Here is a 69,911-nt window from a genome sequence, read left to right as displayed (position 1 = left end):
TTTAATTATTTTAGCCCACTCAAATTACATATCCAAATTCGATCAAACAAATATAATTTGGGTTATAAAGTATTGGGCTAGCCCAGATTACTAGTCCATTAAGGTGGTCAAATGGCAAAGGTGAAAAAGACTTCTAAGTCATAAACGGGCCCAAACCCATAAATTACCAAGTCCATGAAGGGATCTCCATTCCCTATAAATAGACCTCACATCTCTCAGTTGAGGGACGGAAAAATCATTATTCTCAAGAGCTCATAAAATTCTCTTAGAATTCTCTCTGCAATTAGTCAACAAGCACATCAAAACTGTGCCGACTATTTAAATACACCCAAACATATTCGACTGAGATTCAAGCTTTGTCAGCCCTCATTCGAATATACCCAACAAAACTCAAACTCAGGTTGACGTCGACAAAACGTCATCCCACACTCAAACCAAATTGACGTTGACAACAGGTCAGTCTACATTCAACTCCACGTCGACACCAACACGTGTCACTCTCAAGCTACGAAATAGAATCAGAGGACTTAGTTTATTTTTCATTATAAACTGTTTACAGAGATTGTACTCAATACATTTATTGAAATATAATTTCTTTGTTACTTTATTTCTCGTCTTATTTATTTCGACTCGAAATTTTGTGTATACAGACATGTAATTACATTACCAAACAAAATAATTTTAATCTAAACCTATAACACACATGGATTGTAATGAAATCACAAGTACAATTTTGAACGTTTAGATTAAATTATATTGTTCACAAAATTTAATTCACATTAATTGATTAAAGTATGAGGACGTGATTCCCAAGATGTGAGATTAAATAGCTCTACCCAAGCAACAAAAATGGGAATAGCTATAACCAAGCAACGAAATCTGAGCCACAATGTAGCCCTTGTTCCTAAGTGAATCTACCACGAAGTTTGCACTTCTTCCCATATGGTGAAGATTGAGGCCTTTGCGAGAAACGGATCTAATGAAGTTCAAGCTCTAAGGACCACCATTTGATGATGTACACCACTTGACTACATTAAATCTGATTCCACTTCAATGGGGTGGGTTTTGAAAGTGTTGTTGTTGAGTGAGATTTGCAAGGCTTTATGTATTGCTAGCACTTTTGTAGAATTTATTTCCATGTGAGGTACCCAACAAGAGAATAGACATAGGAACTTGCATGATTCATCCCTGAGCACTCCACCAATTATCGTTCTACCAATGGACGAGTTATATGAAGCGTCCACGTTCCTTTTTAGGGTGGTTGAAGACGGGACAGTTTATTCAAGAGTGGGGGGGGGGTCTAAATTGGTCTTGAAGGCATCTAGGAACTCTATATACATCTTCAAGTGAGAAAGGAAATCCACCATGAAAGACGCAAAAGAATTAGATCCTTTAGTTCAGACGAAGAGCATGATTTGTTGCTGAATATCCTCAAATTCATCCTCTTTCGCTAAATGGACCATATTGTTACAAAGAAACTCGCTTTCTTTGAGAATTTAGATTTTTCGGGGAAGTACTATTGCGCTATGGCTGACCCAACTGAAGGGGGGAGACCCATGAAGTGGCAGTGAAGGAGTAGATGTGAGTTGGACTCCAGAGCCAAGTTGTAAAAAGTGTAATGGTTTTCAGATAGATGGATAATTAAGAGGGTTGAGAGCCTTTGTTTAGTGTTGATCCTTCCCAAACAGGCGAGCCATGTGAATATCTCGATTTTAGGTGGGACGAGGTTTTTCCAAATTTTGTGGGAGGCCAACTGAAGAAATGAGGGTTTTTTTACATCTCTAAATAGGAGGGATTTGACGCTGAATTTCCTTGATTTTGGACACCGAATTATAGAATCATCTGAGAGAGGATTAATAACAACTTTTTGGATAGGATTTTGAACGATTTGCCACTCGAATTCATCACGGTGCCTGAAGTTACAAGTCCAAGTTGGGTGCCAAGTCCAGTCCGAATTAGTCTAGGAGCCTATTGAATGTATTATTGCTTGGAGAGTTTGTGAGATTAAATACAACCTGTGAAAATAAAAATTATTCAAAGCAATGTTAGTAAGCCATATATTACACTAAAATAGTGTGTGTCTACCATCACCAAGAGAGATCCTTGTGCAGGATTTGTCGAGTGAGCACGCAGCAGGGTTTGAGAGGATGGGATTGCAAATTATTTTCCAACCGTCCATTCGGAATTTTAGGAAGATCAACTATGGTGAAAGAAGGATTGTAGTTGTATTGAGTTTCGATTATTAGGCGCCACAGTGAATTAGGTTCAAGGAAGGATCACCACAACCACTTGAAAATAAGCACCAAATTTTGGTAGAGTAGATTACTGACATCCCGTCTACATCAATAACCTTGTCGCTCTCTCTACACCAAAAAAAATTCCAATTCAAAATGGTACTGCAAACTATACTTCTTCATAAACTATGAACTTTATTATAGTATACTACAATGATATAATTTACAATTAGATTATTGATACATGAATTGGGTGATAAATGAGTAATAGACTAAAAATTATTTGTTTATCACCCATAAATCCATAATCAAACCCAAATTTCAACATTTCCTTCATCTATTATCTACCGTTTCATCCATTCCAAGGTTATATTCTCACACTATCCTAAAATTCAAAAACAAGATTGTTTATATTCTTGTAAGTAAATGATACATCTATATATATATATGTACTCTCTTGAAGTCGAGAGTTAGATTTGACAATACTCTCATAGGTACAATCTAATACATATAACTCTTTTTTTCCTTGCTTGTCTCAAGTGTTTGATTAAGACTTCAAATTCACAATAATAAATGATCATGGGTCTCTACTACATATTTTTGCAACCTGCCTAGTGACTCATTAATATTGTGATAACACCATATCTCAATTATACTTCATAAATATCTTGTAGTTGTAGTGAGGGGAAATCATTGGATCACATGCTATATATTAAACGTATTAGAATATGGATTATGATTATGGTTTATATTTATGAATTTATAATTATGGAGTATGAACTATGTCCAAAGAACAAGAATGACTCATGCATTGACTTGTATTATAGACGATATGACAACTTTAACATTATTCACACCATTAGCGACATTATTAATAGCTCGATAATAACTCTTATAATGCTACTCTTATTAGTGTTATTATTAATATCGAAATTGTTTAATTAAGGATATTAATTAATGCTATTATTATTATCATTTTTAGCATTATTATTATTACAATTAACATTATATTACTATTAATTTCATTCTTCTTCTTCTTCTTCTTCTTCTTTTACTCCTCTCCTTCTCCTCCTCCTCCTCCTCCTCCTCCTCCTCCTCCTCCTCATCATCATCATCATCATCATCATCATCATCATCATCATCATCATCATTATTATAATTATTATTATTACTATTACTATTATTCATTATTTATTATTATTATTATTATTATTATTATTATTATTATTATTATTATTATTATTATTATTATTATTATTATTATTATTATTGTTGTTGTTGTTGTTGTTGTTGTTGTTGTTGTTGTTGTTGTTGTTGTTGTTGCTATTATTGGAATTTTATGATAGTTGGAATTGGTAAGAACTTGTGATAATTAAATAATTATGAATTCGAGTGCTAAATGAAATCAAGTGACGGTTGTGTTTCTGAAATGAATTATTGAAACCGCTATGTATATATTGAAATTATGTTGGATTAAATATGTTCACACTTGATTAAATAAGATGACATAAATGCGTACATGTTTTATGTGATGACTTCAATTAAGCTATTAATCACTTAAAGTGAAATATCGGAGGGAAATGATGAACATGTTGCCCTGTATAGGAGGTTCAGCGGTCACCTACAGGTTTATCTTGTATTTGAAGGATGTTGAGATTTGTGTGTGCAATCACATCGATTGGCACTAGGACTTATCAATGGTTGGCAATGAGTAAAAAAAATTGGTTGCTTTTTTGGAATTTTTCGTCCTAATCTTCTTTGGGGAGGGAGTTGGAAAATTTTGTGGTTTTTGCTGCAAATCAAGCATTTTGATTCTTTTGACAGCATATTATTTAGCAGGAAATAGTTCTGCTGGTTTCACTGGTTTGAAAATGTGTCTGTTAGATTACAAATTTTCAATGTTCTTCTTTTCAGTATGTTAATCCTCATGTACATAGTCATATTAGCTTTTATTGTTTGAAATTATTTAATACAATACTAGATAGGTAAAAACTATATTAGCCCATGATAATATGGAAGGCTATAATGTCAGAAAGTATTAGATTTCATATTGTTTGAAATTATTTACTACAGTACTAGATATGCAAAAATTAAAGTTGGGAAGAAAATAAATGGTGACTCAAGGTAGTAAAAGAAGGTAATTTTTTGACCATTTATAAAAACAAAGAAGAAAAAGAAAAAAAGTTCAACTTTGCTAAAATTACAAAGATAGTAAAACATGTGATATGTGATTATGGCTTATGGTTACTATCTCGTGGTCTTAAAAAGGATGAATCCAACTTACAGGCATATTGTCTTTCAGTCGTACAATCCTGATTGCAACTGGAGGTGTTCATATTACATCTATCATTCTAATCAAGAAGCCCATCTACCTGGTATGATAATTCTTCCTTCTCAATTATAGTAATTTATCTGCTGAGTTAGAAGAGGCACAAATCAACTATGCCACTTAATTTTTTTGACAAGAGTATATATGTTGTTCCTTTTTTATAAAACTTTTTTTGTTAGTTTCGAGCACGTAGTGTTTCAGTTTTCACTGGAACGAAATTAACTTTCTAAATCATGTATAGGGATGAACCGCACTTTGTGCCTAAATTAAGCAGGAAGTTTGAGCTTTTCATGGTTCTTCCAAGTTCCAACTATACAAGCAAACAAATTGATGGTTAGAAAAAGAAAAAAAGTTATCGTATGATGTTCTAAGGGTATAGGTGTACAACAATATGCACTTAAAAAACATCTATATATATGTTAATATTAGTATGTTAAACCAGGCATTGATTAAAAAATATCAGCTTCAAAATGAGCAAAAGTACAAGTATTATTTCGATTCTAGAATATCTCAATTTAGGGGGAAAGAGAGTATATCCATCATCGACCAAATTGCTCTTCATGATAACTGAAAAGGGGGCTTTAGCTCCATGTCGTTTGCATTTCGAATTCATAACAATTAAGAACAAAATTTGCTCATAATCTGGAGATATAGGTACAAAGGGGGCTTGGGAGAATGAGAAAATTATGGGGTGGTTTGGATAACTTGAAGGATAAATTATTATATGTTTTACTTATAACTATTTCTAATAGTTATAAACTTGGAATAAAAAAAAAAACCAAGGGAATAAGTTTGGAACCAAACACTACCTCAACTTAGACACTTGACTTACATCACGGCTCTCCTCTACTAATATCTATTGATTAAGGTAGTGACGATTATATATTACAACCTGGTTTCAAGATAGATGTTTACTTCTAACTCCCAATTGCTTAGTTGTATGCTCTCTAACTTGTGTACTCTTTTGATGCATATAATTTCTTGGGGAATTTTATATAGATCGCACGTAGATAAAATATGGTCGTGTCTCTAGGATATGTAACCTTAGTGGCATATTATATGAAGTAGATTACCCTAATCCATCTCTTTTAGTATTCATTAACATATTTGAACACACATGTGTTCTTATAAAGAACCACCAATCCATACCCCTAATGATACGCCAAAAAACAGATAGAAAGCTACTTATATATACATGTCTTTTCACTTCAAAACCACAGCAAGTCTATTTTTTCCCTGCTGTAGATTATTGTTCGTGTTTTGTTTTTGTATATCAAGAATTATATTACAAAGAATGTCAAAAATGAAAAAAAATATATACAAAGGGGGAAATAATTTGAGTTCAATTTATAGCAGGTGTATATTGACTATAGAATATTTAGTAAAGACTGTGTGTTTGATACAACCCACATGTGATGGACTGAAAATCTATGTAGACGACTGCCACTTCATAGCAAAGATGCCAACAAGAAGACGAATTAATATCATTTGATCTGCATTCTTTTAGTCTCTAACCCAAAATGTCGCAGTTTTACTTTTGGCTTGCTTCTAAAATATAATATAATGTAGAGAATAATGTGAAAATTAGTTAACCAGATACTGTGACTTTATTTACTTTTGTGTTTATGGCTTGCCAACCCTATTCTAATGGTTTTATGATTAATTATAAGTGATACATTAACAACAAGTTTTTTTGACAAGTCATTAGTGTTGGTAATTATAAGAATATCATTATGAAATTAACCTACAATTGACTTCAGTCTGCATAACTTAATGTATGAGTGCTTCCTGGACGATGTAAAGGGTTAAACTTATCCCGGTTGATGAAAATTGTGTCATTATTCCAAATCAATATCGACTCCATATAACGCAAAGAAACTAAGGTCCAAAAGAGTGATACAGTTGATTGGATATATCCCAGAGTTTTTTACAAGTTGGTTTCCCTTCAATCAATAGAAGTCTGCAATTACAATGACACCAAACTATTAGGTACATTGTGCATCAAATTTTGTAACAAATCAATTAGACATACTATTTTTCCTCTAACGTGTTGATTCTTAAAATATAGATTGTAGATATTTTGGGGATTGTCGTATATGCATGTAATGCTTTTGTTTGTGACGATGCCGTATGCAAGAGGTTGTTGTTCTAGATAGAAGGTGTTTACACTTATATTTATTACTCTTTTTCATTAGTTTCATATTGAGTACTGATTATCAATATATTCAAATCTATTAATTTTGATATTATAATGATTTATTTTCAACTTGAAATAATGTATTTTTTAGACTTCCAATGTTGATGCAGGTCATGCAGCTACGTTGCTGTTAGATTGATTCTTATGAACCAATTTGTTAGTGAATATGAAATTAGGTTCAACAAAGTGTTGGACAGTACAACACACTATTGGCTTGTGGAGTGTATGTTAGGAAAATGAATGGTGCGATTTGTACACAAATTAGAAATGATTTTCTTAAAAAAGTGATAATATTAATTATCTTTTAGAATATTTATAACCGAGGTTTTGTTTTAAATTTCACGTTCAATTTCAGCTTATTTTCTAATCACAGGAAGATACACAAGGTTATTTATCAATCTAGATAATTTAGATGCATCAACTTTGTTGGATTGATAATGAAGAAACGCATATTTATTAAATTTAATTTATCACTCAAAAGTTAGAAATTTTGGATAAATCAGAAAAGAAGGATGAGAAAAGTGAGGAGGAGAAAAAACACAAGATAAAAGATGGGATATTATAGCCGAAATGGCTTTGCAAGTAAATAGAAAACATAATCTCCCAAAATTTGATGAGCCTCCAATCCTTAGGAAGCATATAAATATTAGGTCTACTTTTCGTGAAATAAAAGAAGCAATGAGAATTTGTCAACAACTAGTTCTCGATGCTTCTTTTCAAACCAATATCACACAAAAAAATGAGGATGCAACTGATTTTGTAGAGCATCCTATGGAAGAGGGTATTGTTGTTGATCAAAGTCAAGAAAAAAAAACTAAAAAAGAGGAGATAAAGGAAGATTTGGTGGTTCCTTCTTTGATGGTCGATGATGGTTCGGAGTCACCCAATGACTCTATTGTCTTGAACTTAAAAAAAAAGGGTGTTTGTGAAACATTTTGATACCATTTTCCAACCCCCTTCGAATTGGTTACATCATACTTTTGGGGTTGATGAGAGCATTGTTGATCATGACTATGATCATCATGTCGGGGTTCAAGATGATGTTCCATGGATTTGTTTTGAAATGCTTATGAGTTTCCTATTCAGCATTCACTATTTGATAAGGTTCTCATTTCTTTTGATAAGTTTGTGCTTTTGAGAATTGGCCAAATTTGTGGTCGGATTTTTTTGCAACAAAGAGAGAATGATACAAGTGCATCAAGACGACACAAAATATTAAAATTAGATGATCTTTTCAATTATTGGATTTGGTTCATCTTACAATTCGATGTCGCAAAAGCCCAACTATGTCGCAAAAGCCCAACTATTGAATACAACGTGAGAAGGGCCAAGTTTTGGTTGGGTGTTTGAAGATGGACGTGACAAGGCCCAAGTTTTATTTGGGTTTCTAAAACATGGTTGTAAAGGAAGCCCGAGTTCTGTTTGGGATCCTATTTATTTTCGTTGTTTTATTTTAAGCTAATAAGGCCTAGTGTTTACATGAACACTTAAGCAAGTAGGCGTGTATTTTTCTTCAGATATTAGGCTACTTAGTTGCTGATGTTATGCTCTTGTAACTGCCCATTGAAGGAGAGGAATGACATCACTTTTAGAATGATAAACTCAATTATCATCATAGTCTTCATAAAGTCAAATTCTGTAATTCATAATGAAACCTCCGTACTCCTCATAGCACTAACTCCTCAGTGCTCATAGTCTGGGAACCCCCCTCTCATCCATTCACACAAAAAATCAACTTCGACGGTCGGTTCGTGCTTCCTCAATTGTAGCTAGTGTCATCATTCATGATCATCTAAACAACCTTTGCAAAACTTCTACCTACAACTTGGGCAACACCCAAGTTTTCATCGCAGAAGCTATAACTCCTCATCAAGGTATCCTCCTAGCCATTCAAGAGAAAATCCAAATTCTTTAATTAGAGGGAAACAACCTTCTAGTGATTAATGTTGTTAAAGGTCGATGATCCCCGCCTTCCGAATTGCACATATTATCAAAGTTATCAAAACACTTCTCAGTTCGTTCTTGCTTTTTGTTTTCTTATAGATACTTGTAATAATTTTGCCTTAAATACCATCCTTATAAATAAGGCTTTAGGAGTTATTCTCGTGATGGAAGACTCTTAATTCTTTTTCTACTTACCTTTAAAAAAATGGAGATACGATGATTTGATTACTTACTTAGGAGCACATTTATATACAATCAATTTTTTTTCTATCATCTAGAATTTTCGGCTCGCTATCTAGAATTGTATTAGTTATCTTTCTTTCACAATGTCTTTCATTAGTTGGGTTTGTCCACCTACTGGGTTTGTTAAAATTAACACCAATGTTAGCATAAGAAGCAACAATAAAGTTGGATTTGGGGGAGTGGTCAAGGATGACAAAGCCATGTGAATAACAAAGCATTACAGTAATTATATCGGGTAAGCTTGGTTGATAAATTTTAACATTTTAGAAATTTGTGATAAAATACCATTCAAACAAGAGATTGCTTATTGAAACTTATTAGAGTTATCATTAAGCAAATTTTATTTATCTTTACTTGTGTATTCTGGATTAGAATGTAAATTATGAATCAATCACTAATACAATCAAGCCTTCTTGTAATATTTTAGTTCCGAACTTTTATTGTCAAAATCTTATAATAATATTTTATCGATATATATTCGTACTCTAAATTCAATTTTAGCTTAGGTATTTGAAATGTTAGCTTTTCAACACAAATGATGCGAAAAAATGATTTGCCAAAATGGCAGCTACTGCATCTAAATGGCTGGTTGTCGCACTAGCAGTCTAGCACCAGTTTCCATCAAATCCATTTGACATGAAATCATCGATGCCTTTCTGGCTTTATAGAAATAGACATAAAGAAGCTTTTCCTGTGCTCAGCTTCAATCACTGGTGTTAGAGGTCTGCAAAGGAGTAACAAAAATGGGTAAGTAATAAACTTATCCAAAATATATGCAGTAACTATGGAGCACGGAAACTTCTCCGACTTGAGGTTTTCCAGTTTCTGAAAAGTTTTTATCATCCAAACCCGAAACTGTTTTAATGCTTTAAAACCACAAAATGGATGGAATTCCGAAATCTCATTTGTTTCCACGCTACATTGTGCACTACAAAATCATCTTAGAGGATGGCAAGATAAAATACCAGGAACCGCTTCTTGTAACTTTCAACAAGCAACTTTGGATCCGTTTTAGTTTGCTTGTATCCAGTAACTTTATTCATCTCCTGCAAAAGTCAGTTCATATTATCAACTCAGTACCCAGAACTCTTGTTTCGAAAAATCAGTTCATTTCATTTGAACAATCCGTCGATCCATATATATTGTACAAGAACCCACTCAAGACAATCTCAACTGACAGGCAGGAGTCACATTCAAATAAACATTCAGTAGCCACAGGCCCACAACTCTTTTATTCTCAACAGTGTCAAACTAACTAATAAATATTGACTAAAATGTTTAAGCGGTGGTCGTTTTGGTAGACCAACAAAATAACATAGAATGCTAAGAGACACTCTAAGTGGTCGTTTTGGTTGAGCATAAGAAGTAGTATTTCTCGGAAGTTGTTTATCCCTTGTAGTTCCAATTCCATAAAAGTGCAAATAGTGGTTTGCTTGGTTATGGGAAGTAAGCAACTTCCTTCATTTTGTGTAGCATCATCCTTTATTTTTGCCAATCAAACAACCTCACATCCTCTTACGAACTTCAAATGGATTTTTTTATGTCAACCAAACAAGCACTAATCGAAGATCAGATACACCATACATCAAAATGGCAAATGAACAACATATGATCACCATCAGAATTTTCAGAAGCCAAACAAGGCTTTACAATTAGAGGATTTTCTTTTGCCTTCACTTCACTCACAACTTTCTGCAGGACATTAGAAGAAACTTCTAAAAGTTACAGAGGGTGAATCTGTACAGAATCTCATATGTTTTTCACTTTTTCTGAATAGGTTGGGCCAGGTAACCAAGTAAAACCTTGAACAACCTTTTTCTCTTGAATTTTGAGACTTAATTTCGAAAAAACAGATTATAGAAAAATATTGAAGTTCAAAATTTATACCTGAAGCCACGCTGCAATTTTAGGTCTCCCAGCTGTAAGATCGTATTTCTTCACATCTAACAAGAAGGGGACGTATCTTTCAAAGAATGGGACATAGGCTATATCAACCTGCAATAATTTATTTAAAAGAGTCGATGAAAGAAAAAAAAAATTTAACCCTGCACACCATCTGATGGCAAAAGAAAATCTGGTTAAAATCTAAAGGTGAACAAGAGTATGTTTCTTCAGATGAGGAGAGATAAGCAGCAATTTAAAAAGCCTCAAACTTGTGTATGCCATATGTGTGTTGTTCAGTAACATTAAGTAGATAGGTTAAAAATCATACACCTATCTATCTGAAGCATATTTTATTTTCTTGGCACTTACCAGACTAAACTGACCCAGGAAAAAAGGGCCATCATTAAACTTGGAAAGAGCCTCCTCAATGTAATCGAAGGCAACACCTGATATAGATAAATAAGGATACTGAAGATGCCATCAACAAATAAAACAACACATAGTTCAGTCTTTCATATACCGGTTTCTGCGTTAATTTTCTCCTCCTTGAAAGAAGCAGTTGCAGCTTTGTGGAAGGAACCAGCATAAGAAAAGAGTACACCAGCAAAGTCCTGCTTTGCAGAATCCTGCAAGATGAAGCATTAGCAATAGAGAAATATAAAAAATAATTACAAAATCATGCAAGACTATAACTTCTAAAGCATACACTGGGGAATAAGGACGGCCCTTCAAAGTGACTGTCGATAAACTTTATCAAATCAAGGCTCTCTCCTCTAACTTCATTGTTGTACTCTAATGATGGAACCTGTGACATTGATTTGAATTGCAACGATACTAGTTAATAAAATAAAGCTGCATCCGGAAACTGTTTTTGAAAGTAAAGAGGTCATAGGCCACCAAAATTATTAATCTTGTCCCTATGGACTCAATAAATCAACAATATTCAAAGATCTCAAAAGGGATGGACAAATTTAAGTTCTGTTGTTCATGCTTTCCCTCGGATATTGCTAAAGCCGTAAATCGGTTTCAAGTTTTATGTTCCTTTGCAATTTTTCTCTGTGAAACTAAGCCATATACAGCTATCAGTTTGTTTCTTTTCAATAAAGCGATTTCTTTTGTTGAGGGGGATTTTAATAAAGCAATTTCAATAAATGCCCAAAAAATGACATAACAGAACATCTATTTCAACATTCAGATGCCCTGCTCATGATTCACTACCAATACGTCTCAGTATCTCCGTTCCTCTTATTATTGAAGAACACATTCACAATTGCATTGCACATTAGGCATTCACAGATATTATAATCCATTGTTCAAATAGGTTCGCCAGCAATTTGTAGCTTGGTTTTTGACAAAATACTTGAAGGTGGGTATCACAAAAAAAAGATAAAAGATAAATACTCTTGACATTGCAGTGCTGCAGACATTAGGATGAGATGTGCTTGAAAAATCTGGAAAGTTCTTTATATTTGAGGGGAGAAAGAAACAACCAAGGGAAACTCTTTCCCTACATAAGACAAATATTGCATGCTAAGAGCTATCATCTCAAAGTATTATCAATCCCCCCCCCCCCCAAAAAAAAAAAAAATCACAAAGTATCACCACTTCCAGTAAACAACTGGAACTAGAACAATAACCATCAGCAATACATTCCAGTATTATCGCCCCTCTTAGTTTCTATCCATGATGTGATTATCCTGTTGCGAAGATATTGGACAATTTTCCAGGAACCTTGGATCTAATCCTAGTGGCTCTCGTAGCACAGAGCCACTGTCTAGGTGTTTCGAGATCATCACCTGTTACAGTAGGTATATGCCAACAACCTCTTTCAGATTCTTGTATCACAATAGAATACGGTGGAGGCATGTGAAGGGCAAGACCACTTTTCGAGACCGTCATCTTGACCTGATGCTTTTCCTTCCAGCGCGGAAAAATGCTATTCCCTAGCAGCTGAAACAAGTGGTCTCTCATCTCATCATTTGTAACCAGCAAACACTTGCAATTAACAGCAGCGTACAACCAATACCAGTCATCATTTGAACCTTGTGGGGTAGCATAAAGTGCACCAGCCTTCCACCAGCTGTCCAACAACTTCTTCGTATTAGGATTTTCAGCTGGGCCACCAAACACACGGCTTCTGTGAAGAATGACAAGAGGCAATTTCCTTGAAGGGCTAATTCGTTGTAATTGATTTACTACATTACTAAGCTGCCTAAAGCTAAAGGTATGTGTATTGATTAAGCCTACATTGGCACCATCCACAACTGCATCAAAAGGCCCGTGAGTTTGAAGCCATTCCTCGAACTGCAAAAATTTAGCCCGTTTTTCTTTTTGGCATGCCAAGGAACTCAATTTACTAGCAAAACTTTCAGTCTCTTTAGGGTCAATATCAATACATACAAGTTTCTCACCACAGGAACCACACACACCCTTCTTATCCATCTCGGCCTTAACCACACTCCACTTACCACTACCAAGCCAGCCTTGCCCATGCCACCCTCCTCCACCCTTACTTACACCTTCCTTCACCCTTACCACATCCCAATCCTCCACCCCAACACCACCAGCCATCTCCGATAAAAACCAATCTTCCACTATCCTAGCAGTCTCTTCAGACACCTGCCTCACACTAGCTCGCAGTCGATGCAACATCTCGTACACCTTATCTCCCTTCCTCGCAACCGCACTCACCTTCAATAGAGCAGAAAGTTCAGGCTCCTCAGCCACTACCCCACATTCCACCATATGAGCATCGACCTTATAAGCTCCATCAGCATCCCTATTCTCACAAAATCCAAATAACGCCGGCCCATACGACCTAAGCTTAGGAGAAACACCACTACCCTTCATCTGCTTAACTAAATCAAATGCCATTTCTGGGTCTTTCTTAGCAGCTGCTAATCTAGCCAAACTAGTAAATGTAGCCTCATTCGGTGCAATGTTGCCAACACCCATCTCTTTAAATATCGCAAAACCCTTCTCTAAACTATCAAAGCAACTACTACTACTAGTATCAGCAGCAGATAAAGAGCACAAATACAGAAGCACATTATAATGTTGGATAGATAGAGGAATACCATCAATTTTTGCACTGTTATATAATTGAAGAGCCTCTTGAAGATTATTGTGCTTAGAACACATGTCAAGTTTGCGCTTAAATATGTTCTCAGGTGATTCATAACGGGATTTCTTCGTTCTTCTTCGTCTAGATTCAGAAGTTTGAGCAACAGAAGAAGAATTGGATGAAGGGTCTGTTTGGATTGAAGAAGAAGAAGTTGCAGAAACTGCTAAGGTGGAGAAAAATGGTGGGAAATCATTGGAATTAAAGTTGGTTTTTTTAAGGGAGGAGAATTGATTGAAACGAGGAGGAAGAACATGAGAATAAGTGTGATTGTAATTGCAATTGTTGCAGATTTGGAGGAGAGAGAAAATTGGGCGGTTGTGAGTTGGATTGAAACGAGGAATGCTCATCAAGATGGGTAGTTTGGACATGATGTTGCAAAAGCAATCAGCAGGAATTGTAACTTGATAGTTGATGGGGGAGTTCTAATGGAGTTTCAGGATTATGTTGTCTTTTTCTTTTTTCTTCTTTTCATTTAGGGTTTTCTACATAATAATAAAATAAAAAAAGATCAAATGGTACACAAAAACCTTGATAGTCCTTTGATCTTGAAATTATTTTTTTTAAAAAAAAGAATCTGATTAAATATATGTAGAACTTATTAGACTAAATTGAATTAGACTAGTGTATAGTCTAATTCCAAATTATTATTATTATATTTATTCTACTTGATCAGTTTTGATTTCACTTAATATTTTACCTAATTAGATCTAATTTGCTCTGCAAGTTTTTAGGTGAAAAGACGCACTCTTTCGATTTTATAATTGTGTTACTTTCTCCGTTTGGTTCTAAATGAGAGGTAAGGTCTAGATTTAGGAGAAGAGAGAAACGAATATCGTTCATTTTGAAACAACCTAAAATGATAAATTTTTCATTTAATTTAAAACGAATGAAATATGATATTTATTTTAGAATTGTCACATAATTTATGAGTAAAGTTAATTTCGAAGATGAATATATTTTCATGTAGTAAACCTTTTCTTCTATGAATAAATACCATGACAAACTGAAACCTCGCATAAGTTGACTTAACTAACTCATAAAATACTCCATCCGTCCTCTATTAGTTTACCTCTATTCTTTTTAAGGGTGTCCCTTATTAGTTTACCCTTTTCTTTTTTTTGCTATTTTTGGAATGAGACCACAAAACTTTTCATCACACATATATTCAACTTTAAGTATAAATAATATTTTCTCTCTATTTATATGCCCCACAATACTATTCCTCTTAAAACTCTATGCAAAAGAAAGGGGTAAACTAACAGAGGACGGAGGGAGTATTACGTAAAAAAAAAAAAAATCTCTATCTCGAAAGTGCAAGATGTCAAACGGAAATATGTATTTTGTTTACCTTATTAGGAGGGTAGACTTTTTGTTTATACCAAGATGGCCTGTTTAGGAGATCAATAGGCACCAACTTTATTTTATCTTGTAATCCCTGCTGTCAAATAACCCAAAAAGAAAACACCATTATTTCATTATTTTTAGATGAAAAGGGTAGAATTGTAAATTTATCAGATTACCTTACAATTACGGGTAATCCATACCCGTTGAGCATATGGGCAAGTGTAAGAAATATACAACCTTCAAAACCCACAACAAGTAAACAAATCAAATCGAAATTAAGCAAATTAATTGATTCAAAATTAAGAATTTATGAAATTAGTAGCAGAACCTTGGTGTGCCATCAAAAATTGGAGGTGGGTCTGAAGTAGAATCAAGAGGTGGTGGTAAATCATCTTCCAATTTCCTTTTTATTTTACAGAGATAAATCCAATTAAACCAATAAAATTAAAGAATATATATCATGATTAAACTGAAAATATCTAGTAGTTAACTAAATTATACCCAGTGGAAGCAATATTTGCAGCAGTGATGATAGCTTTTCTTTGGATTTTGAGGTGAAGAGAGAGAAAATGAGGGTGTTGTGGAAGAGGAAGAATTGAGAGTGTGTTTGATTTCATGGGGTTTAATGGAAGAATAGAGGTAATTGAATAATGTGATTGTGAGCTGAGAAATTGTGAGGTTGATGGAGAAACAAAAATCAATCCTGAAGTTGCCATTTTCAGTTCTTGCTTCAGCAATTCACTTTTAGGCCGTGCTTTGATGAGGAGTTATCCCGTAGGCTATTATGCTCTTGAATTTATTTTAAGAGTCTATTGCTTATTCTCGTTTCAAATCATACTCGTAGACATTTTGTGTTCTAATTTTCATTGTCAGACCGAATCATATATTTTTTCTATTATCATCCAAAATCTCGTAGACATCACATAGGTCCAATAAGAAACAAAGATATACTTTGTTTCTGTCTAGAAATTAAGGTTAATGGTCTGTGCTGAGCAAGTCCTTTAGTCTGAGCAGAGCTGGTTATCTAATCACCGGAATCCTGCAAAACACGGAAAACTACCCCGGGGGTTGTTCCGGGATCTCCCCTCCGACGCTCAAGTCAGTCGATGATTGAGGTAGAGAGAGAGTCTAGAGTGAGAAACTCAGGTTAGTTAGGTGAGAATTCAATACCTTTGCATTGCTGGGACAAGAGGTATTTATAGTGGTGAGAACCCCTAGGAAAAGATCTGCTGGATGGGACAGCTCACCTAGGGATTGGTGGTGACACCTTTCCAAGAGTGATTTCTGTAGGACTCTTGAAGCTCCCAATGCTTGCTAGCCATGTTGTAATAGGTGGGACCCACGGAGCTTAGGTGGCGGTGCCACATGGCATAGGACTCTTGGGGGGATTTAATGGGCCCAAACATTTAGCCCCACGCCAGGAAGGGGCAGAAGAGCCGTCCGACCGGATGAAGCTCGTTCGTGGCGTAATTAACTCCTCCTCATTCTTGATCTTGCTGCTGACCTCCTTAGGAGGTAGTTGACAGGGGACCTGGTCGGACGAGTGCCGACCTGGTCCGTGATATCCGACCGTTCTTTGGCTTGTGGTATAGAGGCCGATCAGGAGTCCCTGGTGGTACCTGGTCGGCATAGAGGAGCTCTTTGAGAACTGGTCGGGAATCCTTGGAGGGATACCTGGTCGGACAAGGATTGACCAGGTGCCCTTATCCCTTAGCTTAGACCATGCAAAGGATGGAGAGACCTGCTCGGACGATGAGCTGAGCCCCAGACTGACCGACGGAGGTCCTTGTACTCAGTTTGTCCGAGTACAGGGTGAAGAGGAGACCTGCTCGGTCAAGGGGATAAAGGGTCCCTAGAGTGACCGACCAGGTTCCATATCTCCCCGCTCAGCGTCTGTGAGGGAGACTTGCAGAGACTTGGTCGGACGAGGGGTGAGGAAGCCCATTCCGACCGACCGGGTTCTGGATTGACGGGCGCAGCTCGGACAGGGGCTAACAAGCCCTGGAGAAGCCGACCAGGTGTTCCCTAGCACTTAGCTAATTTGACTACGTGAACGAAACTTGTAGAGACCTGGTCGGACAAGAGGCAAGGGAGCCCCATGTTGGCCGACCAGGTTATCGATTGACGGGCGCAGCTCGGACAGGGGCTAACAAGCCCTGGGGAGGCCGATCGAGTGTTTCCTAACACTTAGCTAGTTTGACTAAGTGAAGGAAACTTGCAGAGACCTGGTCGGACAAAGGGTAAGGGAGCCCCATGTTGACCGAACGGATTCTGGATTGACGGGCGCAGCTCGGACATGGGCTAACAATCCCTGGAGAGGCCGACCAGGTGTTTCCTAGCACTTAAAGTGAAGGAAACTTGCAGAGACCTGGTTGGACAAGGGGTGAGGGAGCCTCATGTTGACCGACCAGGTTATGGATTGACGGGCGCAGCTAGGACAGGGGCTAATAAGCCCTGGAAAGGCCGACCAGGTGCTTCCTAGCACTTAGCTAATTTGACTAAGTGAAGGAATCTTGGAGACTGTCTTCTTGTCCGACCGACATCCTTGAGGGGGCTGCCGTCGCGACCGAGCGGATGACATTGAGCTGCAAATCAGTGGGGTTGGCCACATGGCATTTTGTCAGCTGGGTAGTTGAGCTGGACGGAGCTTCCCAAAAATTTCGACGTTTCATCTTCCATGGGCCGCCTTTTCGAGGCGGAAACGGTGCCATCTAGAAGCATTTAATAGGCCCATGAAGGGACACGTCCTGAGGCACGCCTATATATATGTACGGAGAGGAGAGAGAAATCATTTGTGTAATCCTTCAAAACTTTACAAACTTTCTCTCTCTAAAAGCTCTTCGCTTCTCTCTAACTTTTTCAAGCGGTTTCTCCGGTTCCAATCGTCCGACCAGGTACGCTTTTGTTTCTTTAGCTTTTTTTCTTTTTCTTTTAATAACCTCGACCAACTCCCTTGTCTATACAATAATGGGAGAATCGTCCGAGCCGGTGACACCTCCTACCTCACCTCCCTACAATCTGTCCGAGGAGGTGAGGGGGATGGGAATAACGCTGGTGTCAACCTTAATAAGTTGCTCCGACCCCTCGGCCGTTCCCGACGCGGTTCTGCTCCCGAGCCCCTCATCGTCAGTAGAAGAAGAGGCCGAGGCCGCTATTCCCTTCCCTTGGAAAGTGTCCCTGGCCTTTTCTTCCAAAGCTAGTTACTTAGACAAATACCTTGATGATGGTGTAGTGAGGGTAACCATGTCTGATGGCGAAGGAGAGACATCCACTTCAGGCCGACCGGAGTTTTCGGATTTGGATCCAAAAGGGGCCCCGGGTCGAAGTTTCCTTTGCCCTCGCTGATGAAGGCCTTTCTCGATGATCCGAGGGGACAAGCAACGAGGTTTCAAATAAGGGACCCTTACATGTTGGTCTGACCGGAGGCCTTCCATACTGTTCTGACCCCTTCTCCAGGTTGCACTGCTGTATATTACAAATCAATGGAGATGGGGCTCCGATTTCCTCTGACCCCATTCGTGAAGGATCTCCTTAACGCGTATAACCTGACTATAAGTCAGATTTTCCCGAACTCCTGGGGGGGAATCATAGCTGTTCAGACACTTTGTGCAATGCTAAGCGTCCGACCCACCATCACATTGTGGCGCCATATGTTCAAACTGGTCGAGATGATGGCGGGAGAAAATGGCCCGGGCTGGTGGTACTTCCAGGCTCGGCAAGGATACAAAGCGGTGCTCGACTTGCCCACATCTCAGAAAGGATTTAGGAGGGAGTTCGCCTTTGTTTTCTACGGAGGAGACTGGGGGGTTCCCACTGTCCGACCTGAGGTAGAGCCGAACCATGAGCTGAACTTCAGGGTTCCGGAATTGTCGGAGGAAGAGGCGGTTGCAACTATCTACATGCAAACCGAGGCCCAAATAGTTCAAGGGGGAGCGGTTTATGTGGCCAGCAATTGGCTACCGAGTTGCCGCCTATTAAAAAATGAGCATCTGTTGTCGGCGGTCGGGCTGAGCAGAACATTTCCCAAGGGTAATCGGTCGAGGTGGTTATTTCGCTTGCTATTGCTTTTGCCATTTTTCATTTTTTTTTTAATTTTGCTTTTATTGCAGCGTCTTCCCTTGCCTACCTCTTGGAATCCGATCCGGACATGGCAGACAAGCTCAACTATGCAGCAATGAGGGCGGCTCAGCTCAAGGCCGAGATGAAGGCGAAAAAGATTAGCACTCCTCCTCAGCCTAAGGTAAATTCTCTACAGTTTTGAATCATCTTGAGCTTTTTGTGTCCGACTGACTCCATTGCTTTGCAGGATCCTTCGAAGCCCAAGGCTTCGAAAAAGAGAAAAGAGAGGGCTCCGGAGAAGGTGGCCATGACCAAGAAGGCGTTGGCCAAAGCCCAGGTCGAACGGACGAAGAAGGCCAAGTCCGTGGAGGTAAACAGTCCTCGGCCAGAGGAGCGAGCTGATAGGTCCGAGGGGACTCGCATTTCCCTCCATTCCGACGACTTCCGCCCCATCAGAAGTCCCCAATACACGTCGTCTTCTCCTCCTCATGGGCCGAACGACGATCCAGAGGAGCTCAGCTTGGCTTTAACCAAGTCCTTTGCCGAACTAGATATCCGCGGGCTAGACACCCGTTGGACAAATGCAGTAGACTGCCCTTACAGCCCTGCCGACAAGGAGCACATCGCTGCGACCAGCGGACCTCAGGAGACAGACGACCTGTTCCACTGCTGGGTCGAGGTGAGCCCCATTCTTTTCGTTTCAGTCTTGCTTTGTTTCTAACTTGCTGACTGCTGCTTTTCATTTCAGTTCTCTGCTCGGTTGGCCAACGTTGCCGGCCGGGAAGGTGGCGACTCTGGAGGCCAAGGGCAAGAAGCATTTTGACGAGCTTCATGCCGCAAAGGAGGGCCAGAGAATAGCCGGGGCCAACCTCGCCAATGCCGAGCGCTGCATCAAGCGCGACCAGGAGGACTTCCAGACCGAGCGGGATGGATGTGCTCTGGAGAAGGCCGCACTGATTAAGGCCAAAGAGGAGGCCGAACTGGCCAAGCTAGCTGCCGACGAGCAGGCAGCTGCTGCGCTGAACAAGGTGGCCGAGCTGAATGCCGCCTTGGCTGAGTTGGAGAAGCAGCCGAAGACTGGTGACGAATGGTTTGCAGCATGGAAAGAAACCAAGGCCTGTGAGACATTCGTCAACCAGGTCGGCTCGATTGCTCAGAAGATGGGGCATGATGATGCTCTGAAGCGCCTAAAGGAGGCCTTGGCCAAATCCCATCCGTGCTTTTCTTGGTCCGAGGCTATGGCAAGCTACAAGACTCTGCAGGACGCTGAAGACCAGGCCATCATCGCTGAGCTAAACATTTATTTATCCGAAGGCTCCGAGGAGGCCGCGGAAGTTGAGGAGGCTGCGGAGGAGGCCGTCGAGGAGGACCAGGGCCAAGGGGTGGCGAGGTCCGAGGAGCTCAACGAGAGTACTAATGAGCAGACCGACCCCCCTGTTGCCTAAGCTTTTCTCTTTATCTATTTTGCATTAGTTTGCTTTGGTAGTACCAAGCCTTAGCTTGTAACCAACTCATTATATGAATGAAAAAAGCTATTTCTTTCTCTTGTTTAGTCCGACCACTTCTGGGTTTGTCAATTGCAATTACTTTTCTAACATTTTTGCTCAAGTATAGTTATTTTCCGGACTGGTTAAGTCATGTTTTGATAGAGTTGATCAGAATTGATTGGTTAAAGTCGAAATTCGAAATTGGAACTGACTGGTTAAGTCTTTACATAAATTGAAACAGACTGGTTAAGTCTTCACATATATTTGACCTGAAATGGTCCGAGCAATTACATGCCACACTTGGTCAGTTTACATCTTATATATATGTCCCAATTGTGATTGACGAACATTAGACATAGAACTTCTTGAGGTTGTCCAAATTCCATGGCCGAGCAAATGGAATGCCTTCAGGGTTTTCCAGTTGGAATGTGCCAGGCTTGATTACCTTGGTGACTTTGTAAGGACCATCCCAGTTAGCCCCCAACTTGCCTTTGAGGTGTGAGATCCCTGTTGCTTCGACCTTCCTGACCACCCAATCTCCGAGCTGGATGGGACTCGTTTTAACTCGACGGTTGAATTGCCGAGTCACTCTCTGTTTGTAGCGGATTGACCTTAGTAAGGTATTGCCCCTTGTTTCTGGTAGTAGATCGAGGTTAACAGGCTTTTCTTCTTCGTTTTTCTCGAAGTCATAGAAGGTTATCCGAGGTGATGGGATGCCAACTTCTACTGGCAGGACCGCTTCACTACCATATACCAGGCCGAACGGGGAGTGCCCAGTTGCTTCTTTAGTAGTTGTCCGAGAAGACCAGAGAACTCCAGGTAGGTCGTCTACCCAAGCCCCTTTTGCTGCATCCAAGGACTTTTTGATCCCTTTGAGCACTATCTTGTTGGCAGCTTCAGCTTGACCGTTGGTTTGTGGTCCTGATACTGCTGAGAACCTGCTCTGTATGCCGAAACGAGCACAATATTTTCGAGTTGGTCCGCTGTTGAATTGCCGACCATTGTCTGATACTAGGGCTCTGGGTACCCCAAATCTTGTGATTATATTTTTCCAAATGAAGGCTTGCACTTGTTTGTTAGTGATGGAGGCGAGTGGCTCGGCTTCTGTCCACTTGGTGACATAGTCTATCGCCACTATCAAGAACTTGCGCTGACCCGAGGCCGGAGGGAGGGGACCGAGGAGGTCCATGCCCCACTTGTCAAACGGTAGAACTGCTTGGATGGAGGTGAGGGGGGTGGCTGGAGCTCTAGGAATATCCGAGTGGATTTGGCAAGAAGGGCACCTCTTCACCAGTTCTTGCGCATCTGCCTTGAGAGTAGGCCAGTAGTACCCTGCCCTCAGAGCTTTTCCAGCTATTGTCCTTCCACCCTGATGGCTTCCGCACGCCCCTTGGTGTATCTCCCTTAGGATGTAGTTTCCTTCTTCGGGAGTTACGCATTTCAGCAGCGGGTGCGTGTATGATTTTTTGTAGAGCTGTTCATCATGCCATAAAAACCAACCGGCTCGGTGTTTGATCCTCTCGGCTTCCTTAACCTCTGCTGGGAGGGTTCCATCTCTTAAATATCTGACCACTTCGTCCATCCAGGTGGATGTCCTATCCAGGGCCAGCTGCTCCTTAGCATTTATGCTGGGCTGGTGAAGCACCTCCCACATGATGGTCCGATGAGCCGATCCTTCTGCTGAGCTGGCCATGCGAGCTAGGGCGTCGGCTTGCTGATTCTCCGACCTTGGTATATGGCTGATATGGAAATGAGAGAGCTTCTTAACGAATTCCTGGATTTTGGCCAAATACATTCTCATGTTGTCTTCCTTTGCTTCGTACTCTCCTGAGACCTGACTCACTATGTGTTGGGAATCCGATCGGGCCTCAACTACTGTAGCTCCTGCCAAAATGCAGAGTTGAAGTCCCAGTATGAGACCCTCATACTCTGCTTCATTATTAGACCCCAGGAACTCAAACTTGATAGCATACTCCATCTTTTCTCCGACCGGGGGTTTGAGCACTAGCCCTGCTCCGCACCCCCACTTGGTGGAAGAACCATCTACGAACAACTCCCACTCCTCTCTTTGGCCGACCGGGGGCCGAGTTGTGCATTCTGTTATGAAATCAGCCAAGACTTGGGCTTTTATGGCCCTTCAAGGCTCATATTCTAAACCGAAGTCAGCCAGTTGGTCGGCCCAATCTGTCATCCGACTGGAGTGGTTTCTGCTTTCAATTACCTTGTGAAGGGGTTGTCCGGTGAGGACTTTGATCTGGTGGGCCTGACAGTAGGGCTTCAGTTTTCGACTAGCCATGACGAGGGCGAAGACCATCTTCTCCACCTCGCTGTATTTTGCTTCTACCCCTCGGAAGGCATGGCTAATGAAGTAGCACGATTGTTGGGCCCCTTCCCTTTCGGCCACCAGCACAACGCTGAGGGCGTATCCTGATACTGCCAATTAGATGAACAATGTTTCCCCCTGCAAGGGGGACATGAGCTTCGGAAGCGTTGAGCGGTGTTGCTTGAGGGAGGTGAAGGCCTATTCGGCCTCTTCGTCCCATGTGAATTCTTTTCTTTTAAGGGCCTTGAAAAAGAACAAGCTCTTGTCAGCCGACCGGGATAAGAATCGTCCGAGTGCAGCTAAGCAACCAGTGAGGCGTTGCACTTCTCTGACATTCCGAGGGGACTTCATCTCGAGCACCCCCTTGATTTTATCAGGGTTGGCTTCAATGCCTCTCTCATCCACCAGAAATCCGAGGCATTTACCCCCTTTTACCCCGAAGACGTATTTCTTAGGGTTGAGCATCATGCGATACTTCCTCAACGTGCTCAGAGTCTCCGTCAGGTCGGCTGGATGATCAGAGTGGGCTTTGCTACTTGACTATCATGTCGTCAACATACACCTCTATGTTCCGACCCAACTGATCACTGAAAATTTTGTTGACTGTCCGCTGGTAGGTGGCCCCAGCATTTTTCAGGCCGAATGGCATCATTTTGTAACAATAAACCCCTTGAGGGGTGGTGAAGGCGGTATGTACTCGGTCGTGCTCTGCCATCGGAATCTGATGATAGCCTGCATTGGCATCCATGAAGCTTAAGAGGGCATGGCCAGCCGTAGAATCGACCAGCCTATCAATTCTGGGCAGAGGGTGGTTATCTTTCGGACAGGCCTTGTTCAGGTCTATGAAATCCATACACATACGCCAAGCCCCGCTCGGCTTCTTGACCAGTACTACGTTGGCCAGCCATTCCGAGTACTGGCATTCTTCTATGAAACCCGCTTCGAGTAGCTTTTTAACCTCGATCGCCGCAGCTTTGCATCTTTCCAGGCCCTGATGCCTTAGTTTTTGCTTGACCGGCTTGTATCCCTCCTTAATGTTAAGTTCATGGCACATAATTTTGGGATTAAGACCAGGCATTTCCGAGGCTTCATAGGCGAACACGTCTTGATACTCTCGGAGCACCTCCACTACTTGTGCTCTTGTGCTCTTCCTTTGCCTTTCTCGCCCATCCGAGTGGGGAGCTTTATCGATCCGACCGGATGCACAGAGTTACCCCCGAAGCCTATGAGTGGCTGGTCGAGGGGTGTGACACCCTTCTCACTATACTTCAGCTTTTTCAGACATTCCAGTGTGATAATATCGGCCGATGACCCACTATCGACCAACACACGCCTCACCCGGGAATTGGCCACTTTGAGCTCGATGACTAGGGGGCATCGTGGGGTACGTTTACCGACCGGCTGGCCCCGAACGTCATTATGGGGCAATCCGACCGGCTCGTCTTGACTTCCAATACTTGATGCTTGAGGTTTTGGAGGTGGGCTTTCCTAGCTCGGCCGGTTAGGCCTCCTGAGGCGAAGCCACCTGCTATGACACCGATGAATCCCTCCGTATCTCCACTGTTAGACTGACCGACCTTCTGCTTCCTCTTCTCTTCGCTGGTGTGCTTGAGATAGCGGTTCAGCTTTCCCTGGTCGGCCAGGTTATCCAGTCCTTTCTTCAGCTCTCTGCAATCTTTTATGGTATGACCACACTCTCGGTGGTATTCACACCACTGGCTCTTGTGTCGCCGATAGGCTGAGGTCCGGATAGGTGGGGGATGAGGTAGCATAGACTTGTTCTTGATGTCCAAATAGATTTCTCTCCGATTCTTGTTGAAACGGGGGTCGTTCCCATGCTCCGTAAATCGGTCTGACCTACCACCCGTATTCAGTTGCTTGGGCTGGTCCCTATGGCTGCCCTCTTCTTTTCTCTTCTTACTTCCCTCTTCCGAGTGACGACAGATGTCCGCCGCTTGGATAAATCTATGGGCCTTTGCCATGGCCTCGGAAAAGGTTTTGACTTCGCTTTCAGCTAATGTCCATGTGAGCCGACCAGGTTGCAATCCGGACATGAGAGCAGCGAACGCTACTGCGTCCTGCAGGTCGGACACCTTCAGAGATTCTTCATTGAATCTTTTTATGTAGTCGGCTAGGCTCTCATTCTTTTCTTGTTTGACCCCCATGAGATGAAGGCTTGTCTTCTTTTGCCTTTTTCCAGCCACGAACTGATGGGTAAACATATCTTCGAGTACCGCGAAGTCAGTGATGATTCCGGCCGGTAACTCTTGAAACCAGTTCAGCGCGAGCCCTTTCAGCGTGGTAGGGAAGAATCAGCACCATGTAGCCTCGCAGCTGGTCTGCACGCTCATTTGGGCCTTGTAAGTAGCCATATGATCCTCAGGGTCGGTCAGGCCCGCAAATTGCTCGATCGGGGGCGTTTTGACTTTTCCTTGGGTAGGGGTGTCAATGATCTCTCGGCTGAACAGGGTCATGAACTTCAAGCTTCCGTTGCCTAGTTTTGGAGGCTTGGATTGTGCCGAGTCGCCCTGTCCTTCTCGCTAAGCTGCTTTTCGATCCAGGAGCTGGCGGGCATCATACCCCTGACTACGGCGCTTCTCATTGAGGAAGTGTCGGGCATCCTCTGGCTTACGACGAGGGTTGCCCCTCGGCGATTTGGAGACATGGGTTTCCTCCTGCCTGAGGGCGGATTCACGGCGGGCTGACCTCTCTCTAGGTTGCCGATCATCCTGCCTTGATGGTTCTCTTTGGGATCGAACAGGCTCCTTGGTTGCTGACCTCTGCCGTTTAGGCTGGCCACGAGCAGAGCGGGGGTCATGCTCTTCCCTCTGAGATTGTCTCAGGACATTATCATCCCGTTGCTGGAGGTTGAGTTGGTTCTGACCCTGTCCCTGCTGAAGGGTGGTCAGCATTTGCATGATGATATGTTGTAGGGTCTGCTGCAGTTGAGTTGCTATGAGTGCTATATCGGTTGTGAATAGTGGTTGGGGGTCAACATGCTGTATTTCCCGAGAGGGGGATGGTTGATGATCTTGAGACAATTCCAGGTTAGGATCCAATGTATGAACCGAGGGAGATTGGGTTCGTGCTGACCTCCTATGTTGTGGTGGTGAAGGTTCCCTCTCGGACCTTTGGGGTTGAGTAGACTGTTTGTTACGGGCGTTTTTGGATGGTGCCATTGCTGAATAGCACTGGGATTAAGTCCTGCTGAGCAGCAGGTGAACTTTGTTGAGTGGTGGCGAAGTAACTTTTTGTACTATCCCCACAAACGGCGCCAAACTGTTTCTGTCTAGAAATTAAGGTTAATGGTCTGTACTGAGCAAGTCCTTTAGTCTGAGCAGAGCTGGTTATCTATTCACCGGAATCCTGCAAAACACGGAAAACTACCCCGGGGTTGTTCCGGGATCGCCCCTCCGACGCTCAAGTCAGTTGATGATTGAGGTAGAGAGAGAGTCTAGAGTGAGAAACTCAGGATAGTTAGGTGAGAATTCAATACCTTTGCATTGATGGGACAAGAGGTATTTATAGTGGTGAGAACCCCTAGGAAAAGATCTGCTGGATGGGACAGCTCACCTAGGGATTGGTGGTGACACCTTTCCAAGAGTGATTTTTGTAGGACCCTTGAATCTCCTAATGCTTGCTAGCCATGCTGTAATAGGTGGGACCCACGGAGCTTAGGTGGCGGTGCCACATGGCATAGGACTCTTGGGGGATTTAATGGGCCCAAACATACTTCAAATAGGTACACACAATATATTATTTGTGTATAAACAAATAATCTTTTACACAAATAGTGTTTTATACAAATAGTGTTTGTATTTTTTTTTTTTTTACATATCTAAATAATAGTTAGAGAAGTATAAAATAAAAATATGATGAAATTATATCAAAATAGGTGTCTATTTGTAGAGAATAAAAATATATGAATATTCGTATATTATTATATTTTTCAAAAATATAATTTTAGAGATATACAAGTTTTAAATTGCAAAAGTAATATTGTTTGGACAAATAATAGCATGACATGTGTGCTGCCACCAACCTCCCTTACACTAAAAGACACCACTATCCTTAATAGGTTACTGAAAGGATCAAAATACCCACTATTAGATGTTAGATGTTTAACTCATATTAAGGGGGGTTTGGTACAAAGAAGGCAATTAAAGCCAAGGGTTTTTAGAGAGAGAAACTCTCTCCTCTCTCTAGGTATTCAATGAAACAGTAACGATTTCTGAAATTTTGAGCTTCTTTAGATGCAATCATCTTAGCCATGGCGAGAACATCAAAACAACAGAAATCACATAGTAAACCAAAAGGACCTGTTTCGGATTCGAATGCGAAGAAGACGAAGTCAATGGATGAATTGCTTGGTGTGCAAGCAATGGAGGTAGAAATGAGGGATGGTAATGAAGAAAATGATGTGGTAGAGCTGCAGAGAACTCAGAAATCACACAGGATGTTTTCGGAATGGTTATCCTCGATGAATACGAGTGCTGAGAAGATCGATAAGGAACAGCGGAGTAAGCTTAGCTGGGCTGATCGAAGTGTGAGGGAGGTTGAACCTATTCCGATACTGCAATTTTCAGATAATGAGGTATGTTCAGTAAACTCTGACCCTATTGATGATGATAGATGTATATAGGAGGTTAATAGGAATAATACAATGAGAGAAACTGTGAAAATTGAACTTAAGGATGTTCAGCATGAGGTGGATTTCTGGAGTTCATCAATCATATGCTATGTGATTGGTGCAAACCCACCACCATTGGTGATGGAAGGATTTGTGAGAAGAATATGGAGAAACAAGAAGGTGGATAAGGTAAATATGTTAAAGAGAGGGGTATTCATAGTGCGATTTACAACGATGGAATGCAGAGATCAGGTCTTAAGTGGGAGTGCTAACTTCTTTGATAATAAGCCTCTCATTGTCAAGGCCTGGGATCCTGATATGGATGTGATGAAACAGAACTTTGAAGTTCTCCCCATATGGATACAGGTGATGGTGGATTTTAAATACTGGAATACATCATGTTTAAGGAAGCTGGTGAGCCCGGTGGGGAAGTATATCAAGGTCGATCAAGCCACTGAGAAAAGAGAGAAGCTCCAATTTGCTCGAGTCATGATTGAAGTTGCAGTGAATCAGGATTTTCCTGATCAATTGAACTTCATAAATGAGAAAGGAGTGGAGGTGGTTTATGAGATCAAGTATGAATGGAGACCCACTATTTGTGGTAACTGTAAAAAAGTGGGACATACACAGGAAGACTGTAGGGACAAGGGTGAAAAGGTGAGTAGGAAGATTTGGCAACAAAAACAAACTGCTAAACAAATTATAATTCCAGCACCAAGCAGGGTGGAGGATAAAAATGAAGCTGAGAAGCAAGTGAAGGTTAGAGCTAGGGTGCAGGAGCCTCAGAGGATAACCACACAAAATGCCTTTGATATACTGGATAGCTTACAGAATGAGGAACTCATTGTGGGGAAAATTGTTTGTGAAGCAAGGGATGGAGAGCAAGGGAGAGGGAACTCTCCAAATGAGAATGGATAGCATTATTTGTTGGAATGTCAGGGTATCTCTAGTGTTAATAAGCAACTGGATGTAAAAATTTGCTAAACACTAGAGCCCTGGGATTAGTTAGTCTCATTGAGACTAAGGTAAAAGTTAATAAGATGGGAGAAATGTATAAAAGGCTATTTAGTGGGTGGTGTTTTTGCTCTAACTCAGCTTATCACCAGAATGGCAGAATTATAATAGCATGGAATGCTTTATCATTCCATGTCAATATTCTAGCAATGTCAGCTCAAGTAATACATTGTATGGTTGAAGGGGTGAGTAGTAAAACAAAATTCTTCTGTACTTTCGTTTATGCATTTAATCAGGCTGATAGAAGGGAGGGTCTATGGAAGGATCTGATGAATTTTGAAGCACGGATACACCTACCATGGATTGTTTTAGGTGACTTTAACTGTATGATGCATAGAGAGGAAAGAATGGGTGGGAATGTGAGAGAAGCAGAGTTGTTGCCTCTGAGAGAATGTGTAGCTAGATGTGGTTTGAGTGATCTCAAATCTACTGGAGCATACTACACCTGGAATAATAAACAAGAGGGTGAGGCCAGAGTCTTCAGTAAGTTGGATAGGGCTTTATGTAATGATAAGTGGCTGGAGATGTTTCCTACTTCTGAAGCTTGGTTCATGCCAGAAGGGTTATTTGATCATAGCCCAATATTAGTGAGAGTCCATAAGTAAATAGTGCAGGGGAACAAGCCTTTTAAATACTATAAGATGTGGAGTAATGCTCCTGATTTTCAGAGAAGGGTTAGGGATGCATGGTCCACAAATGTTACTGGCTCTGCAATGTTCTGTGTAGTCCAGAAATTGAAGCAGGTAAAGAAGGAAATGAAGCTGCTGAATAAGGAAGGGTTTGCAAATATCCAAACTGCTGATGCTCAGGCCCTTGAAAAGCTGGTGGAATGTCAGAGGAAGCTCATGGAAAATAATGATCTGAGCAACAGAGAGATGGAAACAAAGGCAGCAGCTGATTATAGGAGAATTCATGAGAATTTTCTATCTTTCTTGAGACAAAAAGCAAAAGTAGAATGGATTGCTCAAGGTGATGAGAACAGTGCTTTGTTTCACAAAGCTATCAAGCAGAGAAGACTTCACAATACAATATATGGCATTCATGATAGCTCTGGAGTTTGGAAAGAGAATGAAAGAGTGAATGAAGCTTTCATTGAGTATTACAAGAAGTTACTGGGTACAGCAAAAGAGCAAGGGGGTAGAATAAGTCAGGAGATTATGGAAAGAGGCAAATTTCTTACTGAAGAGCATCAGCATAGCCTTTTGGAACCTGTGACAGGTGATGAAATCAAGAGAGTGTTATTCTCTATTCCTGGAGAAAAATCCCCTGGTCCTGATGGGTTTGGAACCCATTTTTTCAGAGACTCATGGCACATTGTGGGGAATGAAGTAATTCAAGCAGTTAAAGAATTTTTTCAGAATGGAAAACTTCTGAGAGAAGTAAATAACACACTTATCACTTTAGTGCCAAAAGTGAAATGTCCAGGACATGTTACTGAATATAGACCAATAGCATGCTGTAATGTGATATATAAAACTATCACTAAAGTTATCTGCAATAGATTAAGCAAGATACTACCAGAGATCATTGCTGAGAACCAGGGGGCCTTCATCAAATGGAGGTTCATAGCTCATAATGTGCTGATTTGCCAAGATATGGTGAAAGGGTATGGTAGGAACAAGGCTAGTCATAGCTGCATCATTAAGATGGACTTGAAGAAAGCTTATGATTCAGTGGACTGGAATTTTATTGAAAATTTGCTAAAGGCACTCAAATTCCCTGATAAATTCACACAGCTGATTATGGAGTGTGTTAGATCACCTCATTATACTTTAGTGATTAATGGGAGTTGCTGTGGCTACTTTCCTGGGAAGAAGGGTCTTCGACAAGGTGATCCTATGTCACCTCTACTGTTTGTGATTGGGATGGACTATCTGTCTAGAACATTGAAGATGATAGGGGAGGAAACTAATTTTCATTTCCATCCTAGATGCTCTGGAATTAAGCTAAACCACCCGAGTTTTGCTGATGATCTCATCGTTTGTAGTAAAAGTGAGTTCAAATCTGTATACATGATGCTTCAAGGGTTCAAACACTTCTCTGATGTATCAGATTTGGAGGTAAATGAAAACAAAACAGAAGTTTATACAGCAGGCATGAAGGAAGAAGAAGTTCAAAGAATTCTGAATGCTTCAGGTTTCACTAGAGGAAAAATGCCTTTTAAGTACCTTGGGGTCCCAATAAGCCACAAGAGGTTGGGGTGAAAGAGTGTATGGTGCTAGTGGAGAAAATGACAGCAAGAGTGAGAGGCTGGAGTAGTAGGAACATTTCTTACCAGGGTAGACTGGTATTAGTAAATGCTGTTTTACTAAGTATACAAGTGTACTGGTCTCAAATGTTTGTCTTGCCAAAGAAGGTTATTCATGAAATACAAATGGTGTGTAGAGCCTATCTTTGGTCAGACAATTATTTCAGTAGCAGGGGAGGTTATGTAGCTTGGGAGAAGGTTTGTAGACCTAAGAATGCTGGAGGCTTAGGGGTGAGGAACTTAGAGTGTTGGAATATGGCTACTATGGGGAGATATGCTTGGGCTCTGGAAAACAAAAAAGATAATCTCTGGATCAAGTGGGTGAATGAACTATATGTGAAGAATGAAAATTGGTGGGATTATAAACCTCCACAAGGGTGCAGCTGGTATTGGAAGAAGATTTGTGAAGTAAAAGATGTACTTAAAGGAAAACTCAATGTGGCTGTGCTACAGAATATGCATGACTATTCTGTTAAGTCAATATATACTATATTGACAGGTGATTTCACCAAGATACACTGGGATAAATATGTATGGGAGAGAATGATTATCCCAAAGCTCTTCCTTTGGCTGATGCAATTAGACAGGTTACAGACTACAAAGAGATTATATGACATGGGAGTTGCAACAACAGACCAATGTCTGATCTGTGGAATGCATGAGGAGACTCAAAAGCACTTGTTCTTTGAGTGCAACTATAGTAAGTCTATATTCAGAAGGATTGCTACATGGATGGGGATACAGCTGAGTAACATGACTGTGCAGTCAATTATGCAATGGATCAGCAGGTGCAGGGAAACAAAGTTTAAGAAGCAAGTCTATGCTATGGTGCTTGGAGCTTTGGTTTATCATATATGAAGAAGTCGAAATGAAGTGTATTGGTCCTAGTCTGTGTCTACTGTAAATAATATAGTGCATAGAGTACAGAAAGATGTTATAGATAGATGCTATAGTGTTCTCCCAAAAAAATGTGTCAATAGCTAATAGAGGATGGCTCAGGGAGCTTGCTGTTAATGTCTGTAGGTAAATGGGGTCTGAGGGCCTAGGGGTAGAGGGTCCAATCTAGTTGGTTTGTCTCCCCTTGGTTGCTCTGTAGGTTGTTGATTTGAGATTGGTTTGCAATATATATTTTCACTTTAGCAAAAAAAAAAAAGGGGGGGGGGTTTGGTTAGGGCCTTAGTGGTATTATGAAAAGGTAAGGGAATCTTATTTACTCCATTTTCTAGAACTTTTTACCCTCCCCTTATCCTTAAAGTCCTCTATTCTCATATCCTCACTCGCTCTAAGGTTTCACTTATCCTTTCTTTGACTCACATTGACTATCTCCTTGACTACCCAACCACCACTTGAACCAACCACTCAACTACCACCCAACCACCACCGCATAACACCTCATCGCCTCCAAGCCAACCAAACCATTGTTCACCCAGAAACCGCCTTTGCCATCCACTACCTAACTCACCGTTTATCACATACCCTAGAAAAAATGGGAGAAGTGCAACGCATCCAATGACCGCCTCATGGCTGAAGCCTGAAAGGGAAGTGGCGCAGGTGAGGCGGCAAGAAGGGGAGGGGGAGGAGGCGACACAAGGAAGGGGAGCGAGAGGAAGCGGCATAGGGAAAGGAGAGGGGTGATAGTGTAGCATGAAGCGGAAAGGGAGAAGTGTGTGATGCGATGGGAAGGGAAAGGGAGGGGGAGGGGCGGCGGCGCGCGACGCTACTAGGGTTTGGAAGGGTTGACGGAGACACTGTAAGGGAGGGAGGAAGTGGTGGTGTTATGGTGGAAGAAAGGTAGGAGGTGGAAGAAAGAGAAATGACCTTGTACAAACCAAACAACAATGAACATTTAAGGAGTTTCTTTTTTTTCCCTCTTTACACCTTTCTTGATTTCATTCCTTTTACCTCATGGGTCATGACAACTAAAATGCTCCCTTATATCTTAGCATACTATAATTGCTTAACATTCATTTTTTTCTCTTTAGATACTATTATTGTCATACTGACATTTTTAAAACGACCCTAATGGCGCACAAGTTGAGAATATGACCCATCAATTGAACCAACCTAAATATCAAGCCAATAGAAGTCAATGTATAAAAGTCATTAACAAATATAGTCGCATTAGGGGTGTAAGTTATTTGGTTAAAAACCAAAAACCAAACCAAACCAAACCGAATTAGTAATTTGGTTTGGTTTTTTTGAAATTCGGTTTGGTTTGGATTCAAAAAAGTTATTTTTTCGGTTTTTCGGTTTGGATTGGTTTTGGTTTTGGAAAACCGAAAAAACCGAATTATTGTCACTTAACATATTAATTTAGTCTATTATTTTTTTGTGTTTCTTTTTTTTAATATTAATTACGAAAATACAAAAATATTGTCACTTAAAATACAAATTATCAAAAAGTTTGGTTTAAATTCGGTTTGGTTTTTATCTTGGTTTGATTTAATTTCATTTCGGTTTGGTTTGGATTTTGGAATATGAAAAAAAATTGGTTTGGATTTTAAAAGATAAAAAAAATCCGGTTTAGTTTGGTTTGGTTTGGTTTTTGGTTTCATATTTTGGTTTGGTTTGGTTTGGATTGAGTCGAATTTCGGTTTGAATTTGGTTTGGAAATTTCAAAACCGAATTTATTTCGGTTTGGTTTGGTTTTGACCTAAAACCAAACCAAAAACCGAACTTACACCCCTAAGTCGCATTCTCACTGACTTTGGCTAAAAATATCACGGCAATCAACAAATTATATTCTCTGGATTGAGAAGGTAGTTTTATCTCGATATACCTTGGGATCTTGTTCGCTTTTTGAAGTGAAATTGGTCATTCTAATTATTCTTACATAAGGTTTTCTATGATTTTCAAAGAAATGATACTCCCTCCGTCTCATAATACTAGCCTTCATATGCACGCGATGCGTGCGTTAATGTCAAAATTTGTTATTCTATTAGATACTCCATTCGTACTTTATTTATGGTTAAACTTAAATGTGAAAAATTCAACAGTTAGATGAATTTAGATATATTAATTCACTAATGTAAAAAAATAAAAAGGTTGTGAGTGATTGTTAACATTAATTTTTTGTGAATGAATATTGAACATAAAAAACAAAAATAATGAGTTGGTTTAACTGAATTAAAGAATATTTATAAGCTAAGACGTTACTTTTACTAAAAGTAGGGGGCTACTTTTTATAATTATAAGGGGTTACTTTTTCTAATTATAATGAGGTACTTTTACTGAAACTATGTGTTACTTTTTTCTGAAACTGTGACTCTATGAGTCACTTTTAGGAGTTATTACTTTTATATTTATAATGTGGATTTTTTGTCCCAAACTACCTTTAACTTTCAAGTTTTTGCAAGAAACTACCTTATAAAAAAATTGTTGTCCTAAACTACCTTACTTTACAATTTTGTTGTTGACAGCTACCTTATGCCGGTTTCCGGCGTTGACTTTTGTTTTTTCAGTTCAAAATTGTGGGAAAAACAAAATTACCCTTGTGGGAATTAGGAGGGTGATTGTTTCAATTTTAGTTTAAGTAGAAGAGGAATTTAATGGTAGATTGGTGGTACAAAGTGTCACATAGATATGAGGGAGAGAGCGCGCGCACACCGGAAAATGAGGAAATTAGGGTGGGGAAAATTAAAAAAAGGGTTTGAAGAGGTCAAGTGATATAATGTGACAATAAAAAAGCAGAAAAAACAAAAGTCAACGTCGGAAACCGGCCTAAGGTAGTTGTCAACAACAAAATGGTAAAAGTAAGGTAGTTTAGGACAACAATTTTTTTATAAGGTAGTTTCTCGCAAAAATATAAAAGTTGAAGGTAGTTTGGGACAAAAAACCCTTATAATGTGGTTACTTAATATTTATTTAGGATTACTTTAGGTTTTGTACCACCAACAAAATAACATACATTCCCTCCAAAACTTCCTCACCACCACCTCCACCCTATCTTATCTCTCCTCTCTCCAATGGAGATCTCGCTCTCATCAACAATGGCAAATCCACTCTCTCTCACACCCTTCACCACCCCCGACACTCTCTAAATCTTCCTCGTCATCTTTCCCATCGATGATGACACAACATGGCCGCGCGATTTGGTTTTCGTAAGGCATGTGTTACCAAAAACGTGTTGGAGTAGTATATGCTTTAGGTTGGTTTAATCTGGGTTGAACTTACCATCGAGATCTATTCATGAGATATAAAAGTTTATTAAGAGGTCAAAAATGGGGACACACAAATAATCCATCTAGAAAGAAATGAGGTGATCAAGTGCTTGTATTGATCGGTTTAGTTCCTGAAGCCTAAAGGTGCCTTTATCTAATTATTTCTATAGATAGATTTCTTTTCGTTTCATTAGATGAAATGAAAAAAAAAAAAAAAAGCAATCTTCTTTTCGCTTCGTTAGATGAAATGAAAAAAAAGCAATCTTCTTTATGTAATATAAGAAAAAGAAAGACGAAATCGAAATTATAATCTGGTATTATTTTATGATTGTGAGAATCATTTCAATCATGATTTAAAAGATTTGATTTATTTTTTGCTTGATGTCTACTCATGAGAAAGGATTCGACTACTAGACTAGGGCCTAGCTATGGTTACTTTTGAAATTGAGACTTGAGGCCATTAGAAACCTTAACTTGTCTCATGTATCATGAGATAAATTACCAACGTGTAACATGGTATTTATGCTGGAAGCATATATGGAAGAGCATTGTAGACGTACAACTTTCTTGAAATAGTTGGAAAAGTAGCACTTTTTCTAAACACAATTGTCTTAAGTACATACTTCGATTTAGTTGAGATCTGACAAATAATGTTCCTTTTGCAGGATATACTTGATTTCGGAAGCAAGTAATTAACCTCAAAGCTAACTACCTTTTCTGCAAAATGTTTCTTTCAACTCGTCGTCAAGGACCTAATATCTTACTTGCATTACGAAATACACAAAAAGGAAATGACTTGTAGATTTAGGTTAAGCACACCGTTTAGAAGCCAAAGTCTAACACATTTATTTATTTATTTATTTGCAATTAGAGGGCTTCTATTAGGTGTTGTTAAGATGTGTGTTCCTAGAGGCCACTTTAATCATGTGGCCATTTCCTTATACATATGGCTATCTTTACCTTGGCAAACATGTGTACTAATTTAGAGTTCTTTTGGTCCAATATGCTTATGTGCATAACTTTTAATACAACTCTGCTATGTATTCAATAAAGACCATCAAAGTCTTTGTTGTTAATGTTGATAATGATCTATTTACATTTAATTTTTAGAGATTTTTCATCAATTACCCCCAAGTTTTCATTTATCCACTAAATACCCTTGATGTTTTGAAAAGTCACCATATATCTTCAAGTTTTTCACAGATACTTTCACGTGACCTTAATGATTATTTTCTATTAACACCATTATCATTATATCTCCTAATTATAATTTTTTGAGTTGTTTCTTTGAAGTGGAATGCCAGCAAATTTGTCAAGTAAAGAGGCAGGTACGTAGTTAGCATACACTTGGAAACTTGGTAGAGAGTTAGTTGATCTTGTAAGAAATCGCCTATAGCGGGACAAGACCATTATTAAGAAAAGAATGAGCACCTTTTTGAATAGTGACTAAAAAGAAAAATAATATCTTTTAATTTAGAAAATATTTATTAAAAATACAATTAATTATCAATAATAATTAATCGAACTTTTGGAAATTGGCTTAAATATAATTAATAATCATGAATAATTAACTGTGCTCTTAAAAATGGGTACAAAATCTTTTTAATTAAAGACTTTTGCGTTCTTAAAGCTACTTTACGCTTAGCTTTTTGGATTCTTTTCCTTTGTATCGAACCAATTAGGACGACGGTATGTATCATCATCAGATATCAAATTGGAGAGACACGATTATCTTGTCTACAAAAAACAACCGGTTGCATATATCTAGAGGAAGTGTAAGACAAAGAGGGGAAAGTACGAGTAGGCGTGTTATGAAAAAACAGAAAACCAAAATAATGGTTAAGCGGTATGGTTACGGTTATGATATTTGATAAAACATTAGTCAAAACATAATATTTTATTCTATTTAAATTAATCTTCAATTTCTTTAACAAAAATTAGATTAGTCAGTTATTAATACGTGTTGTTTCATTTATACAAATACTATAAAAATTAAAAGCTTAGTGTATCAAGTTGGGTTGAGCTGGAAATTGGGTACAATCAAATAGAGTTACTCTGAAATTCTAAACTATAGGTGATCAAATGGCGGGCCGGGCCGCACCACAAAAAATTTACCCATTAGTCGAGCCAAAAACAATGGGCTTTTCTAGCCAAAATCAAGCCAGGCTAAAATTTGAACTAAAAAGTTATTTTTACATTGCCAAAACCTATTCCAAATCAAAAAAAATCGGGTCGAGTCGGGCTCGAAAATCTGCTTAGGCTTGGGTATTCACTAGACCGGGCTAGGCTCACTTTGATCAGGTTTATTCTAAACTACCCACTTAGAGTTTTCGATTTTTAGATTTCCATTTCAATATTCTTTCTCTTCTTGCCTACTTCACTCTCACCCCTAACATCACATAGTTTAGAATGTGTTTGGTTAAGAGCATTTTGAGGAACATAAATGTTCTTGGTGTTTGGTTAGGAAAAGATTGATTAGAGGTGATCATGTGTCGGGCTTTGGCCAAAAAAACGTTGCTCGTTTCGGGCCGAAGCCTCAGGGTGGGGCAGGTCAAGCCTCGAAATTCTCGTGTCAAAATCCGTTAATTCGGGGGCAAATCGGTCTTTTTGGGTCATTTCTAGGCCTAACCAAAATTTAGCCTGATTTTCCATATTTGAGTTTTTCCGTGGCCCTTTTTTTTGCCCACAATTTGGACTAGTTGCAAACCAATGGCCGAAAAATTATGCCCAAAACTTGCCCATTTTCGGACTGGGCCTATGTTGATCACCTCTATAATTGATTTTAGCGGTTTTCACTTCAAACTATTAATCTAAAATAGTTGGTTTAAGTAGTGTTTATACCCTAGCTTTCGTTCCAACAATATTTTTTAAACGCATAGAGGGAATTTTATGTTAGAGTGGGCTTAAAGATCATAACCCACAAGTTATCCTATTATCTAGTACAAGTGTACAACCAACAAAAGGTGGTTATCAAAATACTCCTTTCGCTTTATATTTTGGAACTATTCATCAATTTGACTAGGAGTGCGCAAAGTAAGATCGAGCTTGCAATTTAGAATGGAATATTCAGGTCCATACTGGAACCTTCCGGTTTCGGTGTTGGTCCGATTCGGTTTTGGACAAGTGCACAACTCTAACTTTGCCATCATTTTTCTTTTGTAGGTAAGCAAAAGTATATTCATGTGAGTGGAGCTCTCAAAACCCAACTTGACCCTTAACCGGAGAAATTGGATACCTAAGCCTGACCACACACAACACAAGCTCAACTCATAAACGAATTAATCTGACAATTGTTGATTTGAACCCGGCCTGCACTAATTCGAACCCGACCTGTACCGAATTGACCAAACAATTGTGTTCGATAGTTAAGCCAAGTTTTAGGAACTTTTCTGTTCACCTTATTTCAGTCCTTATCATAAATAATAAGTTTAGATAACTTTAGAATAGTTCATATAAGGTGTATTAAGGACTAATAAGGTCCAATAAGTTCAATTAAGTTTAATTCAACAAAAATAAGGCGTGATACTCTCACAAAAAATGGTCAAATAAGTTCAGATAAGGACTAATAAGGTCTAACAAGTTCAAATTAGTTGTGGAAAGTAAAAAAACAAGTTGAATTAAAACAAGCCTAAATGACTAAAAATGTGGTGCAACAAAACCTCATGTAATACACCTCGAAAACAAGCACTGGAGTCAAGTCCTCCCCTACAAAATGCTTCACTTAGACACCTATGAAGTATGCACAACACAAGGTATAGTATGGTTAGGGCTGCTAATTAAGTTGAGAAACTTGTTAGCAACTCGAACTCGACTCGGTCAACACTTGGTCAAAACTCGACACGAGTTGACTCGTCTCGAACTCGACTCAAAATCTTAACGAGCACGAGTTGAGCATTACGCTACTCGACTCGATAAGCTCTCAAGGAGATTGGTAAATGTTTTTCATATATTGTTTCTAGGATCATATACAATTTAAAGTGCTTCTATACCTATAATTATGGGTTCAACTCAAGACCTTAACGAGCCAATAGGCTCGATTAGTCTTTTCATTGGGAAAAGATGTATAGAGTATATTTTAAATTTGTGATAAAGTAACAATATTTTATACTCCTATTACACAAGCATAAATTGATAACTATTCCATTGGACATGAAATATTGGATACAGTAATGAAGATTTAGAATGTTAGAAGCATTAAGCTCACAACAACAAAAAACTAAAACCATAATGAAAAAATAAACCCACTTCATGAAAAGCTCTTATTACATAAGAACACAAGGATTTTCCATCCTTGTCATGAAAAGATTCAAAAATATTTCAAATAGATAAAAGCCTCAAAAATTTACATATCCTCAGTGAAAGCATACTCCAAAATTTTTTACCCGTCTTCTAATAGTATCTAGTATCTACTCTCTAATACTATAAACAAAATTTCATACAATAGTTGTTCCCAGCAAACCGCAATGGCTTTTCCTTGCGAAGTTTGTATCTTCATATGGCGTTTCTGGTATTTTCTCAAGGACCTTTAAAGGCCAAGTACACCATATTCATACATGATTAAAATAAATAAAAGTTCAAAAAAAAAAAGGTTTGTTACTTCTCTCCTAAAACCACCTTAAGCGGAAATTAGACAAAAAAGGTCGATGGGGGGATGTATATCGAAACAGTATGCACCTCAAGAATCGATGCCTGAAGACGAATATCCGGCTCCTTTGATTGAAAGGAAGGGTCCTCTGTAGGTACTTCGACTAATCAAGTGGGAGTCTAGGAACAAAACCACTACTGTAATATCATCATGGAAATGCCTTCTAATGCCTCGATCAATCTTCTTAAGATCTGAATATCTCATCTCTCTTTTCTTTGCAGCCTCACAAAGTGCTGCTTTCACTAGCTTCTTTGCGATTCCCTGCCACACAAGAGTTTATGATTACCATTTGCTTTATTGGGGCCAAAAGCAAGTCTGAAAGGTTGACCAAGTACAACTAGAAAGATAGAAGATAACATACATGTCGGGGATTTGTGTTCACGATGTCAACCGCTTCCTGGTTGCTAAGGTGCTCCCATAATCCATCTGAAGCAAAGATAAGAAACTGGTCTTCGGGAATGATCTTTTGTACTGATATTGAAGGCTCAGCTAACATGATTGGCTTCTCAAATGGCTCGCGCAACCTAAATTTTTCTAACAAAGGTGATGCATTGAACTCGGCTTTCTTTAGATAGGCATCACCAATAGATCTTGAAACCTACATAAGTGGAAAAAAAAAACAAAAAAAGGTGGTTTACCGAAACACGATTGATCAGGTCTATTAAGTTTAGTTCAAATTGTAGTTAAGGAAAAAAGGAATTTCACCTGTATAATACCCTTAACGCGCCAGACTTTGTGCTTTAAAACAACAATCTGCGGATCATCAGGGTGCCTCAACTGCAACTCTTCTCTTACAGATTCAAAACTTGCATTATGCTCTGAAGATAATTGGATGGCTTTTACAGTTTTATCTAACTTATCCAATTTTCCTAAGACCACACGGGAATCTCCTGCATTTGCAGTATAAAGATATCCACTACAAATTACACCTACTAAGCAACAAGTACCTACGGAAGCAATTTGTGGTTTTTCTTGCCATAAATCCTTTACTAGTGAAAGAAATTCTTCTTCTGTGGCCAGAAATGCCTTCATAATAACATCAGCAGACATCCCTTGATTTTGAGAGGTAAACTCTGCACCAAGAATAGCTGGCAAGAGTAAGTAAAGTTTAAGCATTAGTAACCCGAAAGAGAAATTATCAGGGTTATACTAATTAAATCAACATATGCGGTAACATTGGTTGGTAATATTGCCATAAGGTCCATCAGGAAGATGATAAAAAAATTTGTGGTAGAGGTTGTAAATATACGTGATTTTGGAAGTACCATGCCAATGTCTATGATAACGCTTGTCCAACCCCAAATTGGTGATATCTTCATAAAATTCCATTACATCCATTACCACTTTTAGGTAATATCGGGTGAGAATGGAAAATGTGAAGACAATCACATTTTCAGGAATAGGACTCCACTATCATGGTAATGAGTAGGGAAAATTCATTGGAAATTACTTGCATTATCTTTTACCATTCTGCAATTTACTATCGCCTACTAAACTGGTTGTAGTAAATATGTAAGCAGAAAACAATGTCTTTTGAGCAAGGAGGAAGAATACATACTCTTTATGTTCTTGAAAAGATTATTGCAGACAAATCTAGCTGTTTCTGGACCTCCATGACCATCATATACGCCCACAAATGTCCCGTGAGGACCATCATCAAATGAGCCCATGGGACCAGACTCGAGTTGACTATGGTCTTCCAGCAAAGTGTTGGCTTGAACGACAGCCATGGAGAATTCACCATTCACATGGTTCCCAAAATCTTTATGCCATAGGAGTCCGTCAAACCGACCATTTGCATCTTTAGTAGAATTATCACCCTCAACAGAAGGCTTCCAACAAGGGTACACAATCCTCATGAATCCCGAGGTAACCATTCCTTACATATCTCAGCCAAATGACCCTGCTCTTGATCTATGCATAGAACCAAAACTAGTGACAATTATAAATCCTAGATTGAAAACTTGTGTTTCTTCAACTTTTACACCCCGAGCACGAGGACTTAAAAACAAATTGAGATCTTCAAACACCATATATCTGTATATAAATTAATGCAAAAGTAAATAAACAGATGTACAAAAGATAATTGCACACTAACAAGAATTCTGACACAGTAACATACATGTATCTTTTGCATTCAAGATTAACATCTCCTCAGCAAGAAATATATAGCCTACCGAAAATGGCTGATATGGGCAGACCACATATATCTTCCTATATACTGAAAAGTCGGTGGCAAAAAGAGAGTTTACTAAAACCCATCATCAGCGAAGTTTGTATTTATCAGTGGATGGCTCTTGGGGAAGAGGTTGCATTGCTGCAAGGTCCTTGTGTTCTATTACTTCTATATATTCAGGTGGAAGAATCTACATTCGATTAAATGACAATTTATCCTTTTTTTTTTTTACATGAGTATGGCTCAAATTACTATTTTAGTGGAAACAATTAGCTAAAGGTAGCTAAGAAACAATATGCTTAGCGCTATTGAGTTAAAAAAATCATGTTTGCATCCATTACATATTTATGACACCAAAAAAAAGAGGAAATCAAGAACACTACAAGCCAAATGTGAGAAATAATGGTTTTGGTACATCAATGATTCAAGCTATCTTCTGTAGATGACATACCATGGTTAGAGCTTAGTCAAACTAGTTTATGCAAATTAACCCACTTGATGCAAAGTGATATCTTGTACTACTTCTAATTGTTTTTAGCTGACAAATTTTGACTTTGACACTATTAAAATACTCTACTTAGACTATTTTTCGTGATTTACACTCAAAAAAAATATAGTCATGTGGGGTCTTGTTGGGTCCTTCTCAATATATATCTGCAAAAGATAAGCTCTTTATAATTTTTACTTATTGAAAATTAAAGATGTAGGTGCTTAAAGTTATGCATTGGCAAACATGATTAAAGGAACAATTCAACTAAACAGAAATGGAAGAAGTATAAGAGATGCTACATCTATAGAGTCTACCCACATAAATTAGAAAATAAGATAGTATAATTTATGTAGCTTGGTTTATCCACAAATATTAATCTTCTCATGTGGTTAAAATTACACAATAAAGAAGATAATTCCTTATATTCAAGTGTACATTGCCTTAGCATTTTTATATAACTAAAAAGATGAACCCACTTGTCACAATTAGTGGACTTTTTTTTGGTTAAAAATGTTAGTATGTACAATGGGGTTCTCCAACTAGTTCTCCAACTAGTTCTTTAAAGATTTTTATTGTTGTTGAGTGTTTTTAGATATAGCTCTCCGGAGTGGCATGAAGAGAGAATATGCATGCTTTTAGCTAATGCAACCAAAGAAAATTGGCAATTGATCACATCATTCTGTAAAATAATCCTAAGATGGACTCATCTGTGGTGCAAAATTACAAAACCTTGAATCATTCATATAACTAACTAAAAGACTCGGGATAGCAAGATCAAGATCACTAATCTTCCTCTTATAAAACAGAACTTCACCTATTATTCTGAAGAGAGCTTTCTATCACTTCAACAAGAGAAGTGGACAAGAATTGACGATGATACATTTTTTTTGTTGCTTAGTGTTGCATTTTATATTAATTCAACTAATATTTACGATTCAATATATAATTTTATATAGTTTTGTTTTATAATCTCAATTTGTTCAGAAATCATCTACTTCATCGCAAATCTAACCAATAACGACAAGAAAAACACCATATATACCCACGAAAAATAAACAAATAATATGATTTAAAATTCTACAGAAAAACACATATATTACAACAAAAACATCATCATATCTTTGATGAAAACTACGCAAAATAATTAAAAAAAATAATAATAATTATGTAATTATGTTAAGCGAGTATAATGTTTGAAAGTACTTCAAAAAAAAATTGAAGAATCAACCATCAATCCACAAAGCAAGAACAAAATAAAAAAATAAATAAAAAATCAATAAATGACCCATTTCAATCCAGGTTAATTCCAAACATACCTTAAGAAAAGTTAAGAGTTGATAAGAAATCAGAATCCTATCGTGTGATCAGCCAACTTGAATATCAGCCAAAAATCCCCTCTTCAATAAAAGATTTGATAAATAAGCAAAAAAAATTTGATAAAATAAGCAAACACAGATAATGAGAGGGAGAGATAGAGAGAGAAACAGGACGAAAAGGGGAGAGAAAGGCTTTGGGGTTGTATAGAGGTTTTTTTTTTTTTTTTTTTTTTTTTTGCTTTTGAAGAAAGATATTTAAGTCAATGCGAATATGTGAATACCTTGTATTATAGGAAAATTTAATTGGGAACATTCCAATTCCATATTTTCTTTAGTCATTATGGATTCTTTAGAATATTTATTTATATGTATTTATTACCTAAATATTGCAATGAGAAAGAGGAGGTTATTTTAACGTTGACCAAATAAACCATCAAGATAGGCAACTTTTGCTCATCTCTTCTGCGCCTGTTATGGCAAACTAACCCAACCCTTGAAATTTGTTAATAGCTGCCTTGTTCTAGCCTTGTAGCCGTGTTTTTCTTATATTAAAAGACGTGCATAAATAAGAAATTGTGCTACGTGGTGCTGTCTCTAGGAAGTTTTAGTAGTATAGGGTTTGATTCCACGACCTCAAATACATAAACTAAAGTCCTAACCATTGCACTAAATTGTATTTAGTATTATTATTATAAAGTATTATATTTAATAAATGAAATTCTTTCTAACCGAGATGTAGCCCGAGCCTAATAAGTAGTTGTTGATTAAATTACGTTTATTGTAATTTTTTCTAAAAGTGTAAAATTGGGAATATATTGAAATTTATTTGTAAGAGTATTAATTGACGAAAAAGGAGTCAATAATTAATTTCACATATTTCATAACAATGTAGGTTCTTTGCTACAGGTAAGTTAAACTAAGCGTGTTTTACTACAAATAAGTTGTCCACATAACTAAAAAGAATCAAAAACCCAAGTAGTATACTTGTACTTGGATATAGAGGATTGTGTACGAGATTGATGTCGAGCCTAATTAAGTGACGATGATGGTTGTGGTTCATTCTCATAACAATGTAGGAGGTTCTTAAAAATCCAATGTCGTGGTTTGTCCATCAAAGGATCATCTTCATCCTAATCCTCAATATCCAATCCTCGTTTTTTTTATTCGCTTGATCTCAACATTTTTTCAATAACACATATCATAATGCTTTTAGAAAAAAGTCGTGATTATCTTCATCTAAAACTCTTTTGTGTACACTAAAAGCTAAAGTTAAAAGTAAATATCTGAAAGAAACTTTCAAGAACATCCTCCGTAATTCTTTACAATAATAAAAATTGGAGTTTATGTTTACTCCAACATTCTATTATGCCAACGTAACCGTACCTCATATGATACTCGAATTCTCCCTTCTCTCCAACCCCAAAGCCACTAAAGCAAGTAATTTTTATTGATCCATATGAGCCACGAAGGCGGTACAAAGTACAAAGAAGGGGAGGAGGGATTCGAAGCTGTGACTTATCGTTTACAGCATCTCAATCTTAACCACTAGATCAAGACATCTTTGATAATCCTAAAGCAAGTAATAATTGAACCATTTATCTCTCACAAGGAAGATGGAAGAGATTCCACTCGGATGAACCACCAACATCAACCTTATAATATAAGTATCAAACAAGTGATTTAGGAATAATTTGGCCCCCTAGCCAGTAGCCACCTCTAAGTGACAATTGAGAAGTCCGAATGTCGTTGAAATGTTGACAGTTAGTTGGTGGTTGACCTCAGCATCACTAACATCACCATTATTCATTATTCACCCCCAAATCCAATTCCATACCCAGCACTAGACCCATAAGTCACGTGGTAGCTCGTGCACCATACGCCGTCGGATCAATCATGGCCGCAAACTCAGCCCGAGTTGCCGTCGCCCAAATGACTTCTGTCAACGATCTATCCGTTAATTTCGCAACATGTTCTCGTCTTGTCAAGGTTTCTTCTTCCTTCCTTTGTTTGCTTAATCATGTTTCTTGTAAAACTGTTGTTTAGCTGAGTGTTCTTCTATGAATAACTATATGATTAATTGATACCACAAAATTTTATGATTTTTATGATTAATCTAGATACATATGATATGACAACAACTTTTCCGTCCGTAAATTAAATAGCATGGATCATAATTGGATTGTGTGTAGTTGTTTTTACATTTTGGGTTGCTTAAATGTCTGAATTTGTTGACAGTGATTATAAGGGATTCGCTAGAATGAGAAAGCTAATCATATAACTTGTGAAGTTGCTTTTGTATACTTCCTCTGTTTCAAAATAGTTGCACCATTTGGCATTTGGTCACTATTCATGGATCACCTTTGACAAACCTTCCATCACCAATATATAAGAAAAAAAACATAGTCAAGCGGGATCTTGTTAAATTCGTCTCAATATGAGGATTTTAAATATCAACTTTTTATAATTTTTACTTATACGCCATTAGAGATATTAACGTCCAAAAAAAGGTTTTGGCAAACGTGAAAAAACAAACGGTGCAACTATTTTGAAACGGAGAAGTATATTTCAAATTCCCACTTATTAGTCCGGTTATGTAAAGATATAAACAATGACCGTATCAGCTTATGATTGGCTTTCTTATATTTGCATTTCTCATTCTAGCGAATCCCTGGTCATCTTTAAAATGAGTATGTAAAATAAAGTCGGTGATTATAGCCTCTAGGAGGCAATAGAAAGCTGACCAAATTGTGAATAGCATTTGTGCTGCAATGTTAGTTAACAAAACCAAGAAAAAACAAGTGTTTGTTCAGAATTGATTTCTACATAAGCAGGCAAATTACATCTACATTTCTCCCTAAACTTTCACAGTTCAATACCAAATACTTCATTTTGATGATAGTAAATTGGTGTACTGAAACAGATGATTAATAGATAGAGAGTGAGGAGGGGGAGGGAGATCAGAGATGTGACTGTTATGGGCTTAATGAATTTAGTAACGGGCCCCATTAACTATCGAACTGAGATTCTTTTGAATGCTCCATTGCTATCTGTTTATCAGTTTGCATCCGGGTCCTTCCACTTTAGCACAGTATAGGGTCTCAGGCAACTCACTTCTCCACAAAATGTAAAGTCGATCTAGGCAAGTACTTCCAGTATTGTCTATTACAGCCTTAAGAAAAAAAAGGATGGACCAATAATGCAAGTTAAAAAAAAGGAGGAAGTATATGCTTATTTTGATGCTCTTCCTAATGTTAAATGGAGTTGGAACTTTCTGCTTGAAACTTCAAAGGAAGCAGCAGCTGCTGGAGCCAAATTGCTCTGCTTTCCAGAGAGTTTTTCATATATGGGTGCTAACCTTGGCGACAGTGTTAAAATTGGGGAGCGTTTAGATGGACCAATAATGCAAGGATATTGCAGTCTTGCCAGGTGAGGTACTATCTTGCATATGCTTTTGAGTTTTTAATAATATTGAGCTAATTGATGATGGATATAGTGAATAATGCTTTTAGCATGTGAATTTAATATTGCTTAACCTTTAGCTTATAGCTTTAGATACTTTTACCAATTTTATCTCTTGGGGTGCTTTTGGCGAATGTTATAGTTTAGCTCTAGATGCATCTTTGGATATTCTTAGGGGTTATTTTGGTCGAAGGTTTTAGAATGGAATGGAATCCGAATGGATGTGATATTATAAAAAATGGAAAAGTTGTTAAGTTGGGTATGGAACCTCTTACACACAGGTTTCTCATCGCCCATAAACCCTTTGAATCTCATACTGACCACTCCTTCACGGATTGATATCCCCCTATCTCATCCTTATGGATTGATATTTCCCTATCTCCTCCTTGTGGATTGAGATCCCCCTATCTCTCCTATAGTAATGGGTTATAAATCTATACGTTGAGTGATGTATTCAACTAAAAAACAGTAAATGGATTTTCATGGGGTTTACAATCTCATACGGTTTCATTGCAATCATTTGAGCCAAATGCCCCTTTAGAGACATGAGTAAGAGGTATATCTATTGTACTTCTTGCTGCTTTTGACTGTTTTCTTTTGCATGGATTGCAGAGAGTCTCAAATATGGCTGTCTCTTGGAGGATTTCAAGAAAAAGGTTCTGATGATTCTCATTTGTGTAATACGCATGTGATAGTTGATGATACGGGAAAAATCAGAAGTAAATATCGCAAGATACACTTGTATGTTGTGTGGCTTTTGTTCAGCTGTTTAAGTTTTTCACCATTTTATTTAGCACTACTATTAAAAATACTGGCATCCTGAGAGTAGGGAGAGCTGTCTGAATTTTGGAGACTTCTGCAGAATGTTTTACTTCTGAAATCACATCTTCTCTTTAATGTGTGGGTAACATTTGCTGCAAAAAGGGAACTTTAGGGCGCACAGAGAACCTAAAACTGAGCATAATAGCTGGACAAGTCTTAACTGGATGGAATCACAAAAATCATCATAGAGTTGCAAGCTGGGCTTTCATCTCTGTTGTTCTCAACCTTGAGTGCATTGTTTAGGATACTAATTGATGTAAAAACATGCCTAAGATGGCCGAAGAAAAAAAAAACAAATGGAAAGACCAATTCAGTTGAAACTTTTTGGGGAAGGTGTTGAGCAGGTGAAAAGTAACTGATTGAGATACTTGATTTGTATACCTGTTTTGAAGGTTTGATGTGGATGTTCCTGGTGGAATGGTGTATAAGGAAAGCAGCTTTACGGAAGCAGGTTTGCAACCATCCGTGCCATCAAATACAATTACTTCTCCTTGAAATCACTACAATTTTATTTTCATTAATGGCATTATTGTTTACAAAACAGTGTGAATATGCATTATTCACTCTATAAGATGCAATTCCTGTTGCAGGTAATAATATTTTTTTTAATGCTTGATTGCTCAGTGGTCTTTTTTCTGTTGTTTTCTCAAGCAATTTTGGCATGAATAATATAAATCTAAATATAACTCTACTGGCTTTTTAAGGAAAAGTGGCAATTTTGATAGTAGAACAATGTGTATCCTCCACTTTGGTTTTGTAATTTCAACTTGCTTTCATGTTTGAAATGATAATTCTTCTTGTTTTCTCTCCTTTCTTGTCGTTTCAATGATTAGGAGGATCCCTTATTATTGATATCAATATGTCATAGTCGATGAATTTATGAGAAATCTCTGTCACAATGAGTTTCTTGTCAAGTTGCTTTCTTATATTAATTAGTATGAGTGAACTGTAAATCATACCCCTACTTCAATTTATTACTCTATACAATATGGACATAATTTCCTTTCTTCATATACTTCCTCTATCTTTTTACATTGCACCATTTCGTTTTTCATGTTTGTTGAGACGCTTCTTTAATTGCGTATACGTATAAATTATAAGAAAATTGATATTTGGAATCCTTGCATTGAAACGAATCTAACAAGACCCCACTTGACTATGTTTTTTCTTATATAATCATGCGAGCTAGCTTAACAAAGTTGGTTGATGAATAGTGCCAAAAACGAAATGGTGCAATTAAAAAAAACAGAGGAAGTATGTTTTAGCTTCTAGACTAGGATCTCTAAACATTATGTTCTTTTGGTAATAACCTTCTTTCCAGGCAACGAAGTTGTGGCAGTAGACAGTCCTTGTGGACGCTTGGGTCTCACTGTTTGCTATGATTTACGATTCCCTGAGGTGTATGAGTGCTTACGATTTCAACATGCAGCGCAAGTACGTGAAAAGTTACACCTCTAATTCTGTAAAACTGGCAGTTGGTACTTTGATTGTACTACCTACTTACATCTTTCTAAATGTTCAGGTTCTATTGGTACCATCAGCATTTACAAAAATAACTGGTCAAGCCCACTGGGAGATACTTCTTCGTGCTCGTGCAATTGAAACTCAATGCTACGTAAGGACTTGAATAATTCTTTCCCCTGCCTTGCATCACCCACCCTATTTAGCCTTCCCCTCTGGCTTGATTCCTCTCTTTTTTCCAGCATGACTGTTTTATCATCAATAGCTTGAATCTATGAATTTTTGTTGTTTGTATTTGTGTAATGTGTTGATCTGTGTCCGATTACTTGTGCAATGACCATTGTCCTGCCTTATATAAAGAATTTGGTTGGGATTTGGCAATATCCGATTGGCATGAAGCAAAAATCTAGGTGAACGTCAACTAAAGAGCATCAAGGAGGGGAGGGGACTATACCATGAATGTGAATTGTGACACATATGGAAGAAATAATTATATTGAGTGTTCACGATTTCACGCTGACTCATAGCTGTCTAGTACCCTTCAATTTTAAAGATATAGCAACCACTATGTTAGACCACCTAATTCTTGCAGCACATTCTTGTATCCAGCTCGAGCTTGTATATCTATATAGGAATTGGTAGAAACAGTTCAGACCATTAGGAAAAGGCCAGTTCCGCTCAAGAAAAAGGAAAAGACCAGATGCTTTACGATGGGGATGGTGGAATTCCAGACAACTTGCTATCCCAAATGGATTTTAAGCTTGTTGATCAGGAAGCAGAGGGTAAAAGGGTAGAAATCTGTAAGGTTATACCAGACTTCTTCTATGGACTTCAAAATGTCAAACTATGCTTTCTTAGAAAGTCCTTATCCTTGCTTCTTTTTAACATCTTTCACATCATAAACCCAACTCCTGCTGTTAGGTTACCTATGAAAAATATTAAATGTTCACAGATATGCTTTCTACATTGTAGCCAACAAATTTAGGTTAGCTCAATCTGACTCCGGGATATAGCTATCATTCAACACTCAAAAGAAATGAGCATTGAGCAGTGACAAACCACCCTAACGCCCCTAAAAGATTATGCTTGATCAGAATTGGGGTACTCAGGATCATGCTGGTGATCTTCATATATCCTGGAAAAGTTTTGATTGATTTTTCTTGGGAAACACATTTGGTTTCTGGATTTGTGTTGATGAAGTTGTGGAGCTCCTATGTTTTGATACAACCTGAAGCTCTTGAGTATGATGTGCTTTTACACTTCAGTAAACATCCTTAGGCCGATGCCTCGTGAGAGGCACTGGAGTATACTGTGATGTGGTATTTCGCACTTCTTGTGGGAAGGACACTCAGAATTAGTATTGAAATTTCCTTCTAGTGGAGAATTACTTTATTCCATTAGAGCATATAAGGAGCGTCATCAGATTCAAGGCCCTTTCATCAGGTTAATCTGACCTTATTCTTCTATTACAGGTAATTGCCGCAGCACAAGCTGGTAAGCATAACGAGAAAAGAGAAAGCTATGGGGACTCTGTAATCATTGATCCTTGGGGAACAATAGTTGGTCGGCTTCCTGGTATGCTAATTTCCTTGGTCAGATACCAAAGGAGAATTTATTTTTACAAATTTCTCTCTCTTCCACTTTTTAGCTTGCTCTCTCATTTTATAGCTTGATTGTTTGTCAAGATTTTGTGACCAAGACATCTTATCTTACATTACAGAGCTTTTGCATCCAATCATCTGTACATTATTCATTTCCATGCTTAATAAAATTAGGACGGACTGGGTTCTAACATTCATCCTGCTGTTGCCAGTAAGGTTTCTTCGTGCATCTTAGTTACATTAAGCATGTGCATGCCTCCTTGGCCTCCTTTTTTCTTTTGGGCATTAGCTGAAGACACGCTTATAAGCTACATTACCTGGAATCTACTATTATTATTATTATCCTACATACATATTCCAATCCAATGTTACCACGATGGAGATCCTATTCCTACTTTGAATCGATGACAGGAGTAAGATTGAATCGGTAGAATCGAATTGTAGTCTTGTGTAATGTTAGCAGTACAATAATCTTAGCAAGAAGAAACCCAAAGCAACGATAGAGATATTTTTTGTATTAATTGGGATATTCCCAGATAACAGAGGAAAGCTTTCGAGTGGTTTCCACACTCCTACGATGTAGATGATAATCTTTCTAAATGAATTTCTTATTCCACTTCTCTAGCTAATTAGTTATACTACTTGCTATTCTTGAACTATTTGTCTCTATAATATTCTATTTCTCTCTCTTTCTGTGAGGCCCACATTCTTTCTGTTTGTGCTGTCATTTGCTGCCCTCAGCAATAATCATCACCAAATTAGGGTGGATTACCTGCCACTGTATTTGCTTCTCGTGTTAGTAAACCTCAGTGAGAAGGCATAAAGTCTATTACATTACCCGCCACCCACAGATTCACCTTGTCCTCAAGGTGATTAACAGGGAATTGGTGTTGGAAGACTAAGACCAGGTACCATCTCTAGAGGAAGATTCTGCCACTTGATGAGGACTTCCACCTGTGCGGTGCCACGGACCCCTAGAAGAGCTTCTGGTGGAGCTTGCATCTCCAGATCTGAGGTGAGCTCTGGTGAGATCAGAACAGGGAGACAGCTTGAACTATGAAACGTGGAACACTCGGTGGATCTTGGCTTGAGGAGGAAGAGCTAGCTTGTAAACAACCTCTCCCACCGCGTGCACTATCTCATAAGGGCCACAGAAACAAGGGGACAACTACTGAAAAGTTCATTTGACCAAGGATTGTTGGCGATAAGGTTGTAGTCTAAGAAGAACCCAATGACCCACCTCAAATTCTCATCGTCTTAAATCTGCCCAAATTTTCTGTCTGTGCTGTGCGCGTAAGAGGTTGATTCCCGTGGCATCTCGAAACCATAACTAACTGTTCTTCCAGTGAGTCCACATTTGTCTGCCTCTTTCCTACTCGAATAAGGGGTGGAAGAGCCCTATTCCCTCCCATAGAGTGCCTTAAAAGGGAGATTGAGGTAGAGAGGTGTAGAGAAGTGTTCTAAGAGAATTGTGCCCAGGCTAACCAATTGGCCCATTGGTTGGGATACCCTTTGATGAAGCAACATAAGCATGTCTGAAGAATTTTGTTTACCATCTCTGATTGCCCATGACTTTGAGAATGATAAGTTGTAGATCTATTCAATTGAGTGCCTTGGAGGCGAAATAACTCCCTTCCAATGATGCTTAGAAATACCTTGTTTCGATATGACACAATAGAGCTTGGAAAGCCATATTAGCCTAACCATCTCTTTAATGAATAATGCCGCTGCTGAGTTTTCTGTAAATGGGTGTTGAAGCCCAATGAAATAAGAGTACTTAACACTGAATCATACCCTTGAGACCGAGGAAACCCTTCAATGAAATACATTAATCTTTCATCCATACTTGTGTTGGAATTGGGATGGGCTTCAACAGACGTGTCGGGCTTGTGTTGAGAGTCTTTTGCTGTTGACATATGGTTCAAGCTCGTATATGACGGGCCACTTCCTTACGCAGCCGGTACCATTATGTGGCTAAACGTAGGTAAGTTTTGAGTTTACCTGAGTTCCCCCAATGGGTGAGTCACGGTACTCCTTTAAGAGTGCTTGGGAAATTGGTGAGTTAGCTGGAATCATGATCCTCCTTTTGTATCAAAACTTGTCCCCAATCAGTGAGAACTCATGTTGAGTTTGTTCCCCTTCTAACATTTCCTTCTTGATGCATTGAATAAAGGTGTCTTGATCAATGCTTTGCTGGACTTCCGCCCAAGGAATACCACATATGCTTTCAACGTTTACCTATTCTACCTCAAGTCCTCAATAGATTTTTGGGACAACCGCATCTGCCACCTTGTTGGAGAAACCTGGGTTGTATTGGATTTCAAATTCGAAGCCCAGATTATACTCAACCACCTTTGATACTCCACTCCCACCATCTTTGTTCCATTAAGAACTTGAGACTTCTCTGATTAGTGCAGATAAGGAATTTCCTTCCCATAAAATAACGTCGACATTTTTGCACTGGGAAATGATAGCCATCATTTCCTTGTCGTATATAGATATGAGGCGAGCTCAAACTCCCAATGTATGGCTGAAAAAGGGTATTGGGTGCCAGTTTTGTAGTAGTACTGCACCCAAACCGTGCCCGGAGCCATCCATTTCCAACACAAATGGCTGCTGCAAATTAGGCATGGGCAGAGGTGCGGTGGTCATCGCTTGCTTTAATTTGGTGAAGGCATTAGTGGCCAGTGGAGTCTTCCCCCAAAGGGTTAAGCAATTAGGAGAATTGGCCAAAAACATTAAGTAGGACCCCGTTAGGCTAAGGAACTCACGAAGTTCAAACCCCCCCCCCCCCGGCACAAGTTCTTAGGTTTGGGAGAAACCTAACATTGCTAGACTGTTTGAGTTGTTGTGGGGGCCATGGATTGTTGCTCTATTGGAAAATTGCCCTTCTTCTCTATTTATAATTACTTGATTATACTCTTTCTTGTACTATTTCTCTCTTTTTGTGCTGCCCGCATTCTTTCAGTTGCGTTGTCTTTTGCTACCCTCACCAATAACCATCGCCAAATTAGGGTGGATCACCTCATTTGCGCCTGGTGTAAGATACCATAGTGGGGTCCTAAATTCTGTTACATACTGTAAGATCCTATTAATATAATAATTAATAATCATGCTATATTATTCTAAAAAAAGATAAAACTAAGGTATAAATCAACAATATTATTATATTGTTTTGTTGAAGATATCATTATCCCCGGAGAATTAGTTGAATATTACACATATTAGGTTGTAGAATAAGAGATTGAGCTTTATGTGAATATGTTGAACCATTTTAGCATTTTTATCTTTAAGCTAGTCTTTTCTCAAAAAAAAAAATAGCCTAAGCAAATATTAAACATTGTTTGGACCTAAATTGTTTGTGGGATCATAAAATCCGAACCAATCTTGTACCGATCCCGTAGGTAGTTCGAGTCTGCACACGATTTGGATCATAAAATCGTATGATCGCAATCCTAGTAACAATGGTCTAATTGACTAATTCAGCTACTCACCACATATCAGTATGTATTCCTATCCAACAGTCCCTTCTCCAGCTACAAGTTTTTTAATGAATCACAGCAGATCACATTTCAAATTTACTAAAGCTCTGGATTTTGTGTTGTCTACTGCACTTTATCTGTGATCTGATCCTGCTATCATCTTAACTGTCACAGATAAACATTCAACTGGAATTGCAGTAGCAGATATTGACTTTTCGTATATTGATTCTGTGAGAATGAAGATGCCTGTTGATAAGGTACGTATTTGTACATTATGTACTTTTTTCATAATTAAGCTGAAATTGTAACTCAATCCATTAGTGCCTGATTTAGTTGGGTTTCTAATACGAGACCTAAAATGGGTATAATCTGGTGTGAGCTGCGACGTTTAGTAAGTAAATATGCCTTCCACACCTGAGAGACAGATCGATATGCTTCTCTGGTTTCATATCTTCACTTGAGATTTGATATCATCATAACTTCTTTCATGTGCTTGTTGAACTAAGTAAATTTGTTATATTTACAGCATGAAATAGTATCAACTTTTTTTCTATCAATATCAGCATCATTTAATGCAAAAATTACAATTACAATCTCATTACAGCAACGGAAGCCGATTGATTTCTGGAAATCTTCGCCTCTTTGAGCTTTATTCTGAGTAATGTACATGTAGATGCTTACACATCAAGACTCAGGAATTGGCTTGATTTGGTTTCTAAAAGCGGGTCAGAACTCTTGCCAAATAGTAATCATTGGCGGCAAGCATCTCATTAACCGTTGCCATTTCTTCTCCCTGTTTTATAAAATAGTTTGCTGCAACTTTTTCCGTAATGTACAAGTTACCATATTTATCTTTTGTGATGAGTTGTAGTGTAATATTATCGTTGAGAAACAATGATTTAGATGAAAATATGCTCATCAAGAAAGCATTACTTTTTCTCCTACTGATCTTGTATTGCACTGGTACTCTGGTAGGGATCCAATACTTTTGCAATTTATAGGTGTACTGTGTTAACTGTTAACTGTGATATCCATTAAACTCCGAATACTTTATTATCTTCTCGTAAATTATTTACTGCGATATCCATTAAATTCCAAATACTTAATTGTCTTGTCGTAAATTCTTGTGTTAGTCACTAGTCAGGACATTTCCAGTTCTATTATCCGATTAACGCAGAATCGCATATTCGAAATATCACACATCAATCAATAACAAACCATTCTACAAATGCAAAATGACCACAAAAAATTACTCCTTTCTGTACCAGTATCATCTAAAAGTCACCTGACAGAGAAAGACTGGTTCTCTTATAAACTAATTTTAAGAATCAGATATACAAATTACAGTGTGGAAAAAGAACAAAGAATTAAATCAAGTACTAATGGCAACACCATATGCTAGTATCACAGAAATTATTGCTGTTCACGAATTCGGAGCCCTTTTAAACATTGAAAGACTTCTTTACTTGTCTAGCCATGACAAAGTATGTAAGCCTTGTGTATATCAGGAATGATAAATCAACTATAGGTTGATGCTAAAAAAAACCTTTCACTGGCCACCAAGAAAAAAACCTTAGTCGAGAAATATGAGAATAATGAAAGGACTATAAACACTATGGACATTGATAACCTATCTATCATCCAAGCATAGGTCTCGCTACCTTGATCATCGTTCCAGCAAGAACTCGTGAGTTCGATCAGGACTTGACAGAAGGTCAAATGACTTGTTCCCCAGAGTGTCTTTCAGGATTGAGATCTGACCTTCTTTAAGAAGTATGTCCTCATCAAGTGCCTCCATTTTCTTCTTGAGCATGCTTACCTCCGAGTTCAGTAGCATGTTCTTCTCCGTATGCCGCTTCACTTCTTCCCACATTCCATCTCTCTCTTCAGTAATTTTTGGCAGTATCCCTCTAATGATTGTCAATTCTTTTACGCTCTCCTGAAGATCGTTCTGAAGCTGATTAATTCGGTCTTCTTTTTTCATCATCTGCAAAAATACAAATTTCTGAATATCATTGCAAAAACAAAAGCAAAATGGGTTCATGTTCCAATTTTCCTCCTTGTCATCTACTAAATATAGTTTTCTAATGTCAGAAAAATAAGATGGTGATAACACAGGACAAATGACTAAAATCTCATTTGGCAAATAAGGTTCTTTTAAGAAGTAAAACATAATACTTATTTCGTGCTTCTAAGGCATTGAATATGTATCAGGAATATGTTGGCCTCAAGAACAACGCCTCACCCCTCTATGCTGTAAAAAAACTATGCATGTAGTATTGACATTCGAAGAAGGGCCCCAAACATCCAGATCTGACAACGCTATTTTTTACCTGGAGTTCAAGCTCCTTCATCTTGTGTGTAGCACAAGAGAGAGAGTCATGAGCGTTTTGGACTTCACATCTAAGAATATCATTGCCCCTTGCTGCAGTTGCCAACTCAGCTTCCAATTGTTCAACTTCTTGGTCTTTGGAAAATAGTTTATCACGCAACAGTCTTGTTAATAATGTTTCAGCTTTGAGCTCAGATCTGGTCAAATCCTGTGCAATTTCGAAAAGGAAAGAGATCAATCCTGAAACTAAATCCGTGTGCTGTAAAAATACCATTACTACCATAATTCTAAGGCGACACATTTTATAATATGAGTTACTATTACCTGTAAATCCAACTCATTCGGCAAACCATATCTGCCATCATCCACACTTTGTGACTGGAATTCTGAAGCAACAAAGTCAGCCTTTTCATGAAGCGCTACAGAAATATTCTGCAAACCTCTCGCCAGGCTTTCTACTCCTTGCCTGAATCCTTGAACTTTCACATCAGATTCAATGATAAATTGGGTGTCGAACCAATTTGAGTTTGGTTCTTTGCCATCCTTTCCTCGATTTTGACCTGTTTTTTTGATAGATTCAAGTAACTTCGAAGAAAGATGGGTGCTCTCATTAAGCAACGATAGACCTTGTTTTTGCAAGCAAAGAAGACGGGACGATAGTTCCTCGTCTAGCTTGAATGTTATTGAGCCACCTCCTTTCCCACAGGCTTTTAGGCGTTCCAGCAGGTGAACATTCTCATGCCGAAGAGAATCAACTTCCTTCTTGTAAGAATCAATCTCTCTTCTTAGTGCCTGCTCAACTCCTGTCAACCGTATTTGCTCCATCCGTAGCTTCTGAACATGCTTGTCGGAATTCTCCATTAGATGTTTTTTCTGGACCAACTCCACAAGTTCCCCTCTCAAGCCATCTATTGTCTTGTCTTGTTCACTGCAGGTTCTGAATAACCTGGCTACGCATGACTGCAATTCCTTGCACTCCGCCTCTTTCTGTCTGTAACTCCTTTGAATGCAAGTTCTTTCTTCTTCAGTTATCTTGTATTTATCTTGTAATTCGCAAAAACTTCCGTGAAGAACTTGAGTCTCCCCTCTAGCAGACTCTAGCATAGCAGTCAAATCCTTAATCTGTTTCTCAGAGAAGGTTATCGTGTTCATCTTCTCTGATTCCATTTCACTGAAGGAAGACACTTCCCTTTGCAGGGATACATTCTGCTCTGCAAGCTCCCTCACTCGCTCCCTGAGTCTCTGCTCTTCTGCCTTGTATTTCTCCGCCTTTAATGACCAATCACTCGATCTTCTGTCTAACTCCTTCTCCAATGCTGACTGCATCTCATTCTTTTCCTCTTGCAATCTTCGTATCCGTAAATCCAATTCTAATTTTGCTGACCTAAGTTGTTCTCTTAGAGAAGTCCGGTCAGCAAGCTGACTTTCCAAAACAGCAGAAACCTCAAGTTCTAGGCTTATCTTTTCCTCAGTCAGGTTTCTAATTCTCTGAACCAATGCTGGCACATTAAATTCAACATCTTGAAGAAATGACTCCTGTTCGAGCTCTTCTGAGAGCAGCAAAATCCTGTCCTGGGATTCCTTAAATTTAGATTTCAACTCCCCATCCAACTCATCCTCATGACCTGCTTCATCACTGAAAATACTATCATGCTCAAGGCATAGACAATTCCCAGCCTGATGCCCATTTGTTGATGTATAAACTCCATTCGACCGAAACTCTGTATGATATGGGTCATTTGACTGTAAGGCTGAATTTTTGTTCAAGGAGCCATTGTAGACATCTTCAATCGTTATGGGAACATCAGGATCATGATCATTTATATTTGTTCTTGAGTAATTCTTAGACTGACACAGCTTTTCAATTACATGCTTTGCCAGTTCCTTGGGAGATTCATGTCTAAATCCAGTTTCAACCCAATCTCTGGAAGAAATATAGCACTCTACTTCTTTAGCCCCTCTAAATGAGCGAGTTCTAGGATTATCTTTGATACTACCAGTTGGAGAACCAGGTGCTGTACCATGACCTCTTGGCAGCTTTTTACCACCACCAGCTCTAGTGTGATTTTTTGAATATGCTTTGCTCCTTGGACTCCCCCTTTGATGATGTTGTTCTCCATCAATGTAAAGGTCAAGAACCTCATTGGACTGTTCACTAGAGCTAAGTGAAGAATTTCGTGAACGGTCACCAGAAGCTTGAAAAGATTGAGCAACAACAGGTCGGCGTCCTCCATAATCACTACTAAGAGGAACTGCAGGAATTCGTTTTGTCTTCACGTGCCTCTCTGGAGTAAGCGTGTGACACCTAAGTCAACCACCATTGCCAACACATCAGTCACATGAAGTGCGTATGCTAATTGAAAAGTATTACAGGTACAGCCTTACAGAGGTCACACATAGGTTTGCTACTACTCCCAAGTCATACAATACAACAGCTAACTCATACTTTGTTAAAGAAATAGAAAAATGAGAAGAAAAAGAAAAATCACCAATATGATTGATTTTGCTGCTGTGCTTTAACACTACTGCTACTAGAAGAAGGAGAGCTACTCCGGTCACTCAGACAAGATAAGTTTCTTTCCCTTGTGTTACCAAGAAAGGCAGCTGAAGAGAAAGAATGGCTCCTTCTTAGACCAAAGTCAGTATCTACATCACGATTTTTAGACAAACTTTTTTGATTTTCAAAAGGTAAGCTCCTAAGGCTTCTGGAATTGCCATCATCTTTCTTCTTCAATTGATCATTCAATCCACCATTGGGTGAGTTCTCTGAGCCAACTGCCTTATCGGTTGAAGATCGGAAAAAGAATAATTTCTTCATTTGTGGACTTTTTCATAAAAGATGCCACAAAAACCTTGAAAAGCTGAATCTTTTTCAATAGCCAAATTCGTCAATTTAGTGTACCTAATAAAAAGGGAAAACAATCAGCCATTATTCCTATCATCTCCATTTTAGTGGTCCTATAAATAAGAGACGCAAGGCACATTTTACTTACGAATTGATCCAGTAACTCATATAAGCACACTTATTTATTCTTATGGAAATGAAGGGAGTATTGTCAATATATGGAAGTAAAAAAGTGCATTCCTTATTAGTAGCATATCACAATAAAAGTAGGGAGAATCCACAAAAACATTAGAATTAAACAATCAAATTGAGAAATGAGAAGTGCATCATTGAAAGAATGCAAGTATATGAAGCATTATTTGTAATAAACCTCAACAACAAGATTATCATGTCAAATTTTCTACATCTGTCACTAGCAGTTCCCTTCCAGTGCGCCCGGACAAAACCACAACAAATGTGAACACAGCATCAGAAACAGTGGAAATGGTAGTATTGCAAGCATGAGAATCGGTAAAAGTAGAAACTTCAAGCTATTATAAACATGTAATGCACAGTACTATTCTGTTAGTTACAACCATGCAAGATAAATACTACCAAGTACCAACAATTAGAAAATCAAACCCACATTCTGAAACCCACAATCTTCATAGCAGGAACCAATTTACATCCATAGATGAGCTACACCAAAGTACCCAAGCAAGTTCCACCACCATTTTTAACTATGAAATAAAACAATCTAATCACAATTTTACAAGGGAAAATATAATTTAGAAAAATTACAGAGAACAAGGCATTTATTTCTTATAAATTTTCATATAAGACCGTATTACCATTAATTTATGGTAAAACGAGGGTCACCTACTACATTAAAGGAGTTACTTCTCCTGAAAGTGGCCCCTATACGATAAAAGACGACTCCTTATATTTGAGTGATCTCTTCAACTTATAGAGTACTTATAACATACAAAGTCACCCTTTTTGAACAATAAGTAAGATAGTCCTATACTAATAATCTAAGACGACTTACATGAGACTTATGATTTAATTCTGGCCCATAAATATAAAATACAATTGAAACAGAGTTGGATTGCAGAAATAAAAAAAAAAAAAAAATAGATAGTTTCAATTGTTTATAGCCGTTGAAAGCGCTATTGTCAGTCACTCAGTTGTCACACACTGTTCCACAATTTATATTCAATGCAAGTATATAATAAATGAAAACTACCAAGATCAATAATACAGTAAAAAAATCATACAACTCTCTTCTTTTCTTTTTTTTTTTGAGGGGTAAATAACTTCTATTTTATAATCAACAGCAACCCAATAACAAATAAGTAATAATCTAAACCACAAAACCATCTGACTCACCCTTTAAACCCTAAAATGCTTTTAAGCAATAAAAACAACATTTAGCAAAAACAAATAATTTTTTAAAAAAACTAAAAGAACAATTTAAAAAACCCCAGAAATATTTCTTTACCAATTCAATAAAACAGAGAAATACTATTCAACAACTTAGCAAGAAACACGAAGAGTCAATTTTTCCCAAGCAAAAAACCCCATTTCAGTTAAAAGAAAAAAAATTCTGCAAATCGTTTCGTAAAATTTCTCTAGAGTGAAAAAAAACCAGCAGAAATCCAATGTACAGCAAAAGAAAAAGTCGAAAATAAGCAAGAAATGAAAGAAAAACTTACTCAAATTAATCAAGGAAATGAAATGTTGGAAAAATAGCGGCGATTACTGTGAGAGTGTAAAGAAGGAATTATTATTAGAAGAAGAAGAAAGCAGCAGCTTTTTTGTGAGTTTTAATTGTAGAAATGATTTTGTGAAGAAACGAGAGAAATGAGGAGAGATAGAAAAAAGAGAAGTGGAAAGGCGGAAAAGCCCTTTTGAGTTGAGGCTTTAGTAACGGTTGGATAAGTTAAGTTAAGGAAAGAATTGCGAAGGGTGAAATTGTCCAAATTTCTGGTTTTTGAAAATTTCGAGAGCCGCTTTTTGGAGCGGAGAGGACACAGGAGCGTTACGTTACAAATCTTTTTGGTGATCATCACCTAGGTATTGTGTTGTCTGTTTTTTTTTTTTTTTTTTTCTTTTAAGCCTTTAATTAAGAAAAGAAAGGACAAAATAAGTACTTAGAAAGTCCCCTCAAAAAAAAAAAAAAAAAAAAAAGAGTACTTAGAAAGTCTTCTCTAGAAGACTAAATCTTAATTTAATTTAAGATAGAAAAAAAGGAATATATTTTTCTTTATTTTTAGTATATGAAGTTTATTCTGTCCACCTTATTTTTTGACCTTACCTCTAGTATTAAATATGTTGCCATATTTGTGTATGCCCCAGCTAAACAAGAGTTTAAAAACGAATTCTGGTCAGAACTTATTGCTTATACTCTTACGCTTAATCTCCCTTTTATAATCCTTGGGGATTTTAATGAAATTTCATGCTTAGAAGATAAACAAGGGGGTATCCCTGTAGTGTCTGCGAGATTTACCATAATGAATCATATCCTAAGCTCCCTCCCTTGCATTGAAATTCCTTTCACGGGCCATCGATTTACATGGCGCAAGAAAAAGTCTGGCTTAAATAATATTCTTGAAAGACTAGATAGAGGTATAGCTTCTTTGTCTTGGATTGCTATCTTCCCCCAAGCTAAGATGAACCATACAATTTTTACCTCTTCGGATCATTGCCAACTTGTTTTAAACTATCTCCCTACTACTACTAATAAAGCTCCCCCGTTCAGATTTGAAAAGATGTGGTGCCTTAGAAAAGATTATGATGTTCTAGTTAAAAAAACTTGGTGTTCTCAATTTGAGGGATCTCACATGTTTAGACTTGTTAAAAAATGTAAATTACTAAAAGAAAAATCAAAAGAATGGAATAAATTCCAATTTGGTAATGAGTTCCGTCAATTAAGAAAAGTGGATGAACGGCTTAAAACCATTCAAGAACATCTTATTGTAAACCCGTTGAATCATTCCTTAAGTACGAAACAAGATTTGCTTCTTTGTAAACGTGATAGCTTGCTAAACTTTAGTTCCGAATACTGGAAACAGAAGTGTAAGGCTGACTACCTTCTCTTGGGGGATGCCAATACCTCTTATTACCATGCCCATGCTTCAATTCGTAGAAACCGAAACTAAATCAAGGAACTTCACCTTCCTAATGGTGATATTGTGTATAATCCGAGTGGAATAGCTCAAGAAATCACAAGGGCTTTCTACGATCGTTTTTCGACAGACTGTTCCTCTTCTTTTGACAAAGATCATGATTTCTCTCTGCTTGATCCTGTGATCTCTGATGAGAATAATGCCATGTTAACTGCTGTTGTCTCGAAAGATGAGAACAAGTGTGTTGTGTTCGATTTAGCCCCAGATAAAGCTCCAGGCCCAGATGGGTTTCCTCCATTTTTCTTTCAAAAATATTGGTCTCTGGTTGGTAACAGTGTTACTACAGCGGTCCAAGCCTTTTTTCATTCCTAGCTTTAATTCCAAAGATCGACAATCCCTCGTATCCTAATCATTTTCGACCAATAAGTCTTTGTTCTACCATATATAAAGTTATCTCCAAAATATTAACTAATAAATTAAAGGATGTGTTAGGTAGAATTATTCATCCGCTTCAAGGGGCCTTCCTTCCAGACCGCCTTATCCAAGACAATATATTGATAGCCCATGAAGTCTTTCAATCTTTTAAAACTAAAGCTGGGGCTATGGGTTGGATAGCTATTAAACTGGATATGGAAAAGGCCTATGATAGGCTAGAATGGAATTACATTTTTGTTACTTTAGAAAAATTGGGCTTTGCTGCCACTTGGATAGATTGGATTAAGGCGTGTGTAACGTCGACATCCTTCTCGGTTTTGGTCAATGGGATTCCGGGTGAGAAGTTTTCACCCTCCCGCGGTATTCGTCAGGGTGATCCTATCTCCCCCTATCTATTTATTTTATGTGCAGAGCTTCTAGCCAGACTTCTTTCCTCTGCTGCGTGTAGTCCCGCGAAGCCGATTGGTGTACCTATAGGAAAGTCTGGTGTCAGAATTCCTTTTTTAACTTTTGCGGATGACACAATGATCTTTGCCAAGGCAACAAATTACAGTTGTCTTATTATTCGGCAGGTGTTGGACAAGTATTGTTCCATGTCAGGACAGGTTGTTAACTACCATAAATCATCTTTTCAATGCTCGTCTAATGTTCTCCCTGAAGACAAAGCAGATTTTGCTTCCATACTGGGTATGTCTGAATCGGATAGCCTGGGGGATTACTTAGGTTGCCCAATTATCAACTCCAAGGTTTCAAAGGAAACTTTTAGCCCAATTGTTAATAAAACTGTTAGCCAACTTCCCAAATGGAAAGCTAATGCCCTTTCTCAAGCTGGTCGTTCAGTTCTTCTTCAGTCTAATCTAGCATCCAAATCTAGCTATCAAATGCAAAGTTTTATGCTTCCTAAGTCTATTCTCGTTAACCTTGACAGAACCTACCGAAATTTTTTCTGGAATAAAGATACTTCTAGTACCTCTCCTAACCTGATTGGTTGGGAGCGTATTTGTAGACCTAAGTCGGCGGGTGGCTTAGGTTTCCGCAAAGCTTCTATCAACAACCAAGCACTTCAAATGAAACTTTTATGGCGGATTATCAAGGAGGATAATAACTTATGGGTCCAACTTGTTCGAAAACGATATATAAAAGATAAAAGTTTGTTTACCATCAAAGCGTCTAAGTCTGCTTCTTGGCAGTGGCGTAATCTTATGTCCTTGCGTGACTCCTTTAAAAAAGGTATTAGATGGCAATTAAGCGATGGCAGAAGCATTCGTTTTTGGTCGGACAATTGGGTCTTTCAGTACCCTATGAGTTCGATTGTTGTTCCTACTTCGGGTACGAGTGATTTGCTTGTTCACTCCTGCATGTTGCCAAATGGCCAGTGGAACTCCCACTTTCTTCTTTCTCTAGTTCCTCCTAACATTGTGTCTTAGATTTGTTCTTTGTATATTCCTTCCAAGCCCCAGTCTGATGCCTTGGTCTGGGGGCTTACGGCAAATGGTGAATACTCGGTTAAGACTGGGGCTCTTCTTCTGCAAGGTATGCTCCCTTCTAACTTCCAAAAAGTTGAGTATTCCTGGATTTGGTCTCTGGATGTTCCTCCTAAAATAAAAAAAATTTCTTTGGAAAGCGTGTAACGACGGCCTCCCTTCGAAAGCTTGCCTGGAGAAAAGTCATATTTTTCTGCCCCAACAATGTGTCTTTTGCAACCATCAAAGTGAATCTATTGGTCATCTTTGTTTTGCCTGCCCTTTTACTCGAGACATTTTTCTGCATCTTAATGCTAGTTTTGCTTGGCCGGTTCCTCCTTCTTGACTTCAGTCTATCAACCTTGATTCTTTTAGGTCGGCTCTTGAAGCTTGCCATTCTATTTCCTCGAAAATAGATATTACTAAATTCTCGTTTGTCTGGTGGTTTGTTTGGTTTTTCCGTAATAAATTGATTTTTAATGATGAAGTTGTTTCTTCTCGCAAGGCTAGCTTCATTATTAGTAATTTTGCGGCCTCTTGGTCAAAAGCCCTTTGTGCAGAATCGGTGGGGTCGGTGCGGTATAGGACCCTTCCTCCTGTGCGTCCCAACCCCCGTGTTGGGGCTGCTATTTGCTGGACTGCTCCCGAGAGTGGTGCTTTTAAGCTCAATTTTGATGGTTCTAAGCTCTCTAATGGTAAGGCTTCTCTGGGTTTTGTCATCCGTGATTCCCAGGGAGATGCAATTATGGCAGGGGATCGTCCTCTGGGTAGTCTTCCTTCTATTTTGCAGGCTGAAGCCTGGGCTCTTAAAGATGGTCTTGATGCAGCCTTGTCCCTCAACATTTCTGATATCGTAATTGAAGGAGATAACCTTGCAGTTATCAATGCGGTTCGGAAAGTTTGGCAGATCCCGTGGGAAATCAGGAGTATTGTTAATGATATTCACTCTAATCTAGGTTCTTTTACCTCCTTTCAGGTGCACCATTGCTTTCGGGAAGCCAATAAAGCAGCGGATTTCATGGCTCGCCGCGCTCATTCTTTTTTGGATCCTCAGAATTGTTCCCCCCCTTTTGATTTTGATTTTTCTCTTATCATCCGCAAGGATGTTTTAGGTTGGCCTCCTGATTAAGGAGGTTTCCTAAGTTTTCTTTCTTTATCAAAAAAAAAAAAAAAAATAAATTTTTGTCCGAATTATTGCTCATTTTCTCGGACCTACATTAACATCAATACTTGGCACATTCATCTTCCTTTCCATGACCATGAAAGTTGTTATTTTACATCAGACGTAATGGAGTAGTTACAATACCTGCATCTTCTTCCTCTGTTGAACCAATTGACCTCAAACCAACATCAAGAGAGTCTCCACTAGCTGTGGACAACGAGACCGCCTCTTCCCACAAATTACATGTAGGACGAACTCCACCAAGATATATTTGTAGTACCTGACTTTCAAATTTAATTTTTTACTTACTAACTATGTTTCTTAAGCTCACTTCGTCCTAAATTTTTCCGAAATGATTAAGATTAGGTAACTTCCTAAAATATATATTTAGTTGAGTTTCCAAGTACTTCTGAAGTAATGAAAATAATTGATAAGCATATATATTGACTTCCAAAACATAGAAATACACAAACATCCTTAACCCCAAACGAAATATCCTTGGTTATAGGACACCCTTTACTAGATTACAATGCAAGATCGTGAACGTCAACAAAACTATGGACCATACTAATAGGAGTCCTAATAAAACCATATCAAATATGGGCAACTTTGTCCATATCAGCAATATAAAATTGAAAAAGTAATGTTGTGAAAAGCTGCAGGTATGAAAATAATGTATTAAATTCAGAAAACATATTATATTCAACTTTTTGAATTTGAGAAAGGGAATAGAAGGGGAATGGAAGGGATTGAGAAAAAGTGACTTCCCTCTCTCTCTCCTCTACTACAATTGACTTGACAATAGAAGCCAAGTGAACAAAACCTCTTACGTTAACTTTACACAAATTATGGGGAGAAATAAAAATCAAAATTAAGTGGGAAATTAAGTGTTGTTAAATTATAAACACAAGATTCTCTTAGACGCCTATGAATCACACAAAATTACTACAAGGAGGACTTTTTTTTGGGGGGGGGAACCAAATGAACATTAAACAATATAACACAATACATGGTTTTGGATTTGGCGCCAAAATTTTTCCATTATTATGGGTACATATATACTACTACATGGGAAATGGATAACGATGACATGTTCGTGGTATTTTGCGCGTTGGATTCTTTTGTAACGATCTACCTAATGCAAGTGTAATTTTAAGTACCTCACTTAGCATTATAATGGTTGTATGGATAATTTTAAGTACTTTCTATAATTATGGTTTTATGAATATGTGAACTAATAATTTCGTATTCAAAATGAAGCATTGTGTTTATCATTTCTGCTATATTATCAACAACATATGTAATGGTGTTAAGGTGGCTTTACGTTATAAGTTCAAAAAACTTATGTCCAACTAGCAACATATTGTGTTTCTGCATTGTCATGTATTGTCAAAATTGATATAAATTGTGTTCATGTGGACATTTTCCACGCATGCTTTTTTTCTTAATAAACCACGTCGTAAATTACTTATTATTGTGACATTAAATTAGTGTTATTAGTAGTTTATCATTTAGATGTGAAAAAAGAACTAATATGCCTTAACTTTTTTTTAAGTATATGATTTTATTGGATGATAAGTCACACAAATTAAGAGTATACACTAACATGCGTTGTTTTTCTTGAAGAAATGATGGTTTTGGTGTATAAAAAACTGACAACCACTAATTAAGGCCCTGTTCGTTATCATTTTTTGTTTTCAGTTTTCAGTTTTTTTTTGAAAACTAAAAACCAAAAACTGGAAATCAGAAAAAGTGGTTTTCACTTTTCAGTTGTCAGTTTTCAAAATCATCGTGTTCCCAATAAATTTGACTAATTTTTTATTCATTATAGAACATATATCATATGACTTTGAAAATCAAAAAACCAATAAACAGAAAACCACAGTAATACCGAACGTATTGTGTTTAGTGCAATTAGTATCGGTTTGTTAACTAATGAAGGCATCGTATTGTGTTTGTCAACAACATGTTAATGTCATGTTAAGGTGGATTTACGTTATAAGTTCAAAAAACTTATGTCCAACGCGAACCAACATATTGTATTTCTGCATCGTCATGTATTGTCAACATTGATAGAAATGGTGTTCATGTGAACATTTTCCACGCATGCCTTTTTTCTTAATAAACCATGTCGTAAATTATCTATTAATGTGACATTAAAATAGTGTTATTAGTAGCCAATCATTTAGATGTGAAAAAAGAACTGATATGCGTTAACTTTTTTATTTTTCCATTAATGTTCAATATAATATTCGTTTTGGTTAATTTATATTTGTTATAAGGTTTATTAATTAGTTTATATATATGATTTTATTGGATGATAAGTCACACAAATTAAGATTATACAATAGTAGATATTGATTTCTTGAAAAAATGATGCTTTTGTTGTATAAAAAAAACTAACAAACGTTAATTTTTTTAATTCATATGTTTAGTACCTTAGTGTTATTAGTATCGATTTATTAACTAATGAAAATGAAGGCGTGGTATTGTGTTTATCAGTTATGCTACATTCTGAACAACATATGTGATGGTGTTAAGGTGGCTTTACTTTATAAGTTCGAAAATGTTATGTACAATGTAGTAACATATTGTGTTTCTGCATTGCCACATATTGTCAAAATGATAGAAATGGTGTTCATGTGAACACCTCCACTCATGTCTTTTATTTTTGTTTTTAAAGTTATGTCTTTTTTTTTTAACAAAACATGTGGTAAATTACTTAATAATATCACATTAAAATATGTGTTAAGGTTTTTTCTTCCAATATTAATAAAGTAATTTCCTCCAATACAGAAGTTTGCATTTGTATGTACTCCACATACCTTCAATTCACGAAAAATGCAGTTAATTCGTGTCTCCTTCCGGCGAATTTTCCGGCATCAAATATTAAGTTACAACTCCGGTGGGTGGGTTGAAGAGTGAGGTTGAAGAGTGAGGTTTGGAGAGAGGATGACACAATTTTCAAAATTATTATTAAACTAGCTTATGGAATGAGAGGGAATACTTCATTCCCATGCTTTTACAATCTCATCTTACTAAATTACTTGAATTGACAAACTTACCCTTGATATGGGCAAAGTTGCCCATATCTGATATGGTTTTATCATTACTCTACTAATAGAAGTCTTGTTTAGATGGCCATAGGAGTTCCAACGATGGGGGCACATACTTCTTCTCCATACTTGTATGAATCTTTCAACCAAACTTCCTACTACATAGGAAAGACATTCGACAATAATAGAATAAAACTTATTGCTCATTTGTTTCCTCGGACCTACATTAACATCAATACTTGACACATTCATCTTTTTTTCCATGAGTATGAAGTCTGTTATATTGCATCAGATGCAATGGAGTACTTGTAATACATGTATCTTCTTCCTCTGTTGAACCAATTGACCTCAAACCAACATCAAGAGAGTCTCCACTAGCAGGGGACAACAAGACCGCTTCTTCCCACAAATTACATGCAGGGCGAACTCCGCCAAGACAGATTTGTAATACCCGAATTTTAAACTCATTTTATTAATTACTAACTATGTTTCTTAAGCTCACTTCGTCCTAAATTTTTCCAAAATGATTAAGATTAGGTGACTTTCGAAAATATATATTTAGTTGAGTTTCCAAGTACTTCTAAAATAACTAAAAGAATTGATAAGCATATATATTGACTTTCAAAACATAGAAATACACAAACATCCTTAACCCCAAACCAAATATGCTTGGTTATAGGACTAAAACACTGTCAACATGCACAAAATAACAAAAACCTATAAGTCTATCTAATATATATATGTTTTGGTACATTTTGTTGGTATACAATATTCTGCTTTGTACCTGATTATGTATTTATTGTTTGTATAGACACAAAATAGTGTCTCCCTATTGAGTA

The 69,911-nt window shown here is 38.1% G+C and overlaps 6 protein-coding genes across 13 annotated transcripts; 2 read left to right on the top strand and 4 right to left on the bottom strand.

The window, feature by feature from the left end:
• Positions 1 to 9,357: 9,357 nt before the first annotated feature.
• LOC104886900 (glutathione S-transferase L3) lies at positions 9,358 to 16,174 on the bottom strand. 3 transcript variants are annotated; one of them, XM_048638960.2, is made up of 11 exons: positions 16,007 to 16,173; positions 15,801 to 15,976; positions 15,628 to 15,702; positions 15,476 to 15,536; positions 15,304 to 15,390; positions 11,538 to 11,636; positions 11,352 to 11,457; positions 11,201 to 11,277; positions 10,835 to 10,942; positions 9,913 to 9,993; positions 9,358 to 9,671 (listed from the first exon to the last, which is right to left on the bottom strand). In XM_048638960.2, exons 1-11 carry the CDS (start codon positions 16,013 to 16,015, stop codon positions 9,651 to 9,653), a joined length of 900 nt encoding a protein of 299 aa, XP_048494917.1. In that variant the 5' UTR covers positions 16,016 to 16,173; the 3' UTR covers positions 9,358 to 9,650. The 3 variants fall into 3 exon arrangements, with proteins under 3 accessions (XP_048494917.1, XP_048494916.1, XP_057248575.1); XM_048638959.2 differs by having other exon boundaries at positions 15,801 to 16,171; XM_057392592.1 differs by lacking the exons at positions 9,358 to 9,671; positions 9,913 to 9,993 and having other exon boundaries at positions 10,932 to 11,003; positions 15,801 to 16,174.
• LOC104886899 (proteinaceous RNase P 1, chloroplastic/mitochondrial) lies at positions 12,217 to 14,449 on the bottom strand. Its single transcript, XM_010671430.4, has one exon. It carries the CDS (start codon positions 14,321 to 14,323, stop codon positions 12,524 to 12,526), a length of 1,800 nt encoding a protein of 599 aa, XP_010669732.2. The 5' UTR covers positions 14,324 to 14,449; the 3' UTR covers positions 12,217 to 12,523.
• Positions 16,175 to 18,120: 1,946 nt separating the features above from the next.
• On the top strand, positions 18,121 to 20,803 carry LOC125495191 (uncharacterized). Its single transcript, XM_057392960.1, has 4 exons — positions 18,121 to 19,328; positions 19,409 to 19,539; positions 19,606 to 20,037; positions 20,144 to 20,803. The coding sequence occupies exons 1-4, from the start codon at positions 18,782 to 18,784 to the stop codon at positions 20,801 to 20,803; spliced, it is 1,770 nt and encodes a 589-aa protein (XP_057248943.1). The 5' UTR covers positions 18,121 to 18,781.
• Positions 20,804 to 39,523: 18,720 nt separating this feature from the next.
• On the bottom strand, positions 39,524 to 44,170 carry LOC104886901 (probable protein phosphatase 2C 38). Of its 3 annotated transcripts, none has more exons than XM_010671436.4 (5): positions 43,848 to 44,170; positions 41,424 to 41,779; positions 40,571 to 40,953; positions 40,227 to 40,463; positions 39,524 to 40,126 (listed from the first exon to the last, which is right to left on the bottom strand). In XM_010671436.4, exons 2-5 carry the CDS (start codon positions 41,740 to 41,742, stop codon positions 39,896 to 39,898), a joined length of 1,170 nt encoding a protein of 389 aa, XP_010669738.1. In that variant the 5' UTR covers positions 41,743 to 41,779; positions 43,848 to 44,170; the 3' UTR covers positions 39,524 to 39,895. The 3 variants fall into 3 exon arrangements, with proteins under 3 accessions (XP_010669738.1, XP_010669737.1, XP_010669739.1); XM_010671435.4 differs by having other exon boundaries at positions 41,424 to 41,902; positions 43,848 to 44,169; XM_010671437.4 differs by having other exon boundaries at positions 40,571 to 40,938; positions 41,424 to 41,902; positions 43,848 to 44,169.
• A 1,319-nt stretch (positions 44,171 to 45,489) lies between these two features.
• On the top strand, positions 45,490 to 55,728 carry LOC104886902 (deaminated glutathione amidase, chloroplastic/cytosolic). Of its 3 annotated transcripts, XR_007271250.2 has the most exons (10): positions 45,490 to 45,833; positions 47,137 to 47,273; positions 47,919 to 48,047; positions 48,521 to 48,579; positions 49,450 to 49,562; positions 49,651 to 49,743; positions 51,062 to 51,164; positions 54,595 to 54,693; positions 54,847 to 54,929; positions 55,277 to 55,335. XR_007271250.2 is itself a non-coding variant. In XM_019247894.3 (9 exons), exons 2-9 carry the CDS (start codon positions 47,044 to 47,046, stop codon positions 55,316 to 55,318), a joined length of 852 nt encoding a protein of 283 aa, XP_019103439.2. In that variant the 5' UTR covers positions 45,494 to 45,833; positions 46,906 to 47,043; the 3' UTR covers positions 55,319 to 55,728. The 3 variants fall into 3 exon arrangements, 2 of the variants coding, with proteins under 2 accessions (XP_019103439.2, XP_010669740.1); XM_019247894.3 differs by lacking the exon at positions 54,595 to 54,693 and having other exon boundaries at positions 45,494 to 45,833; positions 46,906 to 47,273; positions 55,277 to 55,728; XM_010671438.4 differs by lacking the exon at positions 54,595 to 54,693 and having other exon boundaries at positions 45,497 to 45,833; positions 55,277 to 55,728.
• LOC104886904 (uncharacterized) lies at positions 55,465 to 62,359 on the bottom strand. 2 transcript variants are annotated; one of them, XM_010671440.4, is made up of 5 exons: positions 61,544 to 62,359; positions 59,494 to 59,906; positions 57,329 to 59,309; positions 57,006 to 57,212; positions 55,465 to 56,659 (listed from the first exon to the last, which is right to left on the bottom strand). In XM_010671440.4, exons 2-5 carry the CDS (start codon positions 59,820 to 59,822, stop codon positions 56,339 to 56,341), a joined length of 2,838 nt encoding a protein of 945 aa, XP_010669742.2. In that variant the 5' UTR covers positions 59,823 to 59,906; positions 61,544 to 62,359; the 3' UTR covers positions 55,465 to 56,338. The 2 variants fall into 2 exon arrangements, with proteins under 2 accessions (XP_010669742.2, XP_048494915.1); XM_048638958.2 differs by lacking the exon at positions 61,544 to 62,359 and adding an exon at positions 60,475 to 61,241.
• Between the last annotated feature and the right edge of the window lie 7,552 nt (positions 62,360 to 69,911).

The sequence above is a fragment of the Beta vulgaris genome, chromosome 2 (genome assembly GCF_026745355.1).
Source record: "Beta vulgaris subsp. vulgaris cultivar EL10 chromosome 2, EL10.2, whole genome shotgun sequence".
Classification (NCBI taxonomy): Eukaryota; Viridiplantae; Streptophyta; class Magnoliopsida; order Caryophyllales; family Amaranthaceae; genus Beta; species Beta vulgaris.
This window is presented reverse-complemented; position numbering and strand designations above follow the sequence as displayed.

Excerpts from the sequence above, each read along its gene's own strand:
- LOC104886899 (XM_010671430.4), bottom strand. The coding sequence starts at position 14,323 with ATGTCCAAACTACCCATCTTGATGAGCATTCCTCGTTTCAATCCAACT.
- LOC104886900 (XM_048638959.2), bottom strand. The coding sequence starts at position 16,015 with ATGGCAACTTCAGGATTGATTTTTGTTTCTCCATCAACCTCACAATTT. Across the intron at positions 15,391-15,475 it reads GGATTACCCGTAATTGTAAG|GGATTACAAGATAAAATAAA; the intron begins GTAATCTGATAA and ends ATTTGACAGCAG. Across the intron at positions 9,994-10,834 it reads AAATTGCAGCGTGGCTTCAG|GAGATGAATAAAGTTACTGG; the intron begins GTATAAATTTTG and ends TGACTTTTGCAG.
- LOC125495191 (XM_057392960.1), top strand. The coding sequence starts at position 18,782 with ATGGAGATGGGGCTCCGATTTCCTCTGACCCCATTCGTGAAGGATCTC. Across the intron at positions 19,329-19,408 it reads GAGCAGAACATTTCCCAAGG|CGTCTTCCCTTGCCTACCTC; the intron begins GTAATCGGTCGA and ends CTTTTATTGCAG. Across the intron at positions 19,540-19,605 it reads GCACTCCTCCTCAGCCTAAG|GATCCTTCGAAGCCCAAGGC; the intron begins GTAAATTCTCTA and ends ATTGCTTTGCAG.
- LOC104886901 (XM_010671436.4), bottom strand. The coding sequence starts at position 41,742 with ATGGTTACCTCGGGATTCATGAGGATTGTGTACCCTTGTTGGAAGCCT. Across the intron at positions 40,954-41,423 it reads TCTTTTCAAGAACATAAAGA|CTATTCTTGGTGCAGAGTTT; the intron begins GTATGTATTCTT and ends TACTCTTGCCAG. Across the intron at positions 40,464-40,570 it reads GCGTTAAGGGTATTATACAG|GTTTCAAGATCTATTGGTGA; the intron begins GTGAAATTCCTT and ends CCACTTATGTAG.
- LOC104886902 (XM_019247894.3), top strand. The coding sequence starts at position 47,044 with ATGCAAGTTAAAAAAAAGGAGGAAGTATATGCTTATTTTGATGCTCTT. Across the intron at positions 48,048-48,520 it reads AAATATCGCAAGATACACTT|GTTTGATGTGGATGTTCCTG; the intron begins GTATGTTGTGTG and ends CCTGTTTTGAAG. Across the intron at positions 51,165-54,846 it reads AATAGTTGGTCGGCTTCCTG|ATAAACATTCAACTGGAATT; the intron begins GTATGCTAATTT and ends TAACTGTCACAG.
- LOC104886904 (XM_010671440.4), bottom strand. The coding sequence starts at position 59,822 with ATGAAGAAATTATTCTTTTTCCGATCTTCAACCGATAAGGCAGTTGGC. Across the intron at positions 57,213-57,328 it reads CGAATGAGTTGGATTTACAG|GATTTGACCAGATCTGAGCT; the intron begins GTAATAGTAACT and ends GAAATTGCACAG. Across the intron at positions 56,660-57,005 it reads TGAAGGAGCTTGAACTCCAG|ATGATGAAAAAAGAAGACCG; the intron begins GTAAAAAATAGC and ends GTATTTTTGCAG.